This window comes from Chenopodium album, chromosome 8, assembly GCF_948465745.1.
Source record: "Chenopodium album chromosome 8, dcCheAlbu1.1, whole genome shotgun sequence".
Lineage (NCBI taxonomy): Eukaryota > Viridiplantae > Streptophyta > Magnoliopsida > Caryophyllales > Amaranthaceae > Chenopodium > Chenopodium album.
Genome location: NC_137841.1, coordinates 47,074,869 through 47,146,957, shown reverse-complemented (window position 1 = coordinate 47,146,957; position 72,089 = coordinate 47,074,869). Strand labels below are relative to the sequence as shown.

General features: G+C 36.2%; 2 protein-coding genes and 1 non-coding gene across 10 annotated transcripts; 2 read left to right on the top strand and 1 right to left on the bottom strand.

Moving 5' to 3' along the window:
• The first annotated feature begins 3,164 nt into the window (after window positions 1-3,164).
• LOC145556864 (small nucleolar RNA R71) lies at window positions 3,165-3,271 on the top strand. The gene has a single exon (XR_014091957.1). It is a non-coding gene; the product is annotated as a small nucleolar RNA R71 (small nucleolar RNA).
• Window positions 3,272-30,629: 27,358 nt separating this feature from the next.
• LOC145641844 (DNA ligase 1-like) lies at window positions 30,630-60,498 on the bottom strand. Of its 8 annotated transcripts, XM_081692835.1 has the most exons (19): window positions 60,096-60,237; window positions 59,899-59,952; window positions 59,635-59,806; window positions 59,155-59,271; window positions 58,765-58,866; window positions 58,572-58,688; window positions 44,758-44,988; window positions 44,548-44,642; window positions 43,467-43,554; window positions 42,398-42,529; window positions 38,757-38,869; window positions 35,960-36,061; window positions 34,298-34,359; window positions 33,656-33,727; window positions 33,474-33,547; window positions 33,311-33,367; window positions 32,416-32,493; window positions 31,043-31,120; window positions 30,630-30,920 (listed from the first exon to the last, which is right to left on the bottom strand). In XM_081692835.1, the coding sequence occupies exons 2-19, from the start codon at window positions 59,907-59,909 to the stop codon at window positions 30,846-30,848; spliced, it is 1,776 nt and encodes a 591-aa protein (XP_081548961.1). In that variant the 5' UTR covers window positions 59,910-59,952; window positions 60,096-60,237; the 3' UTR covers window positions 30,630-30,845. The 8 variants fall into 8 exon arrangements, with proteins under 8 accessions (XP_081548961.1, XP_081548955.1, XP_081548956.1 ...); XM_081692829.1 differs by adding an exon at window positions 60,371-60,498 and having other exon boundaries at window positions 59,635-60,279; XM_081692830.1 differs by adding an exon at window positions 60,371-60,498 and having other exon boundaries at window positions 38,757-38,848; window positions 59,635-60,279.
• LOC145556095 (glutathione S-transferase T3-like) lies at window positions 51,240-52,893 on the top strand. The gene is made up of 2 exons (XM_081617765.1): window positions 51,240-51,623; window positions 52,098-52,893. The coding sequence occupies exons 1-2, from the start codon at window positions 51,309-51,311 to the stop codon at window positions 52,854-52,856; spliced, it is 1,074 nt and encodes a 357-aa protein (XP_081473891.1). The 5' UTR covers window positions 51,240-51,308; the 3' UTR covers window positions 52,857-52,893.
• Window positions 60,499-72,089: the final 11,591 nt, after the last annotated feature.

The following is a 72,089-nucleotide window of genomic DNA, read 5'->3' as shown; positions in this document are numbered from 1 at the left end:
TAGCATCGGAATTCCCCGAGCAAACCGAGTGTTAGGGGCATTTGGTATAGCATGGAGGCTAGCATGCGCACGAAGCCAAGCCTAGGCTGGCTGGTGTGTGCTAGCGCACCAATGCTAGCACAGCATGCTAGCTATGCTGGGCCTGCTGGCAGCCGCACATGGTAGCCCACCTTGGGTTGCCTTGGTGCCCAAGTGTGGTGCCATGTGGAGCATTGTGGGGGGAAGCTTGAGGCATGAGGTGGCCGGTTTTTGGAGAGAGAGTGGGGAGCAAGTTTGGTCCTCCCCCCCTCCAAATGGTCCTCACCTAACCTCTGTTATGAGCTTTCCACTTGTTGATTTATTACTAGTTTGATTATTTATTTTATTTTAGCTTTAAAATAAAATGGGAAAATCAAATTCTCCCACATTGATAGGAGAGCCTTTTCACTCTCTTGTTTTCCCTATAAATACCCAAGTTGGGGTATTGGGAAAATCACTTGAGTGGGAGTTGAAAAAGGCATCACCATTGTGAAAACCTTTGAACTCATTTAATCACTCGGGTTTTGGTCGGACCTTGCTAACTCCAAGGTAGCGGACCTAAAAAGTCGGTGTTCATCCTTTGTGGGTGGATACCGTTGGAGGCTCTCGTGTGAGAGGGGCTACAAATTTCAAGTAAGAGCCCTACTTTGAGGGTGAAGCACGCGTCAAAGGTAAATTACGATTCTATCCTTTTATGTTTATTTGTTATGCTTTATGATTATGCTTTATGGTTTTATTAATTGCGAGTGGCTCTTTGCGTCTGGGTCGTTTCCGCGGTAAGTTGAACTTACCAAACCCCAACAGCGGTATCGGAGCCACGCTCGTTTATTTTTAAAATCATAATTTTTTCAAGGTGTTTTTTTTATGGCTTAATTTTTCTGGTTTAAGTATCTAATTAGATTAGTAGCTTGTATTATCTATTTTAACCTCGTATTTAAGCTACCTTCAGTCCCGAACCCATATTTCGACCCAAAAACAGTGAATTTTGGGTGGAAAATGTGTTCTAGAAATGGTTTTATTCTTCCAGGGGGCGGTTTTTAGCCAAAAAACGACCATAATTTCAAGGGTTTTTTCGTTTTTACGAAAAATTTTAAGTCTTTCTAACCTTGAAAACTAATTTCATATTTATGGTGGTTATGTAATTGGTTCAATACATATTTTATATGCAATTTTAAACCTTTTTAAGCATGGTTACTTAGTAGTAATTTGTGCTTGAATGCTTGGTTTTATTTTTCACATAATTGCAAACTAATTGCATTAAGTGTGAAATTGTTGTTCATTGAGGCTTCCAAATATTAAAGATTCAATCTTTAATTATGTTAAGTGATTGAAACTTTATATTACTAAATTCCATGAATTTTTGTTAAACTTTATTGATTTAATCATTTTTTAGTTGATTGGAATCATAAAGTTTGAAACTTTGTGATAAAAAATTGTTTATCTTCATATTGGAAGATATTATTTTTCAAGGATTCACAAGTATTAAAGTTGGAATCTTTATTGAGTTTATGTTAATTTTTCCAACTTTCTCTTATTTTGTCAAAACTCAAAGTTAATTTAAATTAATTAAATTAATAGTGAGTATTTGCCCTATTATTTTTGTTGCACCAAGTTAAACCAATTTAATTAAAGAATGGTTCTTGGGAATTATTTTGGTTGCATGCACTTTAAATTTTTTTTATTTGAGTTAGACTTATTTAAATTTTAATTTTGCTCATTAAAATTAGTTCTGAAATTAATTTAGAATTAATTTCGAAAGTCACGCAAAAATTTTTGGGGATCAAATCCCGAGGTTAATGGCACGCAAAACAAGGCATGAACACCCTTGGCTAACCGGGCTGCATAGCAGCCCCCATGTGGCTGCCAAGGGGCTGTCATGCCCTATACGTGCAGCCATTGCGTGGCTGGTGCGCGCGGCCGCAAGCAGCGCAGCAGAGCAGCACGCTGCCATGTGCTTGCGTGTGTGCTGTGTTGCGTGCACTTGGGGCTGCTGTGGCGCGGTGATGCGGGGCACGAGCACATGGTGCATCGTTTAAACTTGGTGCATGTATTATGTACTTAGGGGTATGCGTAGACGTTGCTCGCGAAGCAATGTAGTGCAATGAATTGGTTCAACATGGCTATCAATGGCCACGTTTTTTATGTGTGAAAGTTCGCTGATGTGGGCGGTGTAACGCTTAGCGACATCGGGCCCACTCCCACTTTCATTGAGCATCTAACGGTTGTGCGAAATGTGAGCACTCCGTGTCTTAGTGCTATGCACTTAGACACTTTGGACTACGTAATTTTACTTAAAAATTGTCTTTTTAATTATTTTTATTAATCTAATTTGTTTCAATTATTTTAATAAAATTTTTAGAGGCTAGGTCTCGGTTTTGAACGGCATTGGCAAAATATATTTTTTTGACAAATTTTGGGAATTACCGGCTTAATTAATTGGATTAATTAAGTTGGATGCGGAATTTAGTGGGAGCTTCAAATATTAAATTGCTCTTATTTACATAACCGGTTAAAACAACTTTGACTAGTTTTAATTAGGCGTGTTAATTGGATTAACCACCTTGATTAGTTACTAGTTCACGCGTGTTTTATTTGCATTGTTACTTGTTTACCGTTGTAAAATGCATGGGCCATTCACAAATAGTGAATGGATGAATGGAATGTATATTCTCTCACAGGTTTTATGAAATGGCAACTAGTGGGGCTCGATTAGGATAGAAAATACGGATTGCGATCCGTGATGTATTTTTGTAAATCTAAATACGGTTTGCGTATATATATATATATATATATATATATATATATATATATATATATATATATATATATATAAAAATTATATGTTAGATGCATGTTTAGGATTTCGAATGTTGTGATGATTAACTAAGTTCACTTAAATCAAGCAACACAGAAACCCTAGGTTCCTAAATATTGAGTAAAAACTTTCCATTCCAAAACAACAGTTATCGGCCGAACGAGGGTTCATAAATTCATATTGGGAATTATGAATAGCCATCTCTTCGACAACATTGCTCGCTATATTCTCATCCAAATTCATAAATCTTCCGTTAGCTGCAGAGTCCAAAATCATTCTTGAATTATATCCAAGCCCATTGTAGAAGGCTTGGATTATCTGCCACTGTGCTAGTTTATGATGGGGACATTCTCTCTGCAAATCCTTAAATCTTTCCCAAGCTTCATATAAACTCTCATCAGCTTCTTGGGCAAAATTTTGGATTGCACTCCTTAACAAAGTTGTCATCTCTGCAGGGTAATATTTATTATAGAAATTCAAAGCAAGAGTTTCCCAGTCGGTAATACCAAGTGCAGTTCTATTCAATCCATTATACCACAATTTAGCTTTACCACATAAAGAAAAGGGAAAAAGAAACTCCCTGATTTGGTCTTGTGTGACCCCAACTAGCTTAATAGTGTTGCAATACTGTCAGAAATCCGCAATGTGAAAATTAGGGTCTTCACCCTTAGCTCCACTGAATTGCTTTCTTTCGATCATCGTGATAAACTGGGGCTTGATCTCGAATTGCACTCAATCGAGATTAGGTGTGGGAGCAAGATGTGAAAAATCTGTCAGGGATGGCAGCGAATAATCGCTAAGCTTGCGAACAGGTGGAGGTGGTGGTGGTGTAGTCATCTCTGATTCTTGATCTGTACTAAACAAATAAATATGAGAAACCGTCCCAAAGAACTTACGTTCTATGAGACAAAAAAAAATAATAATAATCTAGACTAAAAAATTAATCAAAACTAAAAATAAAATCGTTTCCCCGGCAACGACGCCAAATTTTGACAGGCTAAAGTCGTATCACCTAATCAAAAGTAATTCCTAAAACCACTAACTCAAATAGATAGGGAAGTAGGGTCGAATCCACAGGGAAACAATGTTCTTTTATTTCTAATAAATTATTATAATCTAAATTATTAAGTAACCAAAGTGTTGTTATTTAAAGGAATTATACTACGAAGAATAAAAGTAGGGAGAAATAAAAGTAGGAGGAAATCAATGAATAAAAGACCTAGGGTATAGGTTCACCAATAAATAATATTCCAGAGTAAAACATAATAATCAATCATCAATGCATAATTAATCAGATCATAAAGGGCTTTCGCTACGTATTATAATCACATAATTAATCTATTGGTATTAAATCTCATCTCTCGAATCTCGACTTAACCATTTATAAATTAATCTGCCTATTGAAACTAAGCCTAAACATCAACTCTCATCTCTCGAATCTCGAATCAATATTGCCAAACTCATACATTAAAGACTAGCGCTAATCTAGTTGCAGAGCATTAAATCATCAATAGGAAATTAATTAACAACATTAACAATCAAAGATAATAAATCATCCCTTCATATTATTTATGGATCCCCAAGAACCATAGAAATAAACTACTCGTGCATAATTAAAACTAAACTAATCAAAACAATTAAATTAAACATGATTAAAAACAATAAGCAATTAAATAAAGCAATTAAATAAAACAATTAAAGTAAGCAATATAAGAAACAATAATATATAAAGACCTCTTTTTGATTGCACCCCAAAGGCCTCTCACTCACAATTGTGGAAAGACATTCTAAAGGGTAGGCTTATTCTTGCTTCTGGGATTAGAATTGGGGTGGGTAATGGGGCTTCAACTTCACTTTGGTACCACCATTGGGTAGGTCAAGGTCCTTTATATCTTTATATTACAGGGGAAGTTCCAGTTTCCAAGGCTCATTGGTTTGTTCAGGACATAATTAAAGATGGAGTTTGGTTTTTGAATGATATAGAGCACCTTTTATCTGCTAATTTAATTTCTCTGATTCTGGCTACTCCTATCTCTACTGTCTCGAATTTCCCTGATTTTATCCATTGGCCTGCTTCGAAGTCTGGTGAGTTCACTATCAAGACAGCTTATCACTCTCTTATTTCTTCCTCTTTGCCTACTATTTCTTTTTTTACTGCTTGGAAATCTTTGTGGAAAATTACAGTGCCTTCAAAGTACAGGATGCTTTTATGGAATATAATTCATAGTATTCTCCCTGTAGCAGAAAAATTGGCTTGTTTTTTTTCTCAAATTTCGCCTTTATGTGCTAGATGCAATATGTACAATGAGTCACATCTGCATTTATTTAGGGATTGCTTCTCATCCTCTATTCTTTGGAAGGACATATTTGCAAAAATTCATCTCCCTACTGGTTTTAGCTTTTATGAATTTTATGCTTTGGATTGGCACGATTGGATTAATTACAATTTCAATTTTAGCAGCCATTGGAAGATGACTTTCACCATAGCACTTTGGCATATGTGGAAGCAGAGGAATACAACAGTCTTTGATTTTAAAATGCATAATTCTCGTGTTGTTTTTAGCAGATTTATTGTTGATTATCAATGCACTAATCATATATTGCAGGGTAAGGGCAAAGCTATCAACACTCCCAGCAGTTCCAAAGTTTTAAAGTCTTGGAATCCACCCCCTCAAGGGTGGGTTAAAGTGAACACTGATGGTTCTTGGGTGGCTATTAATGTAGCTGCTGGAGGGGGCGTGGTTCGTAGGGATGATGGTTCATGGATCATGGGATTCTCGAGTAAGTACAATGCTGTAACCGGCTTTGCAGCAGAGTTACCAGCTGTCAAGGAAGGACTTGCAATGGTGAAGCGTTTGGAGATGAAGGAAGTAGAGTTGGAGGTTGATGCACTATCTATTCAAGTGATGCTCAGGTCTGCTGGTAACAATTTGCATCATGAAATGGCTGCTGTCTTAAAGGATGTGGAGGAGATCATTGAGTACTTCGATGTCTTTGAAATAACTCATGTTCACAGGGAGATTAATGCTGTTGCGCACGAGTTAGCTGCAATTGGTTTGGAAATGAGCGTTGGCCACCGTTTGCATATGGCTTGTCCGGAGAAGATCAGGCCTATTTACAATGAGGAGTTGGCTGCAATTGTTGCTGCTGTGCAGGAAGGGAACCCAATGGAGCAGGAGGATTGATCTTCTTTCTGTAAAGCTAAATCATGTTGTTAGTGTTTGGAGTGTTTAGTTGTATTTCTGTGTTTCGGAGGGGCACCAGTTGTTGTTGTTGTTCTGCTTTGATCTCCAATTTTCACTTCTGTTGGAGATATGTAGATTGTATGCTTTACTTAGCCTCAAGTTTTGTATTCGGTTGGAGGCTATGCTTTCTCAAACTTTATGTCTCATGGTTTGTAAAACTCTTTAATTAATATATAAATCGTCTATTATGCGTTAAAAAAAATAGTATATAAAGACAATAGTACAATTGTACAAAAGCATAAACAAAACCACAAAGTTCCGCAAATAACTCAAAACTAATTACTGGAAACTAAAATAAAACAAAGCTAAGATATGAAAATTAAAGAAAAGTCAACTCAAACTAATGAATCATGAAAAACTAATGAAAAGCTACTATTCTACGCAAGAATCAAGAAAGCTCATTATAAAACTAAAACTAAACAAAACTCATCCTCCCTAACAACCCACTAACTGGGTATTTATATTTCCCCAACAACCGACATCAATCAGGTGGGCCTAAACAACGAAGCCCAGCTACTCAAAACCAATAAACATCAACGTGTTAAGCTGTAGTTAAGCTGCGTGAACAAGCCTGCACAATCGGGCACTGAATTGGAATTCTCTTGTGGGAATCCGGCTTTGGAGTTGAAACTTGTTAACTTGAGCGCAAATTCTCAATTAGCTTGGTCTGTAATAATATTAACTTTGTAAATCTAATACCTCCTCGTGAATCGAGCCCTTAATCATCGAATTAAACTCGATCTTGGGCTTTAAATATACGATCATAAAATACGATCCGACTCTAATATTTTCATAGTGGCTTAATAAGCTCGGGAATCGTCATAAATCTGCAGATTTCTACAAAATAATACCAACTCTACAAAAACACTAGAAAACGTATATTAGTAATAAAAATAGCTCCGTAGAGCTCAATTAAGCACAAATATGACCATGGGACGGGGAATAAAAATATATATAAAATAGACTCATCATGTGGCAAAGTGAATAAATTGTTGAGAGAGCATTAGATGCGACAATTTATTCAACCAAGAGTTGCTTGGAGCCATTAGCAAAGCGTTGCTTACCTTAGGAGATTGAGTGTTAAGACAAGCCAAACACTAGTAAAAAAATTGAAAAATGCACCGCTAATTGGCCACCGGTTTTTGAAAACCGGTGGCTTAATTAATGGGCGGGATGAGCCAAACCGGTTTTGCCACCGGTTCAAACCAAACCCGTGGCAATAATTAAAAGGCCACCGGTTTTGAACCGGTGGCAATATCCAATTAAATTAAAAAAAAAAAAAGCGCCCCATATAAAAACCCAAACCCTACTCACTCATCAGCCTCCCTCATTCTCTCTCTCCTCTCCTCTCCTCTCCTCTTCTTCTCTTTCCTGCTCTATCGTCTCAACCACCACCGCCGTCGTCCCTCTTCTTCCCTTTCCTGCTCTCTCCCTCATTCGATCTCCTTCTCTTTCTTTCATTTCGATCATCGATCTCCTTCGATCTCCTTCGATCTCCTTCTCAATCTCCTTCTCGATCTCCTTCTCGTCTCCTTCTCGGTCATTTCAACCACCACCGCAACAACAACAACGAAGACATGCACGAGGTTAGGTTTAATTTTGTGTTTAATTAATCGATTTTAATCGATTTTTGGATTTTGTTGGGTTTAATTAATTGTTAATTAGTCGATTTTGGATTTTTTTTGAGTGTTTTCATCGATTTTAATTGATTTTAATCGATTTTAAGTCGATCTCCTTCTAAGTTCTATACGATTTTATTCTGTTTTTTTTTTTTTTCGATTTTGAGCTTGGGTTTTTACTAATTTCTGGGAATTTTGTTTATTTTTTTTTCTGGGTTTGTTTTTTCTTTTTTTTTTCTGGGTTATTTTTTCTGAGTTTTTGTTTATTACATGTGGGTTCAGTTGGTGGGTGGGTCTGGTGGGTGAAGGTGGGTGTTCGGGTGAAGGTTAAGGTGGTGCGGATAGTGGGTTAAGGTGGTGCTGTTGGTGGGTTAAGGTGGTGGGGTGGTGACTGGTGTGAGATAGTACTTAAAAAAAAAATTTGTGACATTTAGTTTAAAATGAAATTTGACAGAAAATTCGATTTTAATTCCATCTTCTTCTGGGTTTAATTCGATTTAATTCTTGTTTTTTTTTTTTCTCTTTTCTGAGTTCGCGAAAATCAATTTCAGGGATTTAATTTTATTTTTGTTTAATTTTTTTTCCTGGGTTTTTGTTTAATTTCTGGGTTTTTGTTTTTGTTTATGTGGGTTTTAAACTGATTTTAATCAATTAATGGTTACATGCAGTGTTTTGGTTATTATTTTTTTTTTCACAGCTTATTTTAATCGATTTATTTTTTTGTTTTAATTGATGCAGGTATATTGATCAAGATCTTAAATCGAAGAACCAAGATGCAAGAATAGTGAATTAGATGTTGTATGGGGTTTTTTAGATTTTAATGTTGTAATTATATTTTAATTTAATATTGGAATTTTAGTTTGTAAATCTGATTATCTTAGTTATTTGGAACTGTTTTATGAGAAATTTATTTGTAGTTATTATATACTAGTTATTGATGAATATATGTGTGTTTCATGTATATTATTCATATATATATGTTTCTGCAACATTTTAAGTGAAAAAAATGCAAAAAAAAAAAAAAATTATTTTTTTTGGGTATTATTGCCACCGGTTAACCGGTGGCAATAGTTGTTAATACAAAAAAAAAAATTGCGGGAACGACTATTGCCACCGGTTAACCGGTGGCAATACTTGATTTTGCCACCGGTTTTGAACCGGTGGCAAAAGCTTCAGTTTATTGCCACCCCCCAAATGACCACCGGTTCAAAACTGGTGGCATAGGGGGGTTTTGAACCGGTGGCCAATTGATATTTTCGCCTAGTGAAAGCATGCTTAACCACTCTTTGTTTCTTCGGATCTTGGAATCGACTTATTCTCACCAAATTGGGGACAACTTTAAATGTGTGAGTAAGACGCTTTAAATAAGTTTGATTAAAATGCATGAATTCAATCTTATTTAAATTTCATGAATGGTTTTTCATTAAAAATTCTTTCAAATGTAGAATCATGTCTTCAACTATCGACAACAATCTTATGTTCCCAGAACTTCCCGAGAAGTTATCATTTAGCTTGAACTTGGTAAACTTCAAGGAATGGGAAGAGGAACTCCTTTTCACCCTCCGCAACTGCTACCTAGAGCATATCTTGGATACTCCCATCCCGAGTTTCTACTCAAAAGGGATTATGAGCGATATGGCTCATGAGGAGTGGAGTTATGATTGCAAGAGAGTCTCTCGACTCATGGCAAACTCCATTCCGGAACAGTGGAAGAAGAAATTCTCCAACTACCTTCCGGATGTACTTCTCAAAGTTCTAGAAGATGTGGTCAATTTGAGGGTAACAAAGAGCGACAAGGGCAACTATGATGGACTCGTGGAAGAAGTGACTAGGTCATTGTCTAACATGAGGATCAAGCCACCGCAAGATGGATGTCTAAGCAAAGAAAGGCAAGAAGTATGGGCTAGGGTCTATAATGCAAGACTTAGATCCGGGATGCCACTTCAAGCCCATGTGAAAAAGATGACAAGGTTATTTAACCATCTGGAACTGATTGGTAAACCAGTGGAGGATGAGCAAGCGGCTCATATACTTCTAAGCTCACTTCACTCGGGGTATGTTGCAATTAAGATGCGACTTACCAACAATCGGAACAAACTGTCCTACAAGGAAGTTGTCTAAGAGCTCCAGAAAACCTATCCTTGCAAGACGGCTATGTTTGCTCTAAGGCTTAAGAAAAAGGAGTTCAAAAACAAGGCAAAGATGCGCTGCTTCTATTGTATTAAGCAAGGCCACTACAAAAGAGAATGTAGCGAGTATCTGGAAGATGAGGCAAGAGGAAAGATAGCCTCAATCTCAAGCATCATCCACACACTTGAAAATAAGCAATTTATAAGGTATTAGATACCGGGAAAATTGACTCATTATATGCTCTTATTTCAGGAACAAAATGAGTGATGTTTTTCAAGTGGTCATGAATACACAAGTGGAAGATGAAGAAAATCTATCCAAAGAAAGCTTGTCATCTAATGTATTTTGTCTAAATTCTAAAACTTGTTAAGTTTTATCTACCATACTTTGATCTTGCGACGTTGGACGTCATTTTAAACTTTGATCACAAGATCTTTTGTTTAAATGTCTTGTTTATATTTATAGAAATTACACCTTTAGTGTGTTTAGACAAAATTGTTTATGATAATACCAAAAGAGATAAGACCATGGAGTCAACCAAACTTACTTGTGGCATTGTCGTCTTGGCCACATTAACATCAAACGCATCAAGAGACTTCTACAAGAAGGTGTTCTTGACTCATTCAATTTAGGATCGTTTGAGAATTGCGAGGGATTTTTATTAGGCAAGATGAATAAACAACCATTCTCCAAGCTAGGAGAAAGAGCAGGAGACTTATTAGGTCTAATTCACACTGATGTGTGTGGACCAATGAGCTCAACCACAAGAAATGTACACCGATATTTTATCACATTCACAGATGACTATAGTAGATATGGTTATGTCTACCTAATGTCTCATAAATCTGAATCATTTGAAAAGTTCAAAGAATTTCAGAGTGAAGTAGAAAATCAGCTTGACAAGAAAATCAAAGCCCTTCAATCGGATAGAGGTGGTGAATACTTGAGCCAAGAATTCGATGACCATCTGAAAGAAAAAGGTATACTTTCAGAATTGACACCTCCGGGAACTCCTCAATGGAACAGAGTATTCGAAAGGAGAAATCGAACCTTGTTGGACATGGTACGATCAGCAATGGGTCTTAGTGATCATCCTATCTCTTTTTAGGGACACGCACTTCTAACTGCGGCACTAACACTGAACTGTGCACCATCAAAAGCTGTAGAAAAGACTCCATATGAATTATGGACAAAGAAACCTCCTAGGTTGTCTTCTTTAAAGATATGGGGATGCAAAGCATGTGTCAAGAAACTGATTTCTTACAAAATTCATCCCAAATCTGACAAGGTTTACTTTGTGGGCTACCCAAAAGAAACCAAAGGGTATTACTTCTACAACAAATCGGAAAACAAAGTGTTTGTTGCTCGCGATGGTGTCTTTTTGGAGAAGGAACACCTTTCTAAAATGACAAGTGGGAGGAAAATCGAACTCGACGAAGTTCGTGAGTGTAGGCGTCGTTCGAAGTGCGCCTACGTTAAAAGCATGTTGTGAATATGCTTGGCACTCATAGGAAGTGGGAATTGACATATACGATTAGGGACAAATAAAGTAGGGAGCCGCCAACAAGTTTTTAAGGAACTTGTAAACCGTTCACGGATCATAAAAGGCAACCATGATAAAGGGACAACGAAGGCAACAACGATTGACCCGTGAAGGTTACACCCCATTCATAATCCATGCATGAGATTACTAACTCCATATGGTTCGGAACCGCGAAAGGAGGATCGGGGATGATGGTACGAAGTAAGTCATGGAGTCACATTCGCCCGTATTGGCCTCTATTCGATTCTTATATTGAAAAGCATTCCTGTGATCTCAAAGGCATACAAACAATAATTCAATTCGCTCCAAACTATTATTTAACTAAATTGGTTGAATATTAATGCACACATTATTCTAAAATATTTGGCGATCACTTGAATTAATTAACAAGATTAAAAGGGATCCTAAACCGGTTGTCCAAATTATCTTATTAGGTGTGATTTTCAATTACATATTACTTTTAACAAGCAATATGGTGATCAATAAAAATAATAGAATAACATTAATATTAGAACCAATTTAATCACAATTCCAACAACATAAAATCATTAGAAAAATAATAGAAATAAAAGGAACATGATCCTTACTTTGATTCTGTTTGTTTGCAACTACAAAATAATAAACGAGTAAGTAACTTCAAGGAAATAATAAAACAATAATTAAATTAAATTAAATAATGCAGAGTTGATTTTGGGGCCAAACCCTCAAACAATTCTACCTTTCACGCCTTGGCTTAAGGATAGAACCACGAGTAAAGTATGGACTCCTTTGAGTACTTGAAGAAGGAATTTTGAAGTGAAAAGGGTAGGCTAGTGTTTAGGCTAAAGCATAGAAGAGAGAAAATAAAATAAGAGAATTACTCGGTGCCCCGTACATCAGAAATGAGGGGGTATTTATAGGGAAAATGTGCTGAGGAAGCACACGGAACCCTAAAATAATGATAAAAACCCTAAAAAAGTATCCCGTAACACGACAAACTGTACCGTGACACGGGAAGCTCCACCGTCAGACGGCACACTTTCCCGTGACACGGTACATTTTTGGTGTGACGCGGGAAATTTTCAGAAAACGGGATAGAAAACGCGTTAAGGGTTTACGCGGAAAAGACACGGAATGTCCCGTGTCACGGGAAATCCTACCATCAGACGGGAAGGATTCCCGTGACACGGTAGGTACCTGCCGTGGCGCGGGAAATTCCAGCCCGTTTTTCCGTCTAAATACATTTTTAACCCTAATTTCCTTCGGCTTTTTAAGTGCCGATTGATAATTTCGGGCCTTTTCTGACTTATTATTATTTGGGCTCAAATAGGAAAATAATAAAATAAAAATAAATAAAAGGCTTGGGCCAAAAATAAATAATAAGTTTGGGCTGAAATTAAAACTATGCTTTTACCAAACATCAAGACTAATCCATGGACTATTCAAAAATATGAATTTAATAAAATACGATTTTTTAAGCACTCTCGGGATTAAATACTGAACCCGACCAATAGTGGCGGTGAAAGGTTGTTCATCATCAGGTTTGGTTTTGGGGAGACATTTTTAGGTGTCTACAGTGAAGATGAGCAACAAAATCAGAATGACAGTCAAAGTGCTCAAACAGCATCTGTTGACGCATGTCAAAATGATCAAAATGTGCAAAGTCAAACCGACAATGCAAATGCTCAATCCATTACCCTATGTAGGTCTCAGAGGCCGAGATCTCAACCTGATAGATATCTTGGTTTAGTATTAACCGAGATATCAGAGGACATCCTGATTATGGATGGAGATGAACCGGTAACCTACAAGCACCGACTCTGCTAAATGGCATGAGGCCATGAGATCTGAAATGAATTCCATGTTTGAAAATCAAGTCTGGGACTTGGTTGACTTACCCGAAGGTTATACACCCATCGGATGTAAGTGGATTTTCAAGATGAAAACCGATAAAGATGGAAATGTATTCATTTACAAAGCTAGACTGGTGGCAAAAGGTTATAGACAAGTTCATGGTATTGATTACGATGAAACCTTTTCACCAGTCGCAATGCTTAAATCCGTTCGGATCCTCCTAGCGATTGCTGCATATTACAACTATGAAATATGGTAGATGGACGTCAAAACCGCCTTCTTAAATGGTATTTTGGAAGAAAATGTGTACATGACACAACCAGAAGGTTTTGTCGACCAAAACAATGCTGGGAAGGTTTATAAGCTTAAGAAGTCAATTTATGGACTAAAGCAAGCTAGCAGAAGTTGGAATCTCCGATTCGATGAAGCCATTGGTAAGTTTGGTTTTATCAAGAATCCAGATGAATCTTGTGTTTACAAGAAGGTCAGTGGGAGTGACATATTGCTCATTGGAAACAGCATTTCGTTGTTAGAGTCTGTAAAGGCCTGGCTTGGAAAATGTTTCTCAATGAAAGACTTAGAAGAGGCTCGTTACATACCAGGCATCAAGATCTATAGGGATAGATCAAAAAGGATGATTGGAGAGTCAAAGTACTTATATTGATAAGGTACTTGCTCGATTTGGCATGGAAGGGGCCAAAAGAGGTCACCTGCCAATGTCACATGGCATAACCTTGAGCAAGAAGCAGTGTCCGCAGACACCTGATGAGCGGGAAAGAATGAATCTGATTCAATATGCTTCGCTTATTGGATCAATCATGTATGCCATGATATGTACTAGGCCTGATGTATCGTATGCCTTAAGTGCTACGAACCGTTACCAATCAGATCTAGAAGACGCCCATTGGACTGCGGCCAAGAATATCCTAAAGTACCTAAAAAGGAACAAGGATAAATTCCTGGTATATGGTGGTTCATAAGAATTAGTTGTTGAAGGTTATACCGACGCAAGCCTTCAGACAGACAGAGACGATTTTAAATCGCAATCTGGATATGTGTTCTATCTGAATGGAGGAGCGTTCAGTTGGAAAAGTGTCAAGCAGAGTACAACTACAGATTCTACGACTGAAGCCGAGTACTTAGTAGCCGCTGAAGCAGCTAAGGAGGCTGTTTGGATTTGCAAGTTCATTGGTGAACTTGATGTTGTACCCTCCATAAAGGGTCCAATAGCTCTCTACTGTGACAATAATGGAGCTATTGCTCAGGCCAGAGAGCCAAGGGAACATCAGAAAGTCAAACATATCAAACGACGTTTTCACATGATTCGAGAATGGAAATCAGAAGGTGAAATCAGAATTTGCAAAGTTGGAACGGATGACAACGTAGCCGATCCACTTACTAAACCTTTGCCTCAAGTGAAGCACAACAAGCACGTTGAGGCAATGGGAATCAGGCATGTAGGAGACTGGCTTTGATTTTCCTGTTTAGTGTTTTAGTTAAATTTTGAACTCTTAATGTAAGACACTAAGAAAAATCATTTAAGTTTTGGAGTAATATAAATTTCATGCAATATTTTATTACTCCGTTTGCTATTTAATTGTGGTTTAGGATTAAATAATGAGTCCAATCGATTCTTGGAATATTCAAAATAGGGTATCAAGACCAGTCTTGATAAGGAAACACCTATTAAGTGAACATTGAATATTATAATCGAAAATTATCCCTAATCGAGGTCATTTAAACGATGGAAGATTAATGACCAATTGAGATTAGTGTGTAGTTTGATTTATAGCACTGTTTCTTGTGCTACGAGGACATGATTGTCATAAATCATTTGACAGGTATTTGGTTTAGAACCATACCGGATCGACCTATGAGAATACTTTAAGAGATTAAAAATCGTCATAAGTATACTTCTCATTATGGCTATCGGAACCTATTTCCTTAACCATGAGTATTATGAGTTCTCTTGTTTGAGTACTAGTCCGTTTTAATGTTGTCAAACGTCTGCCGTAATAGGGGATTATAACGGCAACACTCGGGCGGCTAGGTACTCTCAGTAAGAGGAGCTACATTACAAGACTGGGAATGTCCCCCTACTAAAATAGGGAAGATGTCTTTGTTGTATATAAGGCCTCTCGTAGAGCGAGACTGTAAAATGCATGGCCGTGCTCGGATGGATTTCAGAAATCATCTGTTTATTGACAGTCGGACTTGGAATCGAGAAACACTTCTGGACGTAATAAGGGTGACATAATAATCTTACCTTATAGTTCATGAAGAGACATTAAGCGACATAGGAAAAGGGTGTACACTAAATGCGCACTTGTTCGGAAGGACAAGTAGGAGATTGAAAGGAATGGTGTCCTTCGAAAAAGTGTATTATTCTGATACCGGGTTTAGAATTATTAGAATGCTAATATATTAACCCTAGAAATTCTTTCCTTTAAATACCCACTTTACTCTTTAAAATACGATTTAGGAATATCTAAGACATTACCGCCACCATGAAAACGACTAAGGCAACTATCAAAGATACACAGTGGAAGACTTAAAATTAAAACCGTTTAAACAAGTCAACTCAAAAGTCCACCAAACGAAATTAAAGTTTAAACCAAAACAAACAAAGTCAAATAAAATCAAACTACAACTTGGAACCATTAAAGGCCCTTATTCAAAACCGTTCCAAAACCAAACCTTTGCGTTAGTCCACACAGAATATGTCATAAATAAATAAAGCATAAAACACATCGTAAACTAATGCAAACTCATGCCCCGTCATGAATATGCTTCAATACCTGAAAAGTTTATCTCTACTTGTCCCCACTACTCTCTATTTAAAATGGGTCATCATAGAGCCAAGATAAAGACATGGCCAAATACACAAACACACACAATCAGCAAAGCTGAGTACATAAGCGTAATTAAACACACTAACATGCTTTCACCTATCAACATACACTTACCTCAATGCACCTGTTTACAAGCACACACAAAAATCAACAAGACACTTTAACTAGACACTAAATAATTCATTTAGCGTTGATTACGCATCAAACGGGTTTCCAACTATACCTCCCCCAAATAAATTGAGGTTAACTAACACGGGACATAACCATGCTAGCGACAAAACCACTCAAAGGTGGCGGAATTCCTGCGCATAATAATAAATAAAAAGGGAATGTACATCGTCCTGTACTCCATTAGAAGTTATGGTTAAATATAAAACCCCATACTCCGCCCATTGTTCATACTCAAGGTATATATGTTCCAAGAGTTTAAGTGCATAATCTCTTTCACTTTACGTTATTTACATGTTATTGGACTTGGTGATGACTCTCAAAGCATAATAAATCAATCAACAATAAATATTCAATCAACCAAACATACCAATTTAATTCTGGAATAATTAGTGACCACATATTATTTAATGTTGAACCCTTTTTAATTCTACCTTAGTGTCAAAGACACCTTAAACGCATAAAGCGTCAAAAATCTTATCCCTCGGTGTTAAAAACACCTTAAGTGCACAAAGGCACCAACATACAATTTATCCCTTGTGTACATAGACACTTATATAGCTCCTTCCTCATGCTTAAAGCATCAATAAATATTATTTGAACCATAATAAAATTCCTTTTAAATATTCCAAACATAATTAAACATGTAGTTTAATTAATCATGCATTCTAACATGCCATAAATAAAAGTGTGGTTCAAACACAACATGCCCAAAATATAATTTTCCAATCCATAAACCATCACAAATAATTCATGCTTCACAATTCAATCACCAACACCATTAATTCACATTTCCATACATAAACCTTAGCATGATACTACTTGTAATTGATTGAAATCAAGCCTAGCATGATTCTACATCATCAAAATATGCTAAGTACGCGAACGTACCTTGAGTACGATCTTAAAATCGCCACGACTAGTAGAAATTGCTTACTTCGAAGTCTCCTACACATTAAAATCATAATAGAGTATTAAAATCCACTCTAAACAAATTTCCAGCAATATATACTATTTTAAAACCCCTCATAATTTAATTAAAGTAAGCTGAAATTAAATTTAAAACACCATAATTAAGTCCCAATTAATGGGTAATTAAAATTCCTTCAAGAAACATAATATTAAGTGTTCTACATAAAATTCCAGCACTTTATTTTAATTAAAACTTGCTGTAATTAAGCCTTAAAACACTTATAACAAAGATCTAAACCAATATACATCATAACCCTTCAATAATTCATAAATCAAGAACCTAGGATTTCAAAAATTGGGGCTTTTTTAATTAAAATCAAATCTGAATATTAATTGACATAATAATGATAATCTAATTACAATCAAACATAAAAAAATCAAATCCCAAAACTCATAATTTACACTTAAATTTAAGCATAGATTAAATTAAAATAATAAAGCTATGTTTTTTTTTATACACTCGAAAAAGAGGGGAAAGAGAAGGCAGCCACCGGCTGCCGGCTGCTGGCAGCGCCGGCCTCCTGCTGCCGGCGGCTGACGCTGCTGGCAGCGTCGGCCACCTGCTGCCGGTGGCTGGCAGCGGTGGAGGGGGCGGAAAAACAGGGCAGCCGAAAAAAAAAGAAAGGGAAAGGGGAAAAGAAAAGGAAAGAAAAATAAGGAGGAGAGAGAGAGAGAAGTTTACCTTGGGTTTTTCTCCACTCTGGGCAAAGTTGATTTGCCTCATAAGTGGGATATTTATACCCGTTCTCAACCAATCCCTTTTTCCCTGAACTTTCCTCTTTTAGTTTTTCCTAATCGTTTCCCGAATAAAACTTGTTAAAATTAAACTTTCTTAAAATAAAACCCTAACTTTTATAAATAAAGAAATTAAATAAACTTTCCTTTTATAAAAATATTAGTTAAAATGCCATAATTAAAATATTAAAATTATTTAAATACTTTATAAAATACATATTTTAAAATACGTATAAAAATACGGGGTATTACAGTCTACCCCCCTTAAAAAAAAGTTTCGTCACGAAACTTGGGGAACGAAATTCAAACCTTTTTCCTTTTTATGTATAGTATTGATGTACTTTTTGTCATTCCTTTACTCCTTTGTGTCTCTTTGAGAGCACAAAAACTCAAAATACTTAATAAAATTTGTGCAAAAAGCACAAAAATAAGTAAAATATAGGGAAAAAGCGCGAAATTCTACCGCATTCTGCCCCCCTTCAAAAAAACGAGTTACGCCCCCATAACTCAACATACCTGAAACAACTCTGGGTATTTCTTTTTCATTTCATCTTCTGCCTCCCAAGTGGCTTCCTCATATTCTTGGTTAGACCAAAGTACTTTCACAATCTTAACGTTCTTATTACGTGTACTACGCACTTTACTGTCAAGAATCTTGACAGGTCTCTCCTCATAAGTTAAGCTTTGATCTAACTCAATGGTTTCGGGTTGTAGCACATGGGATTTATCAGGAATGTACCTTCTCAATTGGGACACATGAAATACGTCATGTACTTTACTAAGCTCCATAGGTAAGGCTAACCTAAAAGCTACCTTGCCTATTCTTTGCAGTATTTCATATGGACCAATGTATTTTGGACTGAGCTTTCCTTTCTTTCCAAATCTCATCACTCCTTTCATTGGTGACACCTTTAACAACACCTTATCACCAATTTCGAACTCTTCTTCCCTTTGCTTTAAGTCTGCATAGCTCTTTTGGCCATCTTGAGCTGCTTGAATTTTAGCTTGAATTTCCCTTACTTGCTTAACTGTGTCTTCAATCATTTGAGGCCCAAGAATCATAGTTTCACTAATATCGTTCCAACAAATTGGACTACGACTTTTCCTCCCATACAAGGCCTCAAATGGAGCCATTCTGATGCTCGCATGGTAACTATTATTCTAAGAGAATTAAATTAAATCCAAGTTATCTTCCCATCCTCCCTGGAAGTCTATAACACAAGCTCTCAACATGTCCTCCAAGGTTTGAATGGTTCTCTCAGTTTTCCCATCTGTGGCAGGGTGAAATGTCGTAATCATCTTAAGTGTTGTACCAAAATTTTCTTGTACACTTTTCCAGAATTTTGAGAGAAACCTGGAATCTCTGTCCGATACAACATCCTTTGGAACCCCATGTAACCTCACAACATGTTTGATGTAAGCTTTCGCAAGTTGCTCCATCTTCCAAGTTTCCTTCATTGGTATAAACACTGCTGATTTTGTAAGTCTATCCACCACTACCCAAATGGTATCAATTCCACTCTTTAACTTAGGAAGGCAAGTCACAAAATCCATTGAAATTCAATCCCACTTCCATCCTGGAATTTCTAATGACTGCACAGTCCCTTGAGGCCTCTTGTGCTCTATCTTCACCTTTTGATATGTTAAACACTTTGCCGCAAACTCAGCAACCTCATTTTTCATTCTAGGCCACCAAAACATCTTCTTCAAATCCTTATATAGCTTGTCTCCTCCCGGGCGTACTGAGTAAGGTGTATTGTGGCCTTCTTCCATCAACTTTCTCTTCACTTCCTCACATTTCTATGGTACGCACCATCGATCTTTGTACCTCAAACTCCCATCTTCGTGAATCTTGAAGTCTGTAGTTTTTCCCTGCTTAATTTTCTCGCGAATCCTATCCAACTTTACATCTCCCTCTTGGTTGGCTCGAATCATATTGTTGGTTGGATGCTTAGACTCGCAAGAATACCCGCTAGTACTCCCCATTCTACAAATTCTAAATTCAATTTCATCATTTCCCTACATAACTCATTACTTACTACTAACGAGTTTAGTCCATGACTAGTTTTACGACTTGGAGCATCCGCAACCACATTCTCTTTCCCTTCATGGTATTGTATGTCTAAATCATAATCCGTCGTATACTCTAACCATCTCCTTTGACGAGAGTTCAAGTCCTTTTGGGTGAAAATGTACTTTAAGCTCTTATGGTCTGTGTAAATTCTACATTTCACTCCATACAAATAACGGCGCCAAATTTTTAGTGCAAAAATGATTGCAGCTAATTCCAAATCATGGGTTGGATAGTTTACTTCGTGGGTCTTTAACTGCCTCGATGCATATGCAATCACCTTTCAATTTTGCATAAGCACGCACCCTAAACCATCCTTTGATGCATCGCTATACACATCATACAGTCCACTATCATCCGGAAGTGTAAGCACTGGTGCTGTAATTAGTTTGTGTTTCAAGAGTTGGAACGCCTCTTCACACTTATCGTCTCACTCAAACTTCTTATCCTTCTTCATCAAGGTAGTCATAGGTTTAGCAATCTTGGAAAAATCCTTGACAAAACGCTTATAATACCTTGCTAAACCTAAGAAACTTCGCACATCAGATATTGTCTTCGGTGTAGGCCAACTCTTAACAGCTTCCATTTTGGCTGGGTCTACCTCTACTCCGTCCTTGGACACGAGATGTCCTAAGAAGGCTACCTTTTCCAACCAAAACTCACACTTAGAGAATTTTGCATAAAGGTGGTTTTCTCTTAGTGTTTGCAGAATTGCCCTTAGGTGTTCTGCATGCTCTTCCTTGCTCTTTGAGTACATTAATATATCATCTATGAACACTACTACAAACTTATCCATAAATTGATGAAACACCCTATTCATCAAATCCATAAAGATTGCTGGAGCATTTGTCAATCCAAAAGGCATAACTGTAAACTCGTAGTGTCCATATCTTGTTCTAAATGCGGTTTTAGGAATGTCCTTGTCGGCAATCCTCAATTGGTGATACCCAGATCTCAAGTCAATCTTTGAAAACACTGTGGCACCCTTTAGTAGGTCAAACAAATCATCGATTCTTGGTAAGGGATACTTATTCTTTATGGTTACTTTATTTAGTTCCCTGTAGTTAATACACAACCTCATACTTCCATCCTTCTTTTTCACAAATAGAACTGGCGCTCCCCAAGGAGAAGCACTTGGTCTAATGTCTCCCTTTTCCAATAAATCTTGCAATTGCTCCTTTAACTCACTAATTTCTGCAGGTGCCATTCGATATGGTGCCTTGGATATTGAGGTTGTTGCGGGAACTAAATCTATGGTAAAGTCGATTGCCCTCTTAGGTGGCCTTCCAGGAATCTCCTCTAGAAATACATCTAGGAATTCATTGACTACTTCTATATCTTCTGGATTTGTCACCTGTTCATGGTCCATATTCCTAACACTACAGAAATATACTGGATGTCCCTTCTTCATGTATTTTGCTAATTTTAGCACTGATATTAACCTTGGGCACTTGGTTTTACCATTCATCCAGTAAGTCACTGATTCATTTCCGCTTGTGACCATCTTCACTTTTTGTGATCTACAACTAATCTCATATTATACTTACTCAACCAGTCCATTCCCAGAATAAGATCAAAGTCACTCAGCCCAAACTCAATAAGGTCAGACGGGAATATCTTTCCTTCTATTTCTAAAGGCACATTTCTAAAGATTTTGGTACATTTCACTACCCTACCTGTCGGAATGGTTATAGGTAAATCTACTACTCCTACTGTCTTTAAACAGTCTTTAAGTTTTGAAACAATACCCTTAGAAACAAAAGAAAAAGTTGCACCAGAATCAAACAATACTTTAACAGGAATAGAGTTAATAGAAAAAGTACCAGTGATAACATCTTTCGTGGCATCCGCCTCATGCCTACTCAAAACATTCAATTTCCCTGCAGTTCCACCCTTATGTTGGTTGTTCCCACTGTTGGTGTTACTGTTCTTCACTCCATTTTGTTGCACTCCCTTATTCCCAGTAAAGTTATTGTTGTTCCCCTGGAAATTCCTCTGGTTTCCTCCTGAATTATTGTTGTTTTGCCTGTTCCCATTGCTATTCTTGGAGAAACACTCATACTCCCTATGCCCAAGTTTATTACAAACACGATAAGCGACCAAATTGCCCTCGCAATCCTTCCCAGGGTGATTATTTCTACACCTCTTGCAAAAATAAATCCTCTCATTCTTGTTATTCCCCTGGTTATTGTTTCTAGCCCCTCCATTGTTGTTACGGCCTCCCTGACGGTTATTACCCTGGAAGCTATCATTGTTGTGGAAGTTATTGTTATGGTGGTACTTCTTCTTCTTAAAACCATTCTGGTTTCCCTGCTGGTTACCAGAAACCTGCCCCACTTCCTTCCTCTTCTCTCTTCCTTCTATCTCAGCTAACTCCTTCTTTTTCTTCTCCTCCAATGCATAAAGGTGTGCGGCCCTTCCATATACTTCATCCAGGGTCTCAAATACTTGCCCGCACAACTTTAACTGCAAATCAGTAGTTAAACCACTCTCAAACTTCCTAGCCTTTGCTTTCTCCGTAGCAACAGACTCTTCAGCAAAACGGGACAACTCAATAAACTTGGTGTAGTATTCCGTAACTGACATCTTTTCCATCTTAAGGTTTGAGAATTCCTCAGCTTTCTGCTTTTGTAAAAAGCTAGGATAAAACTTTTCTCTCACTTTCTCTTGGAACTTAGCCCAATTGAACCCATGTAGCGCTCTAATGGTAGTCTCATTTTGTTGCCACCAAAGGTCAGCTTCACCCCTCAGATAGTAAGTAGCACAACTCACTTTTGAGTTTTCAGGGCATCCCACAGCTCCAAATAGTTTCTCAAATTCCCTCAACTAGTTTTCCAATATGGTAGGATCAGACTCCCCTTGATATGTTGGTGGCTTACTTTGTGCCACCTTCTTAAAGAGCTCCCCCTGAGCATCCCCATTACCAGTTGAGTTTCTTGCCAATTGTTGGGCAATTGCTGCCAATTGCCTCACTACTTCATTCAAATCGTTTCCACCATTACTAGAATTACTTCCCCCTGCCATTCTGCTTCTCCTAAATTAAGGACAAGGGTCTATATTAGAAATGGCTATGGTTAGTTCTCAAGACATACACCCATCTATTACCTAGCACCCTTTAAACATTCACAGTAAAATTTGAAGCTAACAAATTGGGATAGCGAAAGCTAAGAATTCCCTGAATTTGTAGCTTTGTCAATCAATTATTGATTGCTAACCAACCATACATTTAATAAAGCATCACATAGATAAAAAAAAATAATAATTCCCATATAATCCCATAGCTTAGAAATATTTATTGGAATTAATTTGCTTGGAATTTTGGCTATTGGAATAGTGATGTGAAATGGAAGATTTGGAAAATAAATGAATTTATTTATTAATAATATAAAAATTTTGACAAAGAATAAATGAGATCTTATTAATTAAAATAGACTGAAATTACTAAAATAAAAATTGTTTTCTAGAAACTTATGTGGTCATGCCACTTATTAATTTAAAACTAAAATAATAATAACTGAAATAAAGACTGTGAATTCATGACGAGGAAAGTTATAAAATCTAATCCTTTCGAACGTTGTCCCTTTTGTCAGTGGATTGTTTGTAGCTTGAAAGATCAAAATCAGAATCATTTGACTCCTCCATTAGTTCAGGTGACCCAGGTTCGGGTTCTACTTGTACAAACTCCCCTTCTTCCTCCTCATTCGATGAAATGTCTATTATTATTGGAGTTGGAGGTGGATTAGGATTAGAAATCTCCATAAGTGAACTATTTCCCTCTTGTTGTTGTCCATTTTTTGCCTGACTACCCCCTGAAGAAGAAGAAGAAGAAGAAGAAGAAGAAGAAGAAGAAGAAGAAGAAGAAGAAGAAGAAGAAGAAGAAGAAGAAGAAGAAGAAGAAGAAGAAGAAGAAGAATTTCCTGGTTGTTGATTAGGAGGAGGATTGTTCCCTACTGGATTATCGTAGTAGTAGTCAGGGTAGGGAAGATTTAAGTGCTGACAATGAGCTTTTTCCACTCTTACGAGATATTTAGTCAAAAAAGCATAATCTGGATACCACTGGCCATAATAGTCTTTGTATTTATGGTAATTTGGGATGTCTCCTGGAAGGTAAAAATCAGAAAATCTCTGTTTGACAGCAATGTAAGGAGGCTCCTCTGGAAGACAATGGACAATCATAGCCGAAATACGATCAGGGGTGCCATAACTCTGTCTCGTAAGACATTGCTCATGTAGGAACAAATGTATATGATCTTTTCTACAAAGTCGTAGAGGTGTTCATTATGTTTCTTTACAAGTGATCCCATTTGTGTATATTTGCTAGGAAAGATTGGCATCCTGTAGAGAAAAAGGCTTAGAAAAGAATTCCCTTCCCAAAGAAAATAAAATAAATAATGCAGTCTTGTAGGAAATTAAGTTCGGTGTTCAATCATACAATTTTGAAGGATCACATAAAATAATACACATATTGCATGCTTTCATCAACAAACATCTAGTCATACAACATGCTTGAACACCCAAAATAAAATTATGCACACAGGGAAGAAATTAAATTCTAGCCTATATGTCCATTCTTTTCCTACCCAAGCTCACCAACATGTTAATAAAAGCTTTTAACACATAATTCTTACCTCAATCCTTGCTCCATGCAAAATTAACAAACTAAAAATATTTACCCTGCTAAAAAAAAAAAGTCGAAATTACTGGGAAGAGGGCCAAAAATTTCGGCCCTACTAAAAAAAATTCGGACACTCTAAAAGAATTCGAGTGTCCCCTTTTTTTTTTTAAAAAAAAAAAAGGACCAAAATAAAATAAATAAAAAAAATTTCGGCCCCTAAAAAATTAAAAGAAATAAAATCGGAACAAATAACATTGCATAATTAAATTAACACTTGGCCAAGTTTAAATCATAGTAAGAAAAACGTTTTCGGGTTAGTGGTAATTTAAAATCTCAACCAAAGCTCCCAGATACCACTTTATAACACTTTAGAAATTCCTTTCCTTTAATACCCACTTTACTCTTTAAAATACGATTTAGGAATATCTAAGACATTACCGTCACCGTGAAAACGGCTAAGGTAACTATCAAAGATACACAGCGGAAAACTTAAAATTAAAAACCGTTTAAACAAGTCAACTCAAAAGTCCACCAAACGAAAGTAAATTTTAAACCGAAACAAACAAAGTCAAATAAAATCAAACTACAACTTGGAACCATTTAAGGCCCTTATTCAAAACTGTTCCAAAACAAAACCTTTGCATTAGTCCACACAAAATATGTCATAAATAAATAAAGCATAAAACACATCGTAAACTAATGGAAACTATCATGATTCACTCTTCACTCATGCCCCGTCATGAATATGCTTCAATACCTGAAAAGTTTATCTCTACTTGTCCCCACTACTCTCCATTAAAAATGGGTCATCATAGGGCCAAGATAAAGACATGGCCAAACACACAAACACACACAATAAGCAAAGCTGAGTACATAAGCGTAATTAAACACACTAACATGCTTTCACCTATCAAGACACACTTATCTCAATACACCTGTTTACAAGCACACACAAAAATCAACAAGACACTTTAACTAGACACTAAATAATTCATTTAGCGTTGATTATACATCGAACGGGTTTCCAACTATACCTCCCCCAAATAAATTGAGGTTAAATGACACGGGAGCTAACCGTGCCAGCGACAAAACCACTCAAAGGTGGCGGAATTCCTGCGCATAATAATAAATAAAAAGGAATGTACATCGTCCTATACTCCATTAGAAGTTATGGTTAAATATAAAACCCCATAACTCCTCGCATTGTTCATACTCAAGGTATATACTTTCCAAGAGTTTTGGTGCGTAATCTCTTTCACTTTACGTTATTTACATGTTATTGGACTTAGTGATGACTCTCAAAGCATAATAAATCAATCAACAATAATTATTCAATCAACCAAACATACCAATTTAATTCTTGAATAATTAGTGACCACATATTATTTAATGTTGTTTCCTTTTTAATTCTACCTCAGTGTCAAAAACACCTTAAACGCATAAAGCGCCAAAAATCCTATCCCTCGGTGTTAAAAACACCTTAAGTGCACAAAGGCACCAACATACAATTTATCCCTTGTGTACATAGACACTTATATAGCTCCTTCCTCATGCTTAAAGCATCAATAAATATTATTTGAACAATAATAAAATTCCTTTTAAATATTCCAAACATAATTAAACATGTAGTTTAATTAATCATGCATTCTAACATGCCATAAATAAAAGTGTGGTTCAAACACAACATGCCCAAAATATAATTTTTCAATCCATAAACCATCACAAATAATTCATGCTTCATAATTCAATCACCAACACCATTAATTCACATTTCCATACATAAACCTTAGCATGATACTACTTGTAATTGATTAAAATCAAGCCTAGCATTATTCTACATCATCAAAATATGTTAAGTACGCGAACGTACCTTGAGTACGATCTTAAAATCGCCACGACTAGTAGAAATTGCTTACTTCGAAGTCTCCTACACATTAAAATCATAATAGAGTATTAAAATCCACTCTAAAATTTAATTAAAGTAAACTGAAATTATATTTAAATCACCATAATTAAATCCTAATTAATGGGTAATTAAAATTCCTTCAAGAAACATAATATTAAGTGTTCTACATAAAATTCCAGCACTTTATTTTAATTAAAACTTGCTGTAATTAAGCCTTAAAACACTTAAAACAAAGATCTAAACTAATATACATCATAACCCTTCAATAATTCATAAATCAAGAACTTAGGATTTAAAAAATTGGGGCTTTTTTAATTAAAATCAAATCTGAAAATTAATTGACATAATAATTATAATCAAACATCAAAAAATCAAATCCCAAAACTCATAATTTACACTTATATTTAAGCATATATTAAATTAAAATAATAAAGCTAAGTTTTTTTTTATACACACGAAAAAGGGGGGAAAGAGAAGGAAGCCACCGGCTGCCGATAGCTGGCAGCAGTGGAGGGGGCGGAAAAACAAGGCAGCCGAAAAAAAAAGAAAGGGAAAGGGGAAAAGAAAAAGAAAGAAAAATAAGGAGAGAGAGAAAAGTTTACCTTGGGTTTTTCTCCACTCTAGGCAAAGTTGATTTGCCTCATAAGTGAAATATTTATACCCTTTCTCAACCAATCCCTTTTTCCTTAAACTTTCCTCTTTTAGTTTTTCCTAATCCCTTCCCTAATAAAACTTGTTAAAAGTAAACTTTCTTAAAATAAAACCCCAACTTTTATAAATAAAGAAATTAAATAAACTTTCCTTTTATAAAAATATTAGTTAAAATGCCATAATTAAAATATTAAAATTATTTAAATACTTTATAAAATACATATTTTAAATAAAATACGTATAAAAATACGAGGTATTACCTGAGGTATGGTTAAGGCATTAGTTTGACACAGCACTTTTTTGTGATCATAGCACAAAAAATTTTGTTGAGTCCTTCAACTCATATACCCAACCATACAGAGATCTACCAGTTTAAAAACTTCTTGGAGGTAATGGAATGCTTTGTCTCTGTTGTTGAATCAGTTTGACACAACACTCTGTTTTCTCTATTAATTCAGTTAAATGGTTTCCATTTTGCAGCTATAAGGCAATGGTGTATGAAGAGGATGGCTCCATGGTTTGATAAAGCAACATCCATAGGAGATGGAGACCTCACTGACTATGCAACCAAGATCCTGCAAACTAGATCTGATTAGTCCAGGTTCTGCTATGCAACACCATGTGGTGGTGATGAGTTTGAGGTGAGGGATCAACATGTCTACTTTCCTATCAAGCTAGGGGCTGGAACATGTGGATGTGGGAAGTGGCAGCATTCAAGGATCCCATGCAAGCATGTTCTTAGGGTGATTTACCACCAAAGGCTACAACCTGTTAATTTTATATCACCTTATTTTAAAGGGATGGCATACAAAAGCACTTATGCAGAGCATATGCATCCAATGCCTGACCAAACTCAGTGGCCTTCATTCAACCTCCCTGACATACTACCACCCCCAATGAAAAGATCTGCAGGCAGGCCTAAGAAGCAGAGAAGAAGTGGAGCAAATGAAGCAAGAAAAGGGAAGAGGTATAACACAATTAAGTGCAACCTATGCAATGAGTTGGGCCACAACATGTTGACATGTGCAGCAAAGAAAAAGATTGCAGCAGCTCAAGCAACAAGTGCAGCAAACAACAACAATGCAGAAGCTGAAGCAAGCACTTCGAAGCCCAAGAAGAGAGCAAAGAAAGCTGCTTGAACTCCAAACCCCTGCACTTTTGAATGCACAACATACTTGTTTATGGAGTCTAGTTTTTGAACATTAAAATTCCAATGTGTGTTGTGTTTTCTTGGTTTTTTTTAGAAATATTTTGTGCAAACTTGAAAACAGGGGCCTTTAATTTTGGGTGAACAGTAGCCTTATTTTTGGGATGAACATGACTGAAACAGGAAGAATTATAAAAGACGTGTTCAAAGTAACACTTTATTCAATTTCATTGCAATTACATTTTGTTCACTTCATCATTACAATCACAAATATTACACACATTAATACACCTAATTTCAAAATAGAATTGAGAAGTTTTTGCTGTTGTTTCAGTTTCTTCTTCAATTCCTTCAATTCATCATACAAATTACTATGTCCCGGTCAATCCCTATCATAGTAGCTTCCCATACTTTGACCTTCTTGCGGCTTCAAAAATTTGCACCATTTGAAGCTATTACATGACTCACACTTGTAATAAAGCCTTTGTGGATTTGATGTTGACTTCGAACTTCTAATTGCGTATTTTCTGCCACAACCGCAAAATTTGTTTGGAACGCGCACATATGCACACTCGTGAATTGAGGAAGATGTGTTTGATGTCAAACTCATGGTTATGCAAGTAAGAGGGTTGCAATATGTGTTCTAAGTCTTACATTTATACAAGAAAGTGTGTGCAATGGCTACTTTGCCCCAACAATAATTCGAAATTGTTGCAAAAAACTAGCCGTTACTTTAGAAGTATACTGTGTAATAACTTAAATAAGTAATGGCATTTGGTGAAAATTAGTAGTTAGTCAGTGGCATTTGGTGATAAAATAAACCCAATAAAGGACTTGATGTCCTTTATTGGGTTTATTTAGTTAGTCAGTTGCATTTGGTGAATAAAAATCCCATTAACGGACTGTTAACGTCTAGGCCTCATTAATGGCACGATGTGACATTATATTGTTTGTGAGTGGCATTTGGCAAATTCTGAAAAGTTAGATGGCATTTGGTGAATTTTTAAAGTTCTCAGTGGCATTTTATAAAATAGTCGTAATATTAATTATATATTAATATTACTGATCGAAAGCGGCTTCCAACTAGGCATTCCGATCACTTGACCTCACTAAATAATTAACTTTCTAATAATTTCGAACCCTCTATCGGAATAATACACTTGTTCGAAAGACACCATTCCTATCCTAGAGTATTTGGACTCATTTGAGGTTATGTCCAATGTGTTCTTTGAGTGTCAAATGAAAAATCATTGTCTTTTAAGGGAGTTCATTGAGAATGTTTCATGAGAGAAAGATGAGTATGAAATTAATTTGCATCCATTCATGCATGATTTTGAGATTTTGGGCTTTAAGTGTTGAGGAAGTGGTTGTTCATTGTTGTGATGGAGGGGATTGTGTAGTTTTTCTTGAATGTTGGATGTTTGAAGGAGATAGAGATCATGAGTGTTCTTCTTTTGAGGATTCTTTCCATATTTGAGGCATGGTGGTGAGAAAGAGTTCATTTGTGAGACCATTGCTCCTATTCCCTCTTCTCATGTCCCTTTTTCAAGAAAATTTAACCATATTCCCTACATTCCTATGTCACTCCCTTCTTTTGTCAATGAGCCTATTGGGCCCCCTTGTCTATGATTATTAACATGTCCCTCATTCGTCTTCTATTGAGGAAAATGGTAATGTTACCACCCAAAGATATTTTGAGGAAAGTTTATCTTATTCTTCTTCTTCTTCTTCTTATTTGTTTGAGTTTCTTTTGATTCTTCTTCTTTCATGTTGCTTCTCTCTCCTCATTTGCGTGCACTATCCTTGTTGCGCACCCTCTTCCAGTTATTTGTCTACCTTCTATCTTACGAAATTTGTTATAGCGCATTTGACAAGCTCTTGCGATCGTTGCAATATTATTTGCTAGAGCGGTCAAACTTAGACCTTAAACAAGCCTTTAAGGTAAACCGTGTTTTATTGCATTCATTTCCTTTTCTTTTTTGAATAGATTTTCTCATGAAAATATTTGTGTGTCTTTTGCTAGGTACATGACTTGATACACTTTGGTGTATTGGTTTGGATCAAGAATCAAGGAAGTTTGACACCACAATTGCTAGAATATAGAAGGTGAAATTCAATTCTAGAGAAAAGTGGCTTTGAAAGGTTTAATTGGGTTATTTACGGATACTTACACCCACCTATATTTAGTAATATCTTTCCTTGCTCTTTCTCTAATGGTTAGTGACTTGTTGGACATGTGTTGGTAACAATATAAAATGAACATTGGTGGGTTAAAAATGTCTGTAATGAAATTTTGAAAAAAAAAAAAAAAAAAAAAAAAAAAAAAACCCTAATAAAATGAGTTTAAATACAGGTGTCATCAGTCCTCATCTTTCTAATCGTCTCTCATTTTATAGTGTGGATTATTTGCTTCAGATCTGTAAATTTTTTGCTACTTGAAAAAGAGTAAGAAATTATTCAATACGAACACTTGGAACTGTTTGCAAAGTCAAGCTCATGTCACATACATCCTAGGGGGGAGGCTATCAGTCCTCATCTTCCCAAATGTCTTTCTGTTTATAGTGACCATTGTTTGCTTGAGATCTGTACATTTCTGCCACCTGAAAGAGCGAAAAAATTACTTAGTGCAAACACTTTGAGCCGTTTGTAATGTTATCATGTCACGTACATCATAGGAACAAAAAGTGAACTAGGTTTAATTTAACTTCATTAGCTACTTGACCTGAAGAGATGATGTTGCGTCTTCTGGAGCTTTATCTACTCTAAAACGTACAAGACGAGGAAATCGCAATGAGATACCCTGATAACAAACACAAAGGATGAAAAACAACACAAGAGGTTGTGGAATCAATGTTAGAGCATGTACTCAAACTGGAATTACCACACAAAATGAGATTGTTAAGGGTGATAATAAGGCCTATTGAAGTTTAAAGAAAAAAAGTTCAATTAAGGCCCCGCCTGGATTTAAGGGAATAGTTAAGTGGTAAATGATTAGGAGGGGATTTGTTAATGGGTAGTAAGTTTAGAGGGGAAACTATTAAGAGGACTAGTTTACAACAGGTTTGGCACTAGGGAAGTTTATTCTTTTTCTTAAAAATTATTAAAAATTATTAAAATCTAATTAATCCCAATAAAATCTTGAAAATTAAATCTAATTACCAAACATGAAATAAATCCCAAATTATCAAACCCAGTAAAGACAAACATCCAACATTTATCAACAAATCACATGAAAATACTTTTTAAAAACTTAGATGATTGAATATATACTACATAATAATATGAAAATTCATTGTAAAATTTCGTAAAATAAAAAAAAAAAAAAAAAAAGAAAAGAAAAAAAAAGAGAGAGAGAGAGAGAGCATTAACCGGGGCCATAGATTAAAAAAAATGAGTTGAAATTCGAAATTGAAAAAAAAATGAAGAATACGAAAGGTAAAAACCGCAATAAAAAAGAATTAAAATAATTTGGTATTGAAAAAAGTGAATTTTTTTTTTTATAACCGTAAATTATCATTAAAATTGCAGTAAATATATAATAATGAAAATCAAAGTTAACAAATTATTGATGAAAAAAAAAATTATAATTCATGCCAAATTTAAAAGCAAATTCGAATTTAGATTGCAATATCATGGCCATGGATGGTACTAAGAAAGAAGAAAGAGAATCTGGGAAGAAGAGAGACTAGGTTAGACATGATTTTTTTACTGGATAATTGTTACTCTAGGGGGGGGGGGGGGGGCTTGGTAATATATTACCCTCATTTGAGGGGTAGTTTTTTCGGGCCCAATATATTAAACTCAATCCAGGCAAAGAGAGAAAGCCCATAATTACTTGCCCTTTAATTTTTACACCCCATTTCCCTCAATCCAGGCGGGGCATAAGGGTTAACAAATAACAAGGGCTACATAAATGATGTAACAACCAAAATAAGTTGTAATAAATTCACTTAAGTTCATATTCGTGTTTCAATAAATGAACTAATTGTCAAAAAATAAAAACTATAGATACTTAAGATTGGTGACATTAAGTTAATCAAATGTACCCTAAGCATCTTTCTCGAACAAAAGATAGAAAACAAATACTTTGCGTACCAAATCAGGATCCAATTCACCAACTGCAGCACGGTGAACACGACTAATAGTCAGGTCAGATGCTTTGACCTCCCACACCTACAAACCCAAAATTATGCTCATTTAGTCCGGTTGGATTAAGAATTAGGAGGCTATCAATAGCTATTTAATAAAAGCCACACCAACAATGACACATGTATTACTTATAAAACGATTTGACATAAAACGATTTGGGAATTGCGCAATCAATAATGGAGGAAGTATTACTTATAACACGAATTTGACATATCTTTCCATAGTTTTAGTTGTCAAATATTCTTAGGATACATTCCAAATTCCACATACATTGTTACATTTCTTTCTTTTTAATTTCATCCTACATTACACGAACAAGAGCATAAAAAAAAACACAAATTAAGTGTTAATAAATAATTTGGATAACAGTAATAAACATCTCATGCATAAAATTAGATATATACTTCGTATATCATAATAATTAGATCTCCAAAAAGTAAAAATTTCATTGATTATGGTTTGTAAATTAGTACTAAATTCTAATAATGCACATCATTAAACTTTTTTTTTTTTTTTTTTTTTTTTTTTGAAAAATTGGTATATGAAATTTGGTAAAGGGACATTAAAACAACAAATTCATTTAATTGTTTTTGTATTTTATTAGTGATCACCACACTAATTACAGATTAATGGCCTCTATAACTTCAGTCTCTTACTGCGCTAATCTTTTAATAAATACCAAAAGAAGAATTTTGGCTATAAAGAAGAGCAATGAAAATTGCAGTAGCCCAAAATCCCATGTTCACGAAACAAGAAAGCACAAGAGCATCCCTTACAATTTTTGAGAGTGCATACATACATAGCAATATAATGGGTACAAGCAGGACTTTCAGAAATTTACCTCAGAGGGCTCAAACCAGGCATCTGGTTTTAGGGTATTTCCATATCGAAAGTATGGCTGAACAAATCAGTCATAAAATTAACACGTGAGATTCCAACAAACCTAGACTATTAAATTCCAAAAGACAAGTTTAAAAAGAAAACAAAAAGGGAGAATTCAGAACCTTTGGTACAGAAATCACTTTAGATTGAAGACTAGTATAACATTGTCTAAGCACCTCCTCAGAAAAACCAGTACCTGTAACAAATGAATGTCCAGCAACCGCAAATATAAAGAGTGAAGGCAATACAAATGTAATACACAATTACACAAAAGAGTAGCAACCAATGAACATCAACACATTACCGATTTTGCATATGCTCTGGAACTCTTCATTTTCACGGTCATAACAAGCAAGGAGATATGAACCATAAACTCCTGTAAATTTAAGTTATACAAGATGGACCACATCAGTATGTCTTGGCAAAAAAGAGAATAGATTTGCAAGACTTTTAAAGAACAAGTAATTATTATGCAAAAAGCAACCAATTGGTTGTTGGTGTAGTGATGATTAGGTTCTACACTTGGCAGGGAGGACCCGTGTTCGATCCCCCACAACAACAATCGGGAGGGGACTGGAACCTAACCAACCAGAACTTATCCCCAAATCCAGATTAGCCCAAAGGGTAAACCGGATAGGACAAAAAAAAAATATTATTCAAAAAGCACAATTCAGTTCTGGTCATTACAAGGTAAATTCCTGCAGGCAAGAGAGTTACAAACTTCAAGAATGCAGAAAGCAACACCATAGCATATAAAAATAGTTTACAGCGTTTTAACTGAACACGGATTACTAAGTTATAAATTAGATAAGCCGGAATTATTGGTTGAGTAATTTTGCTAAGATCACACCAAAGGTCATAAATTCAGAGAATATGGGGAAAAGAAAAATATTCAACCAAAACCTGGAAGAAAAATATACAAGGCAGAGATATCTAATGTCCCAACCTTTTCGATTCCCTTGACCATAAAATGCTGCGATCGGCACCAGATCCAGAGAGTCCCCAAAGCTGCCGAATGAAATTTTTTAAAAAGTATAAGGGGACTATAGATGGAATGAGGGGAGAGGGGTGGAGGGACAGTACTTTAGCCACAAGCAGATTCAGTAGCTAGCTAAATAAGTGTGAAACATTAACTAGAGGATGAAAAACAATCTAAAAAAAGTGGATAACTAGGTGCTGAAAAACGTGTTAAAACATTAACGGTTAGATTAGCAAAGTAAAATTACAAAAAGGACAAGTTTCTTATTTGGAAGCTATTAATATCAAATAATAAATAAAAATTATACAGTACACATGAGTGAATTTTGTGCAGAACTACTATTTAGCACAACTATTTGATGATTATTACTAAGTTTTTTTTTTTTTTTATAACAAACAACTACCTATTGTCAACTTTATTACTACCTATACCTTACAAATGTTCTCATATGGAATTTGATCACTATTCACAATTAAAGAAATCTTTTCTATTATTTTCTAATGTATAAGAAATAATAGTTATGTCATGTTCTGTAATATATAAGAATATCAAACTGTTACAATTCATCCAGACATTAAATTAGATAAATTAACGATTTAAAATATACATTGGAAAACGCAACAAGAAAAAACGGGAACATCATTAAGGAACGGAACTTTAAACATCCGATCAACAAATTGGAGAATTTGCACTTCAGTTTTACAATTACTTTTGAAAATAAAATTTCACATTAAAAAAATAAATTATATTTATAAAAAATAAAATTAAAAAAAAAACTTTCACTCATAAGTCACATCCCTATAAAGCAAATGACCACCAACCTAGCTACTACAATTTTTTCAAGTACCACACAAAATACGTATGCAATTTGCATAAAGTCCTGCAGTGGCCAAAGTGATGTGACTGATACGGGCCAAGAGAACACTTATAAGCACCTTTTCCAAATTAGCTTCTAAAGGAATTTGAGAGGTGGCCACACAATATCAAAGTAACAAAAACTGTTATGGCACAAAAAAAATTTAGAATTATTAAATTTAAATATAAGTAGAGAAAAAGGGAAAACAAAAATTGTGATAACCTTTTTTCCTCTTCCCTGTTACAAACTATAAATCCATGCCACCTATCCTTCTGTCTGCTGGACCTCCAATTTGTTACAAATAACACCACACTACCTGGTACCCTTTTTATTTTATTTTTTTCTTTTCTTTGGTACTCTATGGGATATGAGAAGACAGAAGCTGATGGGAAATGGGATAAGGGATATCATTTGTTAAAAAATCAGCCAAGAATAGGGAAGCAAGCGCAAATTTCGAAGAGAGACTCCACTTTGATATTTATTAATGATACCCGTTCAGCAATGTTTACCAAAAACATATAAAGAGATAGGCAGCCTCTTTGATAAAGTTAAATAAGCTCCAGCTTATCAAACAAATAACTGAAACAAGCTTGATAAGCACAAGCAAAGCTACTGTAACAAAAATAGTTTTAATAAATAAAAAATATTATGGCTGTAAAAACCATTGACAATTACCATCTGCAACTCTTGTGGAAATAGACTGAGAATGTAGAATGGATTAATACTTAATAAAAAAAAATAAAAATAAAAATAAAAAGATGACAAGTTCTTACCTGTCCATATAATCCTTTTTCAATTTAAGCCAATTATTAGATCGCTTTGACGGTTCATAGGTAGCCTCCTTTTCCAAAGATTTGATCATCAACCCCTCACAACTTTTAAAGAAAAGAAAAGAAATTAGACTAAAAAGAAGAGATAAACACAGATGTACTGCAGTAGGCCCAACAATACGATAGAATCCAGAACTGCATCTAACTTCTATAGTCACTTTAAAGTTCAAAGCATATGAAACACATGTAACGACTCCTAAGGTGCACCCCCATGGTATCATCACCTATGAGAGGAGATACAAGGACTGCAGACTCTTGGGGTAAGAGGAGTGTTGCAGCAGCAGCTCACCAACTTCAGTGGGCAGTCACTCACCAACAAATGACTGCTGCTGGGGTTAAATACACGTAACAGAGCTTGGCCTTTTGTGCTAGCCTAGCTGGCTTTTTGCTGATTGTAATTGAGCTGTGTACATATAAAAAAAGGGAAGTAGGGATTGGCTTAGTTAGGTGTTTTGTGGTAATCAAATTCTGGAGAGTAGTGGCTTGAAGCCACCTAGGAGAGTGGTGACCTCAAGCCACCAATTGTAAGAAAGCTATCGTCTTTGCTAATCAAGAAGCAGCCCAGCTTCCCTCATTTCTCTTATTTGCTCATTCTGATTTTGTTTCTCTTAAAGCTAGTGTGAAATATAGACTGAGTGTAGTAGCCAAGCGTTAGAAAACAGCTCAAGGCCCAAAAACCAACATGAACAGATGACAAAAAGTAGTTCTGAATATATAATAGGAGTCACCCAGCACTGATGACTACCTATGTTGCACGGAAAAGGATACGGGGACAAAAACGGCTACGGGTACGGAGACAGCATACGGCAAAATTCAAATTTCAAAAAACGGGTACGGCAAAAAAAATTAAAAATAAATAAATCAATCAATGAAATATTTAAAAAAAATAAAAAAAAAAATCCATACAACACAAATTATAGTACCATTTATATTAAAATAAATAAATAAATAGACAGTGACTTCTCCATCTACATTTCTTCAGTGACTTAAAATATAATAAAATTAAAATTAATAATATCAATAATAAAATCACATGCTATAGCATACATAACAAGCTATTAATCAAATTATTCACATAAATAACCAACAAAACCAAAAATAAAAAAAAAAAAACAAAAAGAGAGAAAAGAAAACAGAAGGTTCGAATAAAGAGAAAAAAACAAGAACTAGAAGCAGAAGATAGATAGAAGAAGAAAGAGAAACATTAACAGGTCGACGCTCGAAGCCTCGCTAGACGCCGGTGTCGAAGTGGTCGCCGGTGGTCTCTGGTCACCGCAGAAGATTGAATCAAGTCGCACCTCCAAGGGAATCGTCGTTCACAACTGTTAGGGTTTTTGAGAATTGGGGGAATCGAAAATCAGGTTAGTAATTCATTGATTTTGGGGTTTTTTCAGAAAAATAAGGCCTAAAATTCTAAGGAAACGTCATAAAATGGTTCAAGCCGTCCCCAATACGTACCTGAGCAAGAGGCTAGCCGTCCCCAAATTAGCTTGCCGTACCATTTTCGAAGGGGACGCCTTGGGGACGTTTCCAAGCCGTACCCGTCCTCGAAACGTTTCCGGTATGGGAGACGGCAACCAATTGACGAATTTGTGCAACGTTGATGACTACTATTGGCTTAAATTCAATATAATTGAAATTTGAAAGGCCCATCAGCAACAATAATGTCATGCCATGGACCAACTCACAGAAGGCTTAGGGACAGAAACAACTAGAGCAACAATACATTTAATCTAAAATATCAACTGTGAACAGACTGTAACCAAAACATAAATAAATAAATAAAAGGTTAATTTTTAAATTACCACCCAAAAATGTAACCATTTTCGAACTAACCACCGTTTAATTTTTTATTTTAAATTACCACCCCTTAAATTAAATAAATGCTCAAATTACCACCCATTTCAAAAATCCGGTGGATTTTCTGTATATAGGCCCCACCTAACACTTTCTTTGACCTTTTTGACTAATTTTTTCCCTGTTTTTTCTCTTTAAAAACGCTCTCTAAACTTTAATTCACATTTCCTTCACCAAATTCTACCAAATTTTAAAGAGAAAAATATGAATTGAAGTTAGAAGAGCGTTTTTAAAGAGAAAATTTGGGGGGAAAATAAGTCAAAAGGGTCAAAATAAGCCTTAGGTGGGGCCCACACACGGAAAATCCATCGGATTTTTGAAATGGGTGGTAATCTGAGCATTTATTTAATTTAAGGGGTGGTAATTTAAAATAGGAAATTTTGCAAAAAACCACCTTTAAAATCTTGTTTTTTGCATTTAACCACCTCTTAAAAAAAATGTTGCAAAAAACCACCAATTTAAAAAATTTTGTTGCAACTTACCACCAATTCAATGTAAAACCAGTGATAATTTGGCTAAAAAAGTGGTAATTTGTAACAAAGTTTTTAAAATTGGTGGTCTTTTGCAACATTTTTTTTTTAAAAGGTGGTTATTTGCAAAAAACAAGATTTAAAAGGTGATTTTTTGCAAAATTTCCTTTAAATTAAAAAATTAAACGGGTGGTTAGTTCGAAAATGATTACATTTTTAGGTGGTAATTTAAAAATTTTCCAAAATAAAATATCCCATTATGAAAATAAGCCATGGCCATGGTCAAAAGTTCTAAACCAGCATATGTAGGTATAAAAACCTTGTTCACTTCCGCTAAAGGGAAAGAGAGATATCTCTGAAATTCATCTTTCTTGTCTAAAGAAGATCTTTACAAAAGTTGCAGAAGTGATTACCTCGTATTAAGAGCTGTTTCAAAAAACTTGTGCATTTCCTCAAAATCATTAGATGTGAGTGCTGTAGCAAATTGAAAATACCCAGAATCTTCCTGAAATGAATCATAAAGATGCTGCAGTATGCAAAATAGGTCCGGAAAGAATCAGAACATGAAGATTTTACCAGAACAGAGATACATTATTGTTACTAAATTGTAACTCTTCAGCTGAAAATAGAAACAAAAACAACAGCAAAAGGATTTGGGGTTGGTTAACATGAATCGTCATTAGGAACCGTACCATATAAAGAAAGGGACATAACAAGATAATTGTTCGAAAGAGTTTGAAAAAAGGGTACTTGAGCAAAAGAAAGATCATCCAAGAAAAATTAAGGGAGTTTTACAAGAGAAGCAAGAATAAAATTCAAGAAAGTTTTAAAGGAGTGGTTAAAACATTGGAGTAAAAAAAACATACAGGTTTGAGAAAACTTTAGCAAAAGAAAAACAATACAGTTTATAAAACATTAGTTGGACAAAATAATATAATTAAAAATGAAAATAAATTTAGAAAGTATATATGCACTCACAACACATCGTTGATGTAAATTTTCTCCCTGCACACCGCCCTATCCAACATCATATTTTCCTCAATCCCCAAAGCACCCATGTTTCAATCACCCTTATCCACATGTTCTTAGGTCTTCTTCTACCTCTCGTGATCCCAAAATTTTGCAATTCTTCGAGCCTCCGTACCGGAACGTCACTTGGTCTCCTTCTAATATGGCTCAACCATCTTAAGCGATTCTCCCTTATCTTGTACTCCATTAATGTAACCACTACTTTCTTTCTAGTTATCTCACTCCTCAACCGATCATCTCTTGTATGGACACACATCCATCACTACGCATTTCCGCCATATTCATCTTATGCACGTGGCAATGCTTTACGACCCAACATTCTATACGATATAACAAAGCAAGCTTTATTGCAGTTCGGTAGAATTTCCCATTTAATATATGAGGTACGCCGGGATCACATACAAAATTCATCACACTCTTCCACTTCAATCAATCCACTCTGATACTATGAGCTACATCTCCATCCAACTCTCCATCCTTTTGAATAATATATTCCTGGACAATCTTCTTATCTAACTTGATCACCCCTACCTCATTGTATCTCACACCACTAAACTTACATTATAGATACTCCGTTTTACTATTGTTCACCTTCGAGGGACTCCAAAGTCCTCTACCATTCCAACTTACATTCCACACCTTCTTTAGTCTCCTCAATCAATACAATATTGTCGGCAATCATGCACCATGGTATATCATCTTGAATCGAACTCGTCAATTCGTCCATGACTATAGCAAAAATATAATGACTAAGTGGTCTATGAACTCTAATTATAATTATGCTTCAGACTTCCCAACATTAGTCCGCACACTAGCTCCCTCATACATGTCTTTAATGATGTCAATATATTTCCGCAAGATGTCTTTCCTTGTAAAAGCCATCAAAGATGTCAATATATTTCAGCAAGATGTTTTTCCTTGCTCTCTTGGTACCTTATCATAAACCTCCTCCAAATCAATAAAAACCACATGTAAATCCTTCTTATCTCGATAAATATCCATTATCTATCTCATAAGGTGAATTTTCTCCACAATCGATCTTCCATCTTCAAGACTTAAATCCAAATTGGTTTTCTAAGATATTCACATTTCTCATTATTCCATCACTCCGTCCCAAAGTTTCATAGTATGACTCATTAATTTGATCCCTCGATAGTTAGAACAATCTGACATCACCTTTGTTCTTATACAAAGGTATTAAAGTACTTCTCCTCCACTCCAAAGACATCAACTATTCAATTCTTCTTTCTCCCAAACATCTCCAAAGCTATATAGAAATGCCATCGAGCCTTGTTGCTTTCCTCAATCCCATTTTATTAATGCCATTTTGACTTATCCCTTTTGAATTCTTTGCATAAACTCCCAAATCCCGATTAACCATATCACAAAGGACACTTTTTTTTATTTTGAATATCACGAGGGACACTTGTATCACCAATATCTTGAATCTCAAAAAATATTTTGTATTAAATGACTCAATATGAAAAGTTTACATTTCTACTCATCACATACCTATATGATTTGTAAGATTTTCACAAGTATACAGTTCTGGTTTCTGCTCATAGGAAAGCGGTTGTGCCTATGACATAAAATCCGTTGCAATTTACAATTTTTTTTTTTTTTTGGGTGTTTAGAGAACCACATAATTATTTAATGGAATTAAGGTTATATGTGGAATATGATTAATAATCTTGAAAGATTGATTACAAAAAGAGTATATGTGAAAGATTGATTACAAAAAGCCTAAACTCTCCAAGATAAAACCTTTAGGTTACAAATTTCAATAACCAAAGCATAAGGGTCAAATCACATGCCTTCCTATTCTACTAGTTGACACGTTTATTTTATTATGTTTATCAAGCACAATTTCAGCAATTCAACATTGTAAAATTACAAACAGTGCATATTAATAAAATTTACATTGAGATGATTCAAATAAGATCACACATGATTATGTTTAATCGTAATTATAAATCACAAAACCTAGTCAAAGTGCATTTTGCAAATGGTGCAAAAGTCAAACTGTGTAAACTAAAAGAATGGAGTAAGTATCCTAGTACATCTAGATTCTAGATGATATTTAATGTAGGGTGCAACGTGAACATACCGCGACCAATATATTATGCCATGATAGCTGCATTCCACCCAGATTGGCCACAAAAGTGGTTATCCAATAGTTACTATGATCACGACCACATCCAAGATTTAAACCATGGGGCAGATAGAAAGGCTTCTTCTTAGCTGCTTCCTCCGCTTTCTTTGTAGTTATTTACTTGGATTTTTTTTTTCATACACTCACTTACAATTTACTATAGACTCACCACTTTTACTCTCACGACTAATATCTTTCAATTGTCACTCTCACACTCAACTTTTCTCTCGTAACTTAAATATAATTCTTGGTTTCTGTGAAAAGTGAAGTGTGTACATTAAGAAAATAAAAAATAAATAAATAAAAAAGGTAGTAGGTTACAAATGTGAATTGCACCTAGGTGTTTAGGTGTATTATATGACCAAAATCTACAAGCCTTGCTCCCAACAAGCTAAAGAGTCCAAAAAGGACATGATATTCCTTTGCCCCTTTATTTTTTTCTCCAAAGGGATTTGTTCACTTCTTCAAATCTTGGTTGAAAGTCTAGCATGTGAGTAGCATGTCCCTTTATGCTCATTTTTACCCCCTTTGTGCTCATTTTTACTTCAACTCCAAGCCGCCAACTTTTTATTCATATTATATACTCCCACCCCACTCTCCAAGACAATTAATAAAATTTCTCGAAGTCTCTCCCTCCTAAAGCTAAATGTACTTTCATGTGTAGTCCCCCTCTAGAGTTCTCCTTGGTTTATGTTGCTACAATAATAGTGTACAACTTGGTAAAATAGAGGTGGTAATTTGCAACAAAATAACATTATGTAATCAAAATTTGTAATCCAATGTAAACAACGGATCACCACAGTAGTAAAGATAGAAGAACAGAGAAAGAGGGAATAATGTGCTGAAAACAAGAAGCACAAACCATGATATTACCTTTCTACGAACATTTAGTTGCTCTGGGAGAAGTGACTTTCCATTCAAATACATTATGTCAAAAGCGAAGACACAAACATCAACCTTTATCTCACTCAATTTGGCTTGTTTGCGATCTCGAGTTTCAAGTATCTAACAACATCACAAATTTAGTATAAGAAAAAACAAATGACATGAAGATTGATTATATCAATCATAAGAATCACCAACTACTCCCACTATTGCAAAAAGTGCTTCTAGTTCACTTTTACACATTTTCCAATGCACACATTTAATCCAATACATCCTCCATTCCCCTAATATTGCAACAACTACCAATTTAAGAAGTTTCATATATATAGCCTCAAAAAAAAAGAAGTTTCATATATATTGCAACATCTCCCTATTTGCACATGTTTTCTCTTTATCTCTTTACTTATCACATGGGTCCGAATCTTTATTTATCTCTATCTCTCCACTTATCTTATAATTCGTGTCTCACTCACAAGCTATAGTATTACGTGAATGGAGGAAGTAAAGCTTTGATAACATATTAGTTTTTTTATATAAAAAAAAAATTATATTAATGAAATACACATTAAGATGGATGAAACAAGATCCCCATGAGTGTGTACGTTTCTTATATATTAAATAAGGGGAATAAAATTCCATTTGCAATAAAGATTCTAAACAAATGGGATCTTGGAATGGCAAGATAAGGTTTGCTTTGGACTTAATATGATGATATGAATGCTACAATGAGCAAGTATTAATTTATTTAGGTTATTATTAATAGAAAATCAAGTAGTAAAATAAACAGCAGTTAAACAATACTAGAGCATAACTCAATTCAAATTAATGAGTGCTATTTGAAGGTTTAAGGTTAATAGAACCCAAGCTGTAAAGAACAAATGACAAGCGACAGTTATTTTATGACGTAACCCAAGAAAAAGAAAAAGAGAAAAAAAAAATACGGTTGAAGACATCTGCAATTCATAAGCTGTTTTAAGTCCATAATTAATGAATTTTCTGATAAAGAAGGTTTCCATACTAGAACAAATGCATAAAACTCATCAAAACAATCAACTACCTGCTTAGGACGAATCGTCTGCTTCTCTTTATCATATGCAACAATTTCACAATCCAAAATAAAAGAATTTACAGATGGCTTCTTGAACCTGAAACAAGACAATATAGGACATAATAGTAAATGACGTATGGTTAGAGTGATAAAGAGCAAATTTAGGGATCAATAAACTGATAACTGAATTTGTATACACGCAAAAAGACAGTAATACATTTATATAGAATTTAATGGAGAGAGTATACATGACATGTCTGCAAGTCATTACAAGAACTACATGTTATCAGAATAAGACTTAGTAGAATTAGAAAGAATTTAGAAGATAAAATGGTAAATGTCAATAATATAAAGTTGAAAAAAAAAAAAGGAATAGCAGCATAAATTTGTAATTTCAGCAGGGCAACCTCAATAATGGAAATATTCAATAAAGAATTCCTAGTAAATACATTATTAGAAGACTAAGCCTAAGAAGCTACACAAGGCTCCCAGTCCCAACAGATCATGGAAGTGAAGAAAACACAAGAAGATTTTCAGCACAAAATGTTGCTCCAAGTCTACAACCACATAGTTGCAATCATCAGAATTGCAAAAAAAGGAAAAATAAGACTAAAAATCAGCAATATGTAATTTTAAGTTTTTAACTGTTAGAGGCTGTAAGACAATAAATTTGTACAAACATACTTCCCACAAAACAAATTTTACAAACAGTCTTAACACAAGCTAAGGATTGCAGCAATATGATAAGGTATCAATCCTTACCGCCTGAACTTCTTTGACAAAAGAGTACAACAATGCTCGTTACAGTTTCCAATTCCCACAATAATATTTATTTATTTCCATACTTTCCCCTGTCCTCCCTTCCCTTCCAAGTTCCAACCCCTTGAGTGTTCATATAAGAAAACCAAATCCATTGTTTCAGTACCATCTCCCGACTAACTAATCATCGAGTACGAAGCATAAAAGAATCTCCAAACAAACTATTTGCATCATATAGAATTATAACAAATAGCCCATTGAATAACCTTGGAATTATTACACAAACCACTAAACCAGTGTCAATCAAAAAGGATACTTTGCCGAAGAGTACCTATGCACTGCAGCAACAACATCAGGAAACTTCCCCGTGTGCCATTCAGCATTTCGGCTGTATATCTCAATAGAACCATCTTCCATGTAATGAATCTGCATTTAACAGCTATTTTAGTACAAAAATTACTGCAGAGGACTCATTCTTTTAAACCCTACACACTATACATAAAATAATCAGGAAAATGAATAAAAGATAAACGAAAATTACTTGAGCACGTTCTCCATCATACTTGTATTCACAAGTAAATATCATATCTTGAAATTTATCTATAATTTCCGAAAATCCAGTTGTTGGTTTTGCTAACATAAGTCGTATAGGAACACCCAGTGTAAGGTTACAGGTCTTTGGAAGAAGCCATACACCATCACTGAGAAGGGCAGGGACTATTTTATCATACATAGGAACTACATAATATACTTTTTTAACAATCTTTCCAGCCTGGTACAGACAAATTAGAAATTATGAGCATAGATGAAAAGCACCTAAGACTTAACACAATAACTTTGCAAAAACAAAGGCTATGAACCTTGTGCAAAACGCAACCATCACGCTCTGTCAAAAAATCATAATATAGCAATAAAGCTATTACAAATGCATATCAAGTACCTATATTCAAAACTATAACTGCACATATCAACAAGAGCTCTAGGAATTGCCACAAATGTGAACTGAGCAGTCTAAACGAAATTCGAAGACCAAGAGAGGAACGGGAAACAATTTATAATTCACTCCATTTTTAAAATAGATGTGATGCCAAATGATTGTAAAGATGAACTTTGAGAGAATCACAAATCATTAAGCGTAAAAAAGAATCAGGGAAAGAGAAATCCATTCAAAAGAATCTCACTTGAATTTCACGTATTGGAATACCACAAGTCTCAAAACCTCAATGTTGAGTTGATACCATTGTATTATTTCATTTATGCTCACTCTCTCGAGTAAATGTGCTTTTGAAAAATTAAGAGGTTAAACTTTTTCAACATCAAATTCTACATTGACACTAAACATGTATATTTACTTCCTGAATTCCTGTTATAAACCAGATTCAAGAAACATCAATTTCACAACTTCAATAATTATATCGTAAAGTAAAAAATGACTGAATTAGTCCTCAAAGATCACATAAGGTCATATTGACATCAAAATCCAGACAAAGGAAGCAGCCTCAAATGAGTCAAATCAAAATCTTATTTGACCAACATGAGAAACTTCAAATCATTTATAAATAATTGAAATAAGTAACGCTGCTCTTTACCATAATTAGCATATCTAGCATGTAACTAGTAAATTAGAAACTAATAATTATAGTGGCTTTAAGAGTTCAGAGTTTCAGACTATAAACATAGGTTCCTTTTTTTAAAGGGGTGGGGGTGTTTGGGACATCAGAATAGAATGTGCCTGATACAAAATAAAGGATGCTGTGAAGATAAATGAAAAGGAGACAACAATTTTTCAAGATATGTGCGAAACTTTAAAAGCTCACAACTCTAAAACATTCTAGACACTAGATTTACAAATATTTGACTTTTAGACGAGCTCAAAGAATCTATGACAGATGATGAGCCCACATGGAAAAGAAAGGTGATACATAATCCTTTAACCAGGCATTTGATGTAAGTCACAATTTATCACAAACATCTCATTCTATACAATCAACATAACTTTACCAACTTTACTCTGCTGACATGTATACTCATAAAGACAATAATGAAGCCTTTCGCATTGAGTATTCATTCTTCAACCTACTGCAACGAATACCTTGAGCAACAAGAACAAGGGTTGGGTCACCTATGAGCGTAGAAGGAAGAAAGGACAGCAGCAAGGGTCAGCAAGGAATGAGCCACCAAATCAGTGAGCTGCCAATGACTGCTAGGAAAACTGGCAGCATTCTCTCTCAGTGTGACAGCTGCACTTTTGTCATTTTTTCTTATTGGCTGGTTGTGTACATATAAGTAAAAGAGGGGGGGGGGGGGGGGGGGGGGGGGGGGGGGGGGGTAGGAGTGTGCTAGGTAGCTGGTAAATTGTAATCCTTAGAGCGTGGAGAGTTGTACCCTCAAGGTACTAGAGAGAGAGAGAGTAGTGGCCTCAAGCCACCCTGTTTTGCAAGACTTAATCTTTAATCAATGAAATAGCAGCCTACTTCCCTAACAATCACATCTTTTTATTGCCTTCCATTCAAGTATTACAGTAGAAGTTAAGTGAAACGTTATACCTACAAAAGCCTTAAGAAGCGACACCAACATAAGTTATGGTTTTAAATGCTAGATTGATGCACACAATGTGTGCAGCCACTTTCAAAAATATGTACAATAATTCATTATGGTTGTCATTGAAAATGTTAAATTATAAAGGAGTACAAAAGAGGTAGGGGCATTTTAAATATTTTAGACAAACACTTAATTCCTTAAGAGTTAATTTATATTTACAATCAATTAATCTCTCATACTATTTCAAACTAAACCCCAAATCAGTAGGACAATCTATATCCCCTATCATAATCATGTTAAGTGTGACAGAGTTAAAGCAAGAAATTTGTCAAGAACTACCCCATAAACGGCCCGTATTGTGAACATGTACTTGAAATTAAATTTTTTTTTTAAACAACTACCCTAAGATGCAAAATATTTGTCTAGCACTATTCTTTAACGGTTTCCGTCCAAAATTTCCATTTGTGGGGCCCACGAGTACATTTCCCCACCCAATTAAAACACAATACCATAAAACTGAAAACGTAAACCCTAAAAATGCAAAAACCCTAATTCAATTGAAAGCTTAAACCAAGAAAATCAAATTTGTTCATTCAATTGAAACCATAAACCCTAAATTGAACCCTACTTATGATGATTAAAGTACGTTAAAACCCTATAAACCCATTACTATACAAACGAATTATAACAATTACCTATATGGTTTGCAATATTTGGTTATTAATTGTATTCAATTGCTTAAATCTATGGTCCTTTGAGTTTTGGTTGTAGTTTGGAGAGAAGAACAACCATACGACTTTAAATAGGAGAGAAGAGACTTGATTAGGTGGGAAAACGTAATTATGGACACACAAACGGAAAAAAATGGACGGAAACCGCTAAAGGGTAGTAGTAGATAAAGTTTTTACATTTAAGGGGTAAAATAATAATATAAATAAAATAAAGGCTATTTATGGGGTAGTACTTGAGAAAATTTTCTTCGATGACCTCCATTAGCATTCTCAATGAAAGCATTAACTCTTGGAAATCTTTTAACCTTTGTTCACTTCACTTTATTTCAACTTATTCATATTCTTATTAAAATCATATCAAACCAAATCACACCAAAAAAAAGTTCAGACTATACTATATCTTTTTATACCCATGCGTTTAGTATCTTATTTCTTCAATTTCATATTTGTAAAAGATATGAAAGCTACATATTTAAAAATTACATTAAGACAAATCTAACAAGCCGTTTTTTATGATTTTATTCTTATATATTAACATATGAATAAGGTCGGAGTTCAATCAAATCAAATAGTATAATTACATAAACAAGAAAATTTTAAACCAAACCACACCATAGTTTAGAAAATTCATACTGGATTACCTTATTTCAAGTGAAGAGAGCGAAGCCTTATTAGGCAAGTACACCTGAAGTAATTAAATTCTCATGCTTTTTCGCTACACTTATTATTTTTTGTGAAATGTTTTCTACACTTCTTAACAATCTATTTCTTCAGGAGTAACACTTGCAACCGAAGTTCCTACTCTCCCTAAATGTTAATATTGAAGAGAAAATGGAGCCTGGAAAATTTAAGCAATCAAATCTACAACACAAAGACAAAGGGGTCAAGGTAGGTCTAATTTCAATGAATTTAGAATGTGTGGAGTACTCTCAGCCCCTCTTAAAACAAGGAAAAAAAATTCTTAAGAATGCCAAGATCTAATTAAACATACGGGAAGTTTTACCTTAATGTTTTTATGATGAAATTTCACTTGTAACAATAGTATGCATCCTGGTGGAAGGATTGTCCTACCTTGGAAATCTTAGTCTTTTGAGGTGAACATTCTGTTTACAACGAGTAAACTCATTAACTGCATTGTAAAGCCTAAGAGCATGACTAAAAGATTTCAGTGTACGGTCCACTATGGAATGACTTGTAATTGTTGAGTAATTCAATTGCTTAGCCTTGGTTAGCTCTTGGAGACTTCAATTATGTTCTTGAGGCTGATGATAGAAGTGGTAAAGCTGTAAATTGGAGTGATAAGGTGAATTTTAGAACTTGCATAGAGGACTGTGCTTTGTATGACATGAAATTTGGAGGAATTTTCGTAATTGAAATAATAAAACAATCATGAGATGCTAGAGTTTCTCCAAAATTGATAGGGGTTGGTGAATGACAAATGGGTTGATATGTTTGAACATGCTGAAATGTATTTTGTAATGAGGGTGATTTTGATCATTACCCTGGTCTTGTTTTTGTGCCCTTTAGATATTTTAACATTTGGAGTAAGAAACCGAAATTCAAAGACCCCTGGTTTCAAAATGATGTGGTGGACACTCCCGTGTACAGTGTAGTGCAGATCTGAAAATGGTAAAAAGGCTCTTATTTAGCTTAATAAAAATGGGTTTCAAAATGTTGAAATTCAGTTCAATTTAAGTTACAAAAGAACCCTAGAGATATAACTGCAAGAGAAGAGGGAATGAATGCCAAGAATACCTTGATATAAGCCCAAGCTAGTATTGGTGGCTTGGATAACGGAGGATGATCAGAATACAAGTCTTTTTCATAGTTTTCTCACTGAGAGGCAAAAGCAGAATATAATTTATACCATTCAACACACGTAAGGGAAAAGTGTTGTGTAATAGATCAATCTAAGGAGGGGTAGTCTAGGTATTCTACTAATACCTAAGGAGGGGTAGTATAGGTATTCTACTAATATTAGCTCATTAGGTTAATTGTCCTTAGTATAAATAGAGAGGGAAGGGAAGGAAATAGGTAGGCAGAAATTGAGTGAACCTCTTGAGAGACTTGTAGCCTCAAGCTACTAGAGAGATTTGTAGCCTAAAGCTACTGAGAGATTCATAACCTCAAGTTATGACTATCCTTATGTAATCCAACCTTTAATCAATCAAATGTTCAAGCTTTTAGCCTTAATTAAATACTAATTATGCTTAATTAAATCAGTAGAATTCAGTCTATAACATGTTGTTTCTATGGCTAATGTCCCTCAGGTTTTTTAGAGTATTACAACATTTTATTGGGAACTATTCCTGTTGTTCAGAAAGGGTTTGTGGTCTATGCAGATATGTCTGATATCACAACCTTTTAAGGCTGAAGAAGTAAAAGCACCTATATTTGCCACAAATGAAAATAAAGCCCATGTTTTGGAAGCACTTTCTTCAAAGAATGCTGGGATATGGTTTGAGATAGATTGGGTTGCCACTGCCGGACCGCCAATTTTGGTGTAGGTGTACATGAGAAGAAAGAAGTGCCAAATCCAAAAGAAGGGAGACAGGGGGAAGCAGCCATATGAAGCAGGGAATATTTCTACTCTAGCAGACAAAACTCATTATGGTTCCACAAAGGAGAGGGGTGGCATGGACTGCAAGCTGATTTGGTGACTGATTACTTAAATTAATCAGTAGAAGAAGACAAAGCCAACTGATATTAGGCTAATCCTAGTATATAGCTTGAGTATATAATTAGCATTAAAAAGGCAGAAAAGAACTATCCAGAAATTTGTGAGGAAACTTGTATGAGAGTTGTGACCTCAAGTCACTTAGGAGAGTAATAGCCTCAAGCTATTGTATCAAATTTTCAGCCATTATTAATCAAACTCAAGCATTCGACTTTCCTTAATTTTTATGCTATTGTATTACTCTGATTTCCTAGTCCATTACATAGTTTGGGAGAAGATTAGCAATGTTGTGTTGAATTTATTATAGACACAAAAGTTGCTTAAGGAAATTAATATAATACCTAATACCTATTACCTTGATCCCTAAAACTAAATGCCCTGGGAAATTGACTGAGTTTATCCCTAGTGCTTGCTGAGATGTAATCAACAAGTGTATCGCAAATATTCTTCGTGATTAGAACAGGTTCTCCTTGTTATCAGAGCACTTACAATGGGAGTACTCTACCCCCATATTTCTCCAATTTGGGAGGATACTCCCATTGTGGTAAATTTACCCAAAGTACTCCATATAGGAGTATTTGGAAGCATACTCCAAATATGGAGTAGTACTCCCATGGTACTCTTGTATAGTGGACCCCCCAACTATCCTATTAATGTTTGACACTTGTACATTGTTGGCCCACTTCTTTTCTTCTTTTTTTTTTCTAATTTGTAGTACAACAACAATAATGCAGTACTTTAAAAAAAATAAACAACATTGCAATACTCTACCCAGTCAACAATGCAAACGGAACTTTATCAAAATATACATATATATATTTTAAAAAAAAAAAAAAAAAAAAAAAAATTTGAAACGGCTAGTTTCTAGGGGATTTCAAACAAGAAGAATTTGTAGTAATTTTTATATGTTGTTGTAAGTTTGTAACGGTAAAAAAATTTTACATTATATATTTGTCACAACTAATTAACTTTCATTCATCTATTCCTACATATTCCATATTTCTCACAACTAATTAACTTTTTTCCTTTAATTATTCTCAACTAAGAAAATCCCATATGGATAATAATAGTGCAAACTCACAAAATACACCAAATAATTTCCAATTTGATCCTAATCTTCTTAATAATCCTCAATTTCAAGCTATGGTACAATTATTTACTACTCAATCTAACCTTAATAATCCAAATAACACTTCACAAAATCCAAATTTTGTTTTTCCAATGTCTCAACATTTTCAACAAATGGAATGTTCTCCGGGAGGAGATGCTAGTAGCAATGCAACTCCAACTTCCGAAATTAGGACGGCACGCCACCTTGAAGAAATTGAAGATGTTGCCGTCGAATTGTTTCCCGAAGAACCAAATGTCATCGTTAACAATAAAAAAACGCAAAAGCAAGCAAAGAAGACGTCACAAGCAAAAGTGTCGCAACAAACGAATGAGTTGCAACAACCTAAGGTATGATAGTTTTTAAAAATATTATTAGCAATAACCTAAGGTGTGATAGTTTTTTAAAAATTATTATTAGCAATAACCTAAGGTATGATTGTTTTTTAAAAATTATTATTAGCAATAACCTAAGGTATGATTGTTTTTTTAAAATTATTATTAGCAATAACGAACATTATTATAGATAATTTAATTACAACCCATCAAACAATATACTATTCTCACTTGTACACATAAATTTTTGTAAATGATAATAATAAAAAGAATTTTTGTAAATGATAATAATAAAAAGAATCTTTAGCAAAACTTACAGTAGTGTAGCATTCTTGTAAAGATTAGATGATCTAAGATTTATTTTAAGAGATATATTATTACATTATATAGTGCATATAATCAATTAATATTATTATGGCTAACTAGTTTTATTATTACTTTATGTATTGTATTGTTTTAATTAGTTTGAATATTATTGTATGATCAAAGGGGTGGTCCATAAAGGACGATGAAGCGCTAGTATCCGGGTATATTAATGCCGGAGGAGATGTCGGAGAGAGTACTTATCAAACAAAAGTTAATTTGTGGGATAACATTGAAGCTCTCTACAACAAATCAAGAGAAGAAAATCCCGATTGGAAAATTAGTAAAAGGACCAAGAAAGCTTTGCAAGTTAGGTGGAATCATATTAATGAATTGGTTGGAAAATGGGTTGGATGTTACTCATTAATCCGACGTAACCCACCACAAAGTGGAGAATCGGAGGAAGATATTGAAATGCATGCTCACGAGAGTTTTCACAAACAATATGGTAAACATTTTGTGTTGACACATTGTTGGCAAATTATGAGGAAAAAAAAGAAATGGGGTGCCGGAACTATGCTACTACCTTCTGATAGTCGAGGAAGTAAAAGATCAGAGTCCGAGTATTTAATAGGTGATAGTGAAGAAAATCGACCTTATGGGGTTAAGAAGATGAAAAATAAAGGTAAGGAGAAGGCTACTTCTTCTTTTGTCAACATTGATAGTTTGACCTCTACTCTTGATGAGTCTAACCTTAAGAGACATGAACAAGGAGAAAGGATGTATTCTTTAATCAAAGAGCGAAGTGAAGATAGAAAACGACAAAAGGAGGAGGAGGCAAAAATTAGAATTTTCAGCATACTAGCGACAAATCCTAATCGTGATAGCGATGATGAAGAATTGTATCGGAAGTTGAAAAATGAGTTTAGGGGTAGATTTATTTAGTGTTAGTTATAAAAAGTTGAATAATTATATCCTAATTGTTACAATTTTATTGTTTAAATGATATTGTATTGTAATATATTCCATTGTTGTTATTGTAATATATATTTAGTTAATTTATATAATGTTGTTTAGTTCAAATTAAGATTCTTTGTAATATATTGCTCTAATTAATTTATGTGAAATATATTAATTTTTATATTAATTAAAAACAAAATAAAAAAAAATCTTGTAAGCTTTACCATTACAATATGTCATGTCCTATCATATAATTGCTGACATATCATGATGATGTACCTAACGTTACTTGTACTAGTCTTATTGTTTCATATAATTGAAATCCAACATATTTGGATAAGATATCTTCACTCTTATCTTCAGAAGATATCTAGTAATTCTCAACCATTAACTTTTACTTTCTTATCTTCTATATCCAACAATATCTTATCCGTGATTTTATGTTCACTTGATAAATTATAAGTTTACTTCACAATATAAGTTCACTTCACATTATACTCCATATATATATTTACTCTCCTTCTGTGAAAATATCATTGTTTTTTGCACAAATTGTAAAAACACTCAAAGTTTCACAAAAAAAAAATGAACTTTGACTTTGGTTCAGGTTCATCAAGTTCTAGTGATGAAATATATGATTGGATGTTGATGGATTTCATTCAGGAGAGTGAACGTATACAAGAGGTGGAGGATGTAATAAGAGAAGTGGTTACCTCTGCTGTTCAACAACCCACAACTGAGAGTTCACGACCAAGATCGAGGGACTATGTGCCAAGAGATCGTGAAGGGGCTCACAAACGTTTGGTAGATGATTACTTTAGTACCACGCCACTCTATAATGATGTAAAATTTCGACAAAGATTTCGCATGCGAAAGCCAGTTTTTATGCGCATTGTGAATACTTTAACCGAAGTTGACGATTTCTTTAAGCAAAATGCAGATGCCACTGGGAAACTTGGTGCTTCAAACTTGCAGAAGTGCACCGCGGCAATAAGAATGTTAGCATATGGCACCTCGGCTGATCATGTTGATGAGTACCTCAAGTTGGGTGCAAGTACGGCAAGAGAGTGTCTTACTCATTTTGTTGACGGAATTATTACTAGCTTTTCTGCAGTTTACTTGAGGAAGCCAAATTCTGATGATGTGTATCGTCTCCTTTGTGAAGGAGAAAGTCGTGGTTTTCCTGGCATGCTTGGGAGCATTGATTGTATGCATTGGCAATGGAAAAATTGTCCAGCAGGGTGGAGAGGCATGTATCAAGGAAGATCTCGAGAGGCAACTGTAATCTTAGAAGCCGTTGCTTCTTGGGATACATGGATTTGGCATGCATTTTTCGGGACACCTGGGTCAAATAATGATATCAATGTCTTGCAGCGATCACCGGTATTTGATGACTTACTAACTGGACGAGCTCCAGAAGTTCAATACAACGTAAATGGAAAAACGTACAATATGGGTTACTATCTAACGGATGGTATCTATCCGAAATGGGCTGGTTTCATTGATGCCATAACTGCTCCCCAGACTGCTAAACATAAACTTTTTACTATGAAACAAGAAAGTGCTAGAAAGGATGTGGAGCGGGCATTTGGAGTACTTCAAGCTCGATTTGCAATAATAAGATATCCTGCTTTGGCATGGCACCCTGAATTATTATGGAAAATTATGATGGCATGTATTATAATGCACAACATGATTGTAGAAGATGAACGTCATATGTATCGAAATTATCAAGATCCGTGTATTGATTTTGCGGAAGAACAACCCGAGACACTAGCTAGTTCATCAAGTGAAAACGCTAATCGCGGGCCCATCCTTGTTAGTCGCGGAAGATACGAGTACATGGATCGAGATTTAAGCAGATTTATGGGCAAAAGGGAAGAGCTTCACAACAAACAAATACATGTGTCGTTGAAAAACGATTTGGTTGAACATGTTTGGAGAAAGTTTCAAGGACCAAATTAAACTTAAACAATGTGTGTAAGAAAAGGAGATTGGTATTGTTATCATTATTTTTATTTTTATGTTAATTTTAATTTAATGTCGTTATTTTCTAGTTATTGTTGTTTTTAGTTTCATGTTGGTTTGTTATTATTTCAGCTATTAATGAATGTTATTATTAATGCAAATTAAGCGTACTATTTGATTATACTATTTTACAAATATTTACTATTTTATTATCTTAGAAAGTTAACTATATGTTTACGTTTTACTAACAAATATTTTTACTATAATTAAAATTTAAACAAAATTAATTTAATACTAAATAATAATAGGTACAATAATGTAGTGATATATATAATAATAGGTACAATAATGTAGTGACAAATATATATATATATATATATATATTAAAGAGATAGAGAATAAAAGAGTATGACAAGAGGATCCTCTTGTTGTGGGAAATTATGGAGGAGGAGGAAGATGAAGAGTATTATGATAGTGGAAAGTGGGGTATAGGAAAAAGTAGATGATGTGTCAAAAGGAGAATGGGAGAGAGAGGGAAAAAGTATGGAAGTAGAGTACTCCCATTGGAGATGCTCTCATAGCAAAGAATCAGAGTGCATTTGTACACAACAGATACATTGTGCATAACATCATGGTATGCCAGGATATAGTAAGACAATATGGAAGATCAACTGCTCACCCAGGCTATCTCATTAAATTCGACCTTAAGAAAGTTTATGATATTGTAGAATGGGACTTCGTAGAGGAAAAAATGACAGCTTTCAATTTCCCTACCTACTTCATCAATACCATTATGACATGTGTGAGATCTTTAAGATTTTCTTTGATAATTAATGGCTATATGCATGGATTTTTTGGCTCTATGCATGGATTTTTTGGCTCTATGCATGGATTAAGGCAAGAAGACCCTCTTATGTTGTTTGTCTTGTGCATTGAGTACCTTTCTAGGGTACTAAAGATAGTTAGCACAAACACAAACTTCAAGCTCCACCCTAGATGCAAAAAGTTGGACTTACTCACATTTGCTTAGCAGATGATTACAATTTGTGCTGTAAAGGTAAAACTAGATCAGTAAAATTGTTGACAAAGGGCTTGGAGGTCTCTTCCAAGGCTACTACAAGCTAGTGCTGAGAACATGGAAACAAAAATCGGCGGTTTCGTTATAGAACAGACGCTTGGGCTTTGTTGGAGGAAGGAAAAGAAGCCAGGGGAAAAAATGAGTGAAACAAAAATATTGAAAATGGCATTTTTGGGTTTACAGAGAAGATATAGGAGGGAGAGATTAATGGGGACATACCGATAGATGGCCAGCAGCTCACATGTTGTTTATACTTTTTAATTTTGTTTTTTTACTTTATTGTACTTGTATATATGACGTGGAATTTAGAGCATTGCATATATTAATTATTATTTTTATTTTTTTGGCTTTTTTGTTTTATTATTAACTTATTTTTAGCCCATGTTTTTTCTTCATAGGCATTCTTTTTTTTTTTTTAAATTAATAGCATTTGGTTACCAAATAATGTAATGATGAACTTTGTCCTCTTAAGCATTCAAGTCTTGCTTAAGAGGACAAAGTTCATCAAAACTACTACTCCCTCTGTTCCTAAATGTTTTTTACGTTTCCATTTAGGGTGTTCCTTTTATTCTTTACATTTAGTATCTTTTCTGTTTTGGTCATAAATTTTGGACAAAATTACCCATATTTTACAACTTTTTTTACTCAAAAGTCATTACTTTTCCATGTGCTATTGTACTTTTTGTACTATTTTAATAGTTTTTCAACACTTATTATTACTTTCTCTCTCCTCTCTCCTCTAATTTCTTCACCCCACATGCTTGACATTGTATTTTTCAATAAAATTGTACTTTCAATCATTGAAATATTCCAATATACCTCAACTTTACACAACTTCTTAATTACCGCGCATAATTCCAAACGTAAAAAACATTAGGGAACGGAGGGAGTAATAGACTTGAATGCTTAAGAGGACAAAGTTCATCAAAACTACTATGGTAGCAAAGTTTGGAGCTCTAAACACTTCTCTTTGCTATTATATTAGTTTTGATGAACTTTGTCCTCTTAAGCATTCAAGTCTATTAGGCTCAAATCATAGTGTTACCAAAGGCTATTTTTGATAATATAAACTAGTGTGTGGCCCGGGCAATGTCCCGGGTTGCTAGTTTGTACTTGTTTAATTTGTTAATCAAAGTCGACTGTTTAGATAGTAAGACCTGTTGGTTTCGATTTTAAGTCTTGCTTTAAACATTTTTTAGTTGTCAAACTCAATCATTACATAATGGAAACAAATATTATTATAAGACACAAATTAAGTTATCTAAGTTAACTATAATTTTGTTGGATAAAAAAACACAATTAGTAAATAGCTAAGATGGTAAGACTCTTAACTTAAGACTTGTTGGTATTGAATTCAAGTGTTGTTATAATCATTTTTTAGATGCAAACCTAATACACATGTGAAAATGACATGTCATGTTCATATTGACATGTGGCGCATATGGCTGACACGTCGAACTTAAAAAAGGTGACACGTGAAACATAATCTGTTTTAGGAACGTTTTTTTATATAAGTATAGATGTTGTCTGCAAAAACTTCTTATGGCATGGAAGTTTAAAAACTAAGCCAATTTATATTGCTTCGAAGCAAATTTGTAAAATGAAAGCTGGAGGTGGCCTTAAGCATGTCCAAGCCTTAGCTCAGAAAAAGAAATTTTGTAGCCGGTATGAATATCAGTCCAAGGTTATTGCAAGCTGGTATTGGAAGAAAATATGTGAAGAGAAATTAACGAGTGTGTATAATCCTGCCACTTTTGGGCAGTGTGAATACAAGATCAGTAAGAATCATAAACTTTTAAGGCCTCAGGATAGATGCAACTGTGGTAAGCTTGTGTGGGAAAGATGGGTTATTCCTAAGCATCAAGGGAGATTATTGACTAGAGGCAGGTTGCATGCAATTGGAGCAAATTACCAGTACTGACTGCCTGCTGTGTAGGGAAGCAAATGAGATCCATGACTATCTTTTCTTCAAATGTATATAATTTCAACATTCAGGAAGTTCTTCATAACAGTTTGACAGCAGCAAACAGGAAAGCAAGGGGAGCTAGGTTTTCTTAAGTGGTCTGATCAGAGGTTGTGCCCTTGCAGTGGCCTATCAGATTTGGAGAACCAGGAATGCAGCACTCTGGGATCTTTAGAATTTTTTTGTAAATACAGTTATAAAATGTATTAAAGCAGATATTAGAGCTAGACTGTTAGGTATTAGTTCTAAGAAAATCAAATGTAATGATAAGAAAATGCTTGAAGAGCTAATTTTATAGTTTTTTTTGCTCGTTTAAGTGTTCTGGGCAGCCTGTTGCCTCTCAGTTTTTCTCCCTATTGAGAGTTTGATGTAATTGGTGTTAGGAGTAAAAAAATCTTATAATTTCCAAAAATATAAAAAAATTCAACATATACACTAGTTAAGCACCAGTAATTTTCGGTCAGTGTGTTGGGTTAACAAACAGGGAAGCAGATCATCAAACATTTTCTATACACCAATATAAAGTAAAATTTGTCTCAAAATACCTTATATAGCAGCTAATATCTCAATATCCTCAGAAATCAACAAAGAACACACAACAGCAAGACAGTATTCAACAAAATCAAGGACAACCTTGATGCCAATCTACCATGTGAAGTGTCGATATAGATTTCATTCAAACACCACTTACCTCATTCATTGAAGATTGAATATCAAATGGGGGCTTTGGATGCCCTTCGGAATACACATCAGCTTGTCCCAGTGCAGTAAGAAGAGTTTCCTCTGCCAAACCAATCCACAATTTTGCCTGCAAACCAAACATAATGATGTACAGAAAATTAAAAATAATTGAAATTTTTTTAAAATAATAATAAAACAATAACCAGCAGTAGCCGGATCAAATAGACAGGTTCACAATCCTTGGCAGCCACAATAAGCGACTTGATCAAATTATTTTTCCTTTCTAGACTATTGCTTCCAGAAACCTATAAATATGACAAACAAAAGCAGCAGATCATCAATGAACAAAAACATATCCAATTTACTTCAAATCAAATCCTCTAACTTGTCCTTTCCCAAAAAAAACATCCTTTGACTTGGTATAATTATTTGGTTTGTTAATAATGTCGAAAGTCCGGATTGCAACAAAAAAAATGAGGAAATTAAACTATAGCAAAACCGTCAAAAATTCACATTCCCTCTCAAGCCAAACCCATTATGCCAAGTGAAGAGCATATAAAATGTAGCTAAAACATAAGCATTGAACACTCCACCTGAGCAATTTGCTGGAACGTATTGAAAACTTTAGTAATTGTCAGTGGTAAATGTTGGCAAATCAGACTCTGCTTGGTGCGGATAGCTTCGGCAACATCACCAAGATCACCTTTTTCCTGAAAAACATAGCAAGTACAGTGAAGGATACGTAAAGACAAAACACAGCTAAAACACCTACTTGAAAATGTGTTAGCTACCAAGAACGGCTAATTCTACCATCTAAACAACAAATAGAGTTCATGCTTCCCAATAATCTTTTACATAAAACTTCAACAGTTCAACATACATCTTTTATGAGCATACATCCAAACAAACCAAGTTTTATCATCAAACTAACAGACATTCACACTAGATACGATCATATCTATCCCTAAAACATCACCAAACATCCATATATTGCAAGTCAACATACATAAAATGCCTTCGAAACAATAAATGCCAACTAAGTGTAAACCAAACATATAATCAAACAACATTACCCTATACTTATTCTTAACAGCATCTTGACTAGTTCCACACGCCTGGGCAAGAGCCGTAATAAGCGAAGCATCTCCAATTCCGAGCTTTAAACCTTGATGAACTGGAGCAATCTTGTTGGCCAACAAATAAACAACCTCCAAAAGATCATCAGGAGTCATTGCAATCACAGTCCTCAACACATTACAAGTAATGTTAGTTATTATAATCCTACCCGATTCACCTTTAATTAAATCAAATGCCTTGGCAAGAAAAAGAAACGGAACCTTATCACCATCCTTCCACCAAGCCGCTGAATTAGGTTCAAAACTCGCCGGTTCCTTCATCAAATTGGAAACAAATTCATCCACATTAACATCCACCTCAAATTTCTTGGCTAAAGGGTTTTTTAATTCACTCTTCTGAATATCTAATTGCTCCACCAAAACAGAATTTGACGGCATCTCAACCGGGTTTCCCTTACCTTTCTTGAAAAAAGGATTTTCCGGAATTGGAGGTTTTGGTTCTACAGATTTTTGTTTTCTCTTTCTTTTGTTAATGCTGAGATTTTGGGATTTCTTGACAGCGACAGCGGCACGAGCACCGGCCTTCAAAGCTTCGAAAACAGAGGGGGGAGAAGCAGACTTCATAGTTCAATCCTAAAGGTTCTGCAATACATCAGCAACCAAATTTGATTCAGTACATTAGCAATCAAACAATGCTCGAAAAATCAAATAAGTTTAGGTTGCGTTTGGATACTCTAATTTCATTTCAAATTGTGAAATTCAATTCCAAAATTTCAATGGAATCCACATTAATATCCACATTAACATGATAGTAATCGGTAACTAAATTGGACAACGTTGTTAGCCAAAGAGATAGTTTTATTACATACTTAACGATTAATTTTGAAGCGGTAATATCGTTTTCTCCGTATGATATTGCTCGTAAAGAGTCAAAGTTAATGTTGAACAGTGGGCGCGCGCAAGACACGGAGTTACGCAGAGGTGCCGCGCGCAACTTCTGAACTTGCGCTTGGAGGACGCGCGCAACTGTTACCAGGTAGGATCGACAATTTTTCAAACTTTTTTTTTTTTTAAATCGAAGTGCAGACAACATTTTTTTTTTTTTGTTTTTGTCGAATCATAGTTTTTGCGAAATTTTTTTTTAATTATATCTCTAAGTAACAAGTTGGAATTAGTTAGATAGGATACAAAGCACATATTCATGTAGTCACATAAGCACATAAAAGGAACTGTTTTTTTTTTTTTTTTGTGATAAAGAGGGGCGAAGCCCCTAAACACAAACAAACAGAAATAAAATAGAAAAGAAACAAAGCAGCCAAAGCAAAAAACGCCTAGCCAAAGTTAATCTAACATAATGCCATAAGGGCATAGCTAGACATTATTCTATTGCGGCACCATCCGACCCAAAGCTACACCGCCCAAATCCTCCAATAAAACAGTCTGAAGATCCATCGGGACCGCCTCAAGAAGAAAAAAGGATGGTGTTGCATTCACACCGTAATTCGCAAGCCAATCCGCCGCACGATTAGCCTCACGAAAGCAATGTGATATGGCAACTTCCCAATCTCTTATAGAGATCAGGGCTTTGCACTTACGCAAGATATGAATAAAAGGAGAATTGGCAGGAACATCCTCTACCAACATACGAGCAACCACCTCCGAGTCCACAGAAAGCTCGATTCTACGATGACCTCCTTCCCAAGCTACTTGAAGACCCTTCATCACAGCCATAAGCTCGGCTTTAGTGCAGGAGCAAATACCACAGTTCATGGTGAAGCTCTCAAATAGTTCACCACCACAACCCCTGATTATACCCCAGCCCCTGCTGCTCCTGGGTTTCCTTTCGAAGCCCCGTCTGTGTTAAGCTTCACCCATCCCACATTGGGAGTCATCCATCGAATATAAATCAATTCTCTCTTGGGTTTACCACCTTGCTGACCCATAAGAGCTCTGCTTTCCAAAGCTTGTTTTATTAATCCAACTCTAGCAAAAATGAACACAATTGGATCGACAGGAATATTTAGAGTTGCATTGAAAGACCTTTCGTTTCTCCACCTCCAAAGCCACCAACAAGTGACTGCAAATACCCTTGGCCATTCATCTCCTCTATTCAAGTCACCACCCACGATATTCTCCATCAACCAGTTAGCAAACATAGGAGCATCTCTATTGTTGTTGCCTCGATCTCCAAGCTTCCACCAAATATTTCGAGCTATAGGACAATCCCGCAAAATATGCTGTGTAGTTTCCTCATTCGCCCCACAAGCCATACACCTAGGATCCTCAGCAAAAGATCGAACAAATCTGTTTTTGTTTGTCATTAATCGATCTTGCATAGCAAGCCACAAGAAGAAAAGGATTCTCTGTGGAACTGGCAGTTTCCAGATCAGCTTCCACCCCTTAAAATCATGAGGATCAACTGCCACATCTTCTCGAATAATATCAATCGCAGACTTGATTGAAAAGCCCCCTGAAGGAGTACCTTTCCAATATATTTCATCAACATACTCATCATCTTCAATCACACAATGAGCAGCAATTTCCCCTAAAATTTGCTCTGGGAAATAATCAACAAACTGTTCCAATTTCCAGCCAGTGTTCGAGTCCCACATTTCTTTAACCGTCATATCTTGCACATCAATAGGCGGTTCTCGATTTGCTAACTCAAGTAGAGGTTGTTCCGTTGCCCATCTATGGTGCCAAAAGAAAGTTCAAGACCCATTACCAACCGCCATATTCACTCCTTTTCTCACAATATCAATACTACTTAAAATTCCCTTCCAAGTACTTGATGAATTCACCTTCGATTGAAACATATCAAGATCAACTGTCACATAAAAGGAACTGTCAAAGCATACAATGTCATTCTAAGGTCAAGGTTTGGGTGTCCAAAGGTACCATATCTTAAGGGACGATGCACGAATCAACCACTCAACGTGTTGACCCATGACATAGTCCTCCCAACATTTTGTTGGCGATATGGGTGGGATGATTGTTATTGAGTTTGGGATAGAAGCCTGTTGGTAAACCCTAGTCAATGAGTCAATCCCCAATGGTTAAAGTATGCTATGATTATGCATGATGCAATGTTGCTTGTTTAATTTTTACTTTTGTGAAAAAGGAAGATATTATGCGTTCGAGTCTCGCTCTCTAACTAGAGATTATCCAAGTTAATTCTCGTGACAACTGTAATACCCCATATTTTCATACGTATTTTCTAATTAATTAATTAAGAATTATTTTATAAAAAGGGTGTTTTAGGGATTTTTTGGATTTCCTCGGATACTGGTCACATTCTCCTGACAACGAGACTAAGACACCTACAAAACAACGAATAGTCCTTTGTCGAAATATTCGCCTCTGACGATCAAGTTAGTGATCGGAAACGGAAAAGGCTAGAGAGAGAAAGTAGAGAGAAAGTAGAGAGAAGTTGGAGCTATGTAATGCTCTTTTCTTTGTAATGTCATCATCCACCCCTCCCATCATAAATGATTGGGGTATTTATAGGGGTGGGAACTTGTGCCCTTTTTAGGGTTTGTACCCTAAAATTACGTGACGTGATTGGCTGCGCAATCACGCGATACCACGTGTAACATGGGGGCGCTGTTTTGCGGCTTTTAGGGATATCTCTAGGGATTTGGGCCATGATGTAATGAGGCCCCTTTTTGTGCTGATTTCAGGGGTTTTATATTCCCTAAACACGTGGTGTCTTCTTGTAGTGACACGTATCACCCTCTCATTGGGCCACGTGTCGCTACAAGATTGGTCTGTGCTCTTGAGTGCTTTTAACCTGAATGTGTGGCATCTTCCCATAGTGACACGTGTCACCCTCTCACTGGGCCACGTGTCGCTACGGGACTGGTCCACGTATACGGGGTATTTTTACCCTAAACATTTGCCCCTCAGAGGGGGTGGCTCGTACGCTTACAGGCCGCCTCCTCTGATCCTCTACTCGTCTTAATGCGTCCGAGCATGCAGAGATTTGAGCTTGTATGCAGGGGCGGACAGATCATGTCCGCCAATTGAAGGGGCGAACAATTTTTAGACTGAAAGTCATGTCCTGTCCGTGTGGAATTTTTCCAAACTGATATGGTCCAGAGATTAGGCGGCCAGATCTTGCCTCCTAGGCTTTTGGAGAAAGGTGCGGACGATATGCGTTGTTAGTTGTCCGTCCCTTTTTTCATCCAAATTGACGGATCCCTTGTAACGACCTTCCGAATTCTAGGTTAAGTTTTTCAAAAAAGTATCCATTTAAATTCCTAGGCGGGAAAGATGAATTTACCATTTTACCCCCATAAATTTTGCTTATAAATATAAGGGGTTTGACCTCATTTTGGGACTTTACATTCTTGAGAATTCTAGAGAGAAGTCAGAGCATTTCTAGAGAGAGAAAGTGATTTCCCCTGAATCTTCAAGAGCTCCGCCGCGTAGTTTGAGTTTCCCGGAGACTTTTTGAGTTTTCCGGTCAATCTTTCAAGACCTTCAAGAACTTTTCAAATTTTCAACACGTACAGAGGTAGGCCGCTTGCTTTCTTTCCCTTGTATTATTAATATATTTATTTATTTATTTATTTTAAATCTGGCTCAACACTCGGCTTCGTCCGTTTCTCCTCATGAGGCCGGCCGTTCGCCTAGGACTGAGGAGTCTAGAGTGGACGGAGACGAGTTGTCACCTTCATGGAGTGGGTCCATTTCTAGTGCGTACCAACTCACCTCCACCTATTATTCTCTGTCCCTGCAGTCGAACATGGCAAGAACCATGCAGACGCATGATCGTCACGCGGCCAGAAATCCAGACGGCAATCTGGTAAATCCTAGGGTCCCCTATACCCAAATAATATTGATATTGAGACCGGATCTATTACCCAGACAACTGCCTCCACGGGCACTCATCATTTGGCCGTGGAGGTTACTTCTCGCCAAAGAACTCAGGGCGCTTCTACTGTGGTGGGAACGTCCAGGCGAACTCCGGAACTAATGTTCCCCTAATATGCCAACTCGGTCATGGATGAGGCCGAGTTTCTACTTCGTGAAGGACCTCCTTCCTCTTCCAGGGCGGACGCTGATCCGTCCATCCCAACTCCTTCTGAACTCTATCTCCGATATGGCAGGTCGGACAGGCCAAGGACTGGGATTTTGATTAATGAACTGTCCGACCTGCCTCCTCGCAGTGCCCCTCCTACAGGAAGTCAGGCGGCCACTGCCAAAGACAAAGGCAAAAGCCCATTAATTCTTGAAGACGTTCCCTCAAATAGGGGCGGCCATAGTTCTAGGGGCCGCAGCTCAGCAGAGGTAGCCGATCTGGATAGAGTGCTGTCCTCTGAGTTTGGGAATACTCCTCAACAAGAGGAAGAGGAAGAGGTTGAGAAAGCGGCCGAGGGTGAGGCGGCGACCGAGGAGGACGTCGCCAATATTAACAACTTCAAAGATCCGTACGCCTGTACGGTGGGTAGCACGGCCTTGGGCTACCTAAACGACGAATTTGAAAAATACAAGGCATTCCTCCACCCAAGGGAGGGATGTGAGATTCAGCCTCCGAGGAAGTCACATGTTGTGGTCGCCTGGGAGGATGAGAAGCCGCGCAAAAGGGCTTTCAGCGTCTATAGGGAGGCCCTGGATGTTGGACTGCGCTTCCCTCTCCATCCCTTCGTTCGTACTATCTTAGACGAGTATGACATCGCCCTCTTCCAGGTGATGTCGAACAGCTGGTTGAACGTATTTGGGTATTGGGTGACGTGCATCTACAAGGGCTTCAAGCCGGACTTTGTGGTCTTCTGTGAGATGCACTCAATGACCAAGTTAGACTTAGACACGGACGACTGGTTCATTCTAAGCTCTAATAGAGACTACATGGTAGTGGTTAATTGCGTCTCCAAATGGCATGATTGGAAGCACCGATCCTACCGCATCAAAACCAAGGACGTCGAGTTTAATTTGCGGATGAACCGATTTAATGCTGAATCGATTCAGCTTGGACGCGGGAGTAACAAGCCTGATAAACCACCCGTCCACCCCAGCCAAGAGCATTAGCTTGAATATTTCAAATTCAAGAGGGTGAAGAGGAACGGCAAAACCGAGCGCGTCCCGAGTAATTAGGTCCCTCTATCTAGTTGGCTCCAGGACCCTACGTTCATGTCGGCCTACAGCCTGTACAAGAACTTTCCCCAAGGTGGACGCTTGGACATATATAGTTTTCGTACGTACATAGGTTTTTTGAAATTGAAAAATTTTCTAACACTTTCCTCTTTTTCTTTTACAGCTGAGGCGTTCAAGATGTTGGATTCAGAACAAAACGGGGAGGTGAACATGTCGGAAATCGACTTAGCCCGCTACAAGGCTCGTCAAAAGTTGTACGAGCAAACTAAGGGGGTAAGAACGTCTTTCCTCCTCTATCTCTTCCTTTCGTCCGTGTTAGAATGCTGGGAAGGTCCTCCTTTCTGGGTTCTCACGGACGTAACGTTGCATCTGTGTTGGCATGATGGAAGGGACCTCCTTCCCAGCTCAACACGGACACTGATGTATTATTCTGTTTGTTTTTCACTAACTTTTGCCTCTTTTCAGCTATCAACTCCAACCCCCAGGGCCAAGCAAAAGCAGTTGTCCTCGGCTGCAAAAACTGACAAGGACGGAAAAACGTCCAAACAAAGGAAGACGGTCGCATCTAAGACCACTTCCACCACTGCGGCAAAGACTACGTCGCGGACTGTTTCCAAGCAGTCAAAAGGAGAACAACCCCGGCTGGGCGATAGCGGGTCCCCCAAGTCCGTGGATCCGGCCGCCACGCCGGTCCATGATAAATCCGAGAAATCGGATGACAGGGGTAAGTCGACCCCAGCAAAACCGACTAGGCCAGAAGTGACTCCGCCCGTTCAAAGAGTCCAAGAATCTGATTGGCTTGAGGCCTTTCAGTCGGCGGGCGACCAGCCTGACCGCATGGGTGAGGAGGGTGACGAGCCTGCGCCGCCCTCTCCATTCACCTTCAACCCTCTGACTCCTCCGAGCTTCTCAGACGGTCAGTCTAAATACCCTTTTGCGTAAAATTTCACTTTGCACACAAGTCTTTTTACAATCTTACACCTTTGCATGGTTGTTTGCAGACATTGCTGAGGAGATGAATATGAAGCTGTCCGGCCAGTCTCTAACTAACGCACATAGGAAGGCCATTGATAAATCACATTTATATAGGATTTATAGGCACGTTTATGCTAAGTTTATAGTTGCTTTTTAGGTCTTTTAGTCGCTTTTTAGGTCGTAAATACATAATTTGTTTGTTTTGTACACTATTACGCTCCGTTTGTGTTTTTCTTAATGTTTCAGGTGATTTTATAGTCATTTGGACGCTTTTGTAGTGTTTGGAGTTGATTCGGATGATATTTGGATGGAAGCCGATGAATTGAGTTTATTAATTGGAGATCCCATGTTTGTGGATGTTGATTTTGATTAATATGTGCATGAGACATGAATATATCATTCACAGGGGTCGTTATGTACTTTACGGAAATGAATTTGAGTTAGAAACGAAGAAAAACGAAGGTTTGTAAAGTTGCAAAACAGACCTTTGATCACTCTTTTGATCATAACTTGAGTTCTACAGATCGGATTTAAGTGATTCAAGTTGCATTGGAAACTAGACTTGAAGATATTTCCAACAGTAGGTCACACGCCTATATACAACGTATAAATTAGAAGTTAAAAGCCTGTGAAGTTGACACAATGCCCAGTAGCCCCGAGCGAGAGCTCGCAAGGTAGCTCGCATAGGCCTTGAGCAATAGCAGCCCCGAGCGAGAGCTCACTCGACCAGGGAGCTATAGCTCCAGTTTACCCACGAAAGCAGCAAGCAAGGGGCATCGTAGCACGTCTTTTTCTTGGCCCTCGATTCCATCGAGCATCTTCGTGCCACGTCATCTTCTATCGTCCAATCGTTTGACAACTTGTGTAATTTATATTTTACTTTTCTTTAATTATTTTTAGATTAGTTTTAGGATAATATAAATACTCCAAGGGATATTATTTTTCCCTTATGCCTTTTTATACTTTTTATTTTACGTTCATTGTAGTTTCTCTCTAGCCCTAGTTTTTCATGGACAACTCCATGGATTCCTCCATGGATTTGTCCTTGAATTTGTTACTTTAATTTATAGAGGTAATTATACTTCTTTACTTTTAATTATGCTTTCTTTATTATTTCTAGTTTTTATTATTTATTTCATGCTAGAGTAGTTTATTTCTAGGGTTTGGGAATCCATGTTTATACTTTAATTCTTGATTGATATTATTTATGATTTGATTATTGATATCTCTAATTGATAGTGTTTTCTTATTAATCTTGCAACCTGATCAATTGTTTGATTAATTCTTGTTAATAAGAGTTTGAATCGAAAGATCTTACTTTTAGAGGCTTACCTACAATTAGCAATTCTGATTATGTTAGCGACCGAACTGCATATGTTGAATTGAGAGCGTTAAGAACCGACCGTAGGCTTAGCAATTGCTCTAGATAATTGATTAATTGAATTGTTATTGATATTTGATAGATTTAGAACTATAAACATGGTGAACCATAACCCTAGGTCTTTTTATTAATTATTTTATCCCTCTTTTAATTTAGACTATTTTTCTATCCCAATTTCATGACATAGTTTAGTTTCTCCATACCTTGAAAGCTAGATTGAATAGCCATCTCTATGTGGATTCGACCCTACTTACCCTACTACATTGTTAGTTGGTTTTGTTAGGAATTTATTTTTGACAGGTGTACGACAACCTATCTAATTTAGGTGAGTCTTATATGCATGATTTTAATTCCTCTTACCAACCCCAAGTGGATAATTATGCTCAACCCAATTCATCGGAGTGTAGGGAACTTTTTAATATGATGAATGAGTTTATTGTTTATCAGCATGAGGAGCTTAATGAATTGATGCATGATTGTCAACGTATTTCAAAATCTATTGAATTACTTGTTGTGCAACAATATACTAACCAACAGGTGATACATGATGATAATGATATTGGTTTTGAGGATTGTATTTCAGTGGAGGAAAGCGCTAATTTGACTCATGATATTTACTCCCCGTCAAATGAAAGTATAATAGAGGAGAATAATTTCCCATCTATTTATGATTCTGATGGTGAAAGTTTTTGGAATGATGATATAGAGGTAGTGGAGAAGGAAGAACAACCAATTATCGTGAAGTCCTTGGTTGAGAAACCAATGGTTTTGGATCTTTTGGTAGTCGAAAATTTTGTTGACAAGCTTATTCATGAGGGTGAAGTTGAAGGTAAAAACATTTATGTTAAGCCTAACCCATCTCCCTTTCATATCCCATTTACCCATAGGCTTGATCTAGTTCCTTCATTCATTATGTCAAATCCTCCATACTTTCTCAAAATGTCTCCATTTCATGATACACTTGGTCATGTGGACCTTGATGATTATTCAAAAATGTCTACATGGCCTAAGGGGCAAGCAGGGGTAAGGTGTATACATTCTTTTTCTTTTTATTTTAACTTTTCTTTTTCCGATTATTTTTCTTTTATTTTTTCTAACCCCCTGTATTTCAAGTTTTGTGTGCTTGCTATCAAGCCATATGTGGTGCTCAATGATATGTTTGCAGGGGCATATGATAAGTTACTCAAGGCATGCCGAAGAGTGGTTAAAGGCCTACTTCTTCGATGTGTTTGAGCTGATGGTGGACGCGGGCGATGTTGCCTATTACCTGGAACGCTTCACCAAGCATCTTGAGTACGTTTGCCTCAGGGAAGAGGCAAAGAAGGCCGACTAGCCTTCTCCTGAACTTGTGGTCACTTCCCATGAGTCCGGAGAGGACGAGGAGGAAGCTGAGAATAAGGAGGAGAAAGCGGACGATGTCGAAGAGAAGCCGGAGGAAGAGGCGTCTGTCATTGCCCCAACCAATGGGGATCAATCGGGCATGGAGGAGCCTGCCAAGGATGATAATCCGGCTAGCTAGAGCTCAAGTCCTCCCACCGCAGTTGCCAAGCTTCCCCATCTAAGTTTTCAAGCCTTAGCTTATTTTATTCTATTTTGTTGAACCATTTATTATTAATTTTTTTTTTGTGTCGCTTGTTTTGAGCGGTTTTGTAAAATATTATACCGTCTTTTGAGCGGTTTTATTTTAATGCTGATTTTACCGCCTTTTGAGCGGTGTTTATATCTATTTTACACTTAGCTGTTTTATACTTAGCAATTTCTTGCAACTTTTCATAATTAATTGTTTTCGTACGAGCCTAGAGGTATGCCCCTTTATTCGGCGTTCGTCTAGTCCATATTCTGATTGGTTTGATTGACTTGGTAGTGTTTATGCCTTAAAGGGTATGACTAATTAGCAAGTTAATCAAATCATAGTAATGATTGCCCTTGAACTAGGAGATACGCCGAATCAACAGATTATTCGGCCGTTTAATTGGCTTTATGTGAGTTGTCCGTTGAAGCTATCCCTCGGACATACTCAAGAAATTTCAAGTATTATCTCAACTTAAAATTTCTAAGTTTGGTTGGACTAGAATGCCTAGGTGTGCCCTTTCCCCAATTGGGGTAACGTGGGATACCTTACCTTTACCGTCCGTCTAAATGAGGGATGGACGTATACTTGTGACTTAAAGTCAAGTCATTTTTTTTTACCGGGTTGCTGTGTTGCAAGCAACCTAGTTACAGGTTTCACGCGGCGTTTCAGCTTAGACTATGAAAGTGCAAATAAGCATAAGTAGAATGGAAAAATAATAAAACAATGTTTGACTTTTCATTAATTTGTCAAAATTACATTGTTGTGGCCGTACGGCTTTAATTACATTGCTCGGTCAACAGACCTAGCTGTATACACAACTTTTTGGCTAAGTACTCAGAAAAGACTTAAACATAATATTTCTTCAGATTGTCAGTGTTCCATGTACGCGGAATCGGACGGTCGTTCATGGCTTCGAGACGGTAAGTACCATCTCGGACTTCTTCACTAACTCTATACGGTCCCTCCCAGTTTGGGGTCAGCTTTCCATCTTCATTTTCCCGGTTTACAGCCTCCATTTTCCTTAGAACCAGATCTCCCATTTTTAGCGGACGCTTTGACACTTGGTGATTATATGCCCTTGTCATCCTTAGGCGATAAATTTCGTGCCTAAGCGCCGCATTGCCCCTAGCTTCTGGAAGGAAGTCTAGGGCGGTCTTCATGGCCTCCCAATTGGCCGCTTCATCATATAACATCCCTCTAAGAGTAGGCTCATACATCTCAATTGGGAGAACAACCTCAGCGCCGTAGACCAAAAAGAATGGGGTTTCCCCTGTGGAACTCTTGGCCGTTGTTCGTATGGACCACAATACATTAACCAACTTATCAGCCCATAGGTCGCCTGCCTTTTCAAGCTTGCGCTTGATACCATTGGAGATCAACTTGTTGTATGCTTCTACCTGGCCATTGGCTTGTGGTCGGCCGACCGAAGCAAAGCAATGAGCTATGCCCTGGTCTCCCAATCATTCCTTGAGTTGAGGTGTTTCGAACTGGAGTCCATTGTCGAACACCATAGACTGAGGAACGCCAAAACGTGTAATAATACTCTTCTATATGAAGGTTGAAACATCCGTCCACTTGATGCCCCGGACAGCCTCGGTCTCTACCCATTTTGTGAAGTAGTCTACTGCTACAAACACATAACGCCTTTGGCCAGATGTTGGCGTGTACAGACCTAAGATATCCATCCCCCATTTGGCAAAGGGGAGCAGACTACTTATGGCTGAAAAACTGTTAGCAGGGCGATGGATCAAGGTTTCAAATCTCTAGCACTTGTCACATTTTTTCACCATTTTCATGGCGTCCGACTTTAAGCTCGGCCAGTAGTACTTCAGATGGGTATCCTTTTCAGCCAAGGCTCGCCCTCCAATATGAGAGTCGCACTGCCCCTGGTGGAGGTCATCCAGGACATCATGCCCCTTCTCAGGGGTAATACATTTCAGGTACGACTTCACAAATGCCTTTTTAAACAACTCCCCCTGCTTCATTTCGAACCAGGCCGCTCTCCTCTTCATCAGCCAGCTCTCTTTAGGATTGGCCGAAAGTAATCCATCCCTTAAGTAAGAAATGATCTCGTCCATCCAAGTGTAGCTTCTATCAATGATTTGTACTGGCTCGGCATCAATACTCCTTTCTTTTACCTCCCAAAATACTAATTTGGGAGTATCACATGATGCCGAGGATGCTAATTTGGAGAGGGCGTCCGCCTGATGATTAGACGAACGAGGAACTTGTTGCAGAGTAAAATGATCTAGGCCCTTGGCCTCCTCTTTATTTGACAATCTTCAAGTATTTCATCATAGTCGGCTCCCTTTCCTCAAAATCTCCATTCACCTGGCCGACTACAAGCAGGGAGTCTGAGATTACATCCACTTTTGTTGCTCCTGTCGCCTTCCACATTCTAAGGCCAGCTAGGAGAGCTTCATACTC

Bases quoted from the DNA above. Each gene is read 5' to 3' on its own strand.
- LOC145556095 (XM_081617765.1), top strand. From the start codon at position 51,309: ATGGTACAATTATTTACTACTCAATCTAACCTTAATAATCCAAATAAC. The intron at 51,624-52,097 runs GTATGATAGTTT...GTATGATCAAAG, and splicing joins ATGAGTTGCAACAACCTAAG to GGGTGGTCCATAAAGGACGA.
- LOC145641844 (XM_081692829.1), bottom strand. From the start codon at position 60,261: ATGAAGTCTGCTTCTCCCCCCTCTGTTTTCGAAGCTTTGAAGGCCGGT. The intron at 59,272-59,634 runs GTAATGTTGTTT...TATGTTTTTCAG, and splicing joins CTGTTAAGAATAAGTATAGG to GAAAAAGGTGATCTTGGTGA. The intron at 31,121-32,415 runs GTACGCAAAGTA...GTTTGTTATCAG, and splicing joins GTGAATTGGATCCTGATTTG to GGTATCTCATTGCGATTTCC.